At 37.2% G+C, this 71,848-nt stretch overlaps 5 protein-coding genes across 6 annotated transcripts; 1 reads left to right on the top strand and 4 right to left on the bottom strand.

Annotated features, from left to right (window-relative positions):
* Nucleotides 1-24,664: 24,664 nt before the first annotated feature.
* LOC130713633 (NAD(P)H-dependent 6'-deoxychalcone synthase-like) lies at nt 24,665-26,208 on the bottom strand. The gene is made up of 3 exons (XM_057563414.1): nt 25,759-26,208; nt 25,383-25,626; nt 24,665-25,253 (listed from the first exon to the last, which is right to left on the bottom strand). Exons 1-3 carry the CDS (start codon nt 26,076-26,078, stop codon nt 24,873-24,875), a joined length of 945 nt encoding a protein of 314 aa, XP_057419397.1. The 5' UTR covers nt 26,079-26,208; the 3' UTR covers nt 24,665-24,872.
* Nucleotides 26,209-31,483: 5,275 nt separating this feature from the next.
* LOC130715981 (NAD(P)H-dependent 6'-deoxychalcone synthase-like) lies at nt 31,484-33,082 on the bottom strand. Its single transcript, XM_057566158.1, has 3 exons — nt 32,643-33,082; nt 32,204-32,447; nt 31,484-32,072 (listed from the first exon to the last, which is right to left on the bottom strand). The coding sequence occupies exons 1-3, from the start codon at nt 32,960-32,962 to the stop codon at nt 31,692-31,694; spliced, it is 945 nt and encodes a 314-aa protein (XP_057422141.1). The 5' UTR covers nt 32,963-33,082; the 3' UTR covers nt 31,484-31,691.
* A 9,194-nt stretch (nt 33,083-42,276) lies between these two features.
* Nucleotides 42,277-44,701, top strand: LOC130710499 (60S ribosomal protein L13-1-like). The gene is made up of 5 exons (XM_057559792.1): nt 42,277-42,398; nt 43,131-43,246; nt 43,414-43,547; nt 43,981-44,139; nt 44,268-44,701. The coding sequence occupies exons 2-5, from the start codon at nt 43,138-43,140 to the stop codon at nt 44,487-44,489; spliced, it is 624 nt and encodes a 207-aa protein (XP_057415775.1). The 5' UTR covers nt 42,277-42,398; nt 43,131-43,137; the 3' UTR covers nt 44,490-44,701.
* A 204-nt stretch (nt 44,702-44,905) lies between these two features.
* LOC130710500 (RING-H2 finger protein ATL52-like) lies at nt 44,906-45,991 on the bottom strand. Its single transcript, XM_057559793.1, has one exon. It carries the CDS (start codon nt 45,888-45,890, stop codon nt 45,351-45,353), a length of 540 nt encoding a protein of 179 aa, XP_057415776.1. The 5' UTR covers nt 45,891-45,991; the 3' UTR covers nt 44,906-45,350.
* Nucleotides 45,992-51,680: 5,689 nt separating this feature from the next.
* Nucleotides 51,681-56,397, bottom strand: LOC130710498 (uncharacterized). 2 transcript variants are annotated; one of them, XM_057559790.1, is made up of 7 exons: nt 55,978-56,397; nt 55,170-55,414; nt 54,534-54,782; nt 53,055-53,189; nt 52,802-52,984; nt 52,509-52,670; nt 51,681-52,233 (listed from the first exon to the last, which is right to left on the bottom strand). In XM_057559790.1, the coding sequence occupies exons 1-7, from the start codon at nt 56,327-56,329 to the stop codon at nt 51,814-51,816; spliced, it is 1,746 nt and encodes a 581-aa protein (XP_057415773.1). In that variant the 5' UTR covers nt 56,330-56,397; the 3' UTR covers nt 51,681-51,813. The 2 variants fall into 2 exon arrangements, with proteins under 2 accessions (XP_057415773.1, XP_057415774.1); XM_057559791.1 differs by having other exon boundaries at nt 55,922-56,061.
* Between the last annotated feature and the right edge of the window lie 15,451 nt (nt 56,398-71,848).

The following is a 71,848-nucleotide window of genomic DNA, read 5'->3' as shown; positions in this document are numbered from 1 at the left end:
CCTGAAAAGACTGTCACCTCAAGGCAAAGGCCGGATACTATCACTGAAGCTGAGCATATGGATGAATCAGATCACTCAGGCGTAGAGAAGGATCATGAGATTGAGTCCATTCCTTCTGAGTACATGGAAGAATCAAATGCTTCGAGCTCCAATGCTGCCAGAACTCCTCAGCCTGTTCTGACCCTGGCCACCTCCTTCCTTCCTCAGAATCTTCCTCAACTCATTCAGGAGTTTTCTGCAGAGGCCATCAGAAGGCTGAACTGGCTGTATCAGGTAACTGATAATCAGTTTGATGCCTCTCTTGTTGATAGTCTATGGTCTGCATTTGAGAGTTGGTCAGAAGGCAAAAGTCATGAACTTCAGAAGCAGCTTAGCAGGGAGAAAAGACTAAGAGTTCATGATGCATCTGAGAGGGCCTATGAGCAGAGGCAGAGAGTGCTGCACAAGGTGTGTGAGCCCATGAGACAAGCTATGGCTGAAAGACCATGTGTTGTCTCTGAATGTACTTCAGAGGATGTTGTGATGCTCTCAGCAGAGGAAGAAGAAGAAAGCACAGATGGTATAGTTATTCTGGAAGATGCAGTTGGTGATGAAGTTCAGAAACAAGGGCAGATTCACGTTGATACTGTTATGACTTCAGAAGCTGAAGCTGCCACTCATCCACAAGCATCAGAAGTTCCCACTTCTGTTCCAGCTCCAGAAGTTGCCATTTTAGCTGCCCGGATTGACAGGATTCAAGATGATCAGCAGCGATTGTTTCAGATGGTTGAGCAACAAGGACAAGTTCAGACTGAGCAGAGCAAGCAGATTGCAGAGTCCTCAAGCAAAATGGAAGCCATCATGAAATATCTTATGGACAATCTTCCTTCCACCTCTAAGCCCTGAATTTCTCATCTCTATCATGCATGCATTTATTCATTATGACTGAATTTATTTCATGTTGACCGTGTTAAGTTTTTCATTCTCTGATTCAATGCACCGTCCATTAGTAACTCACATGCTTTTATGATTGATAAGTTTTATGCATGGTTTTCTGTTACTTTTCTTCTTTATATTCACTGCGTTCATCTTCCCCTTCACATTCAATTCCATTCTTCTCTATTCTTATCTCCTCCAAATCACCATGACTACTGTCAATTTGATATCTGAACTCAAGACTCTGGTATTCGATCAAGTCTTTCCATGGAGTGTCAATCTATCTTCTTCTCAGATCTCTCACGCTCTTGAGAAGATTGAGACTCTTCTGAACTGCTGGCTCACTTTTCATCAAACTCTCTGTCTTCAGAACCTTCAAGAAGTTCTGACTGACCTCCTGCGTCTGACCACTCGCCGGAAGGACGTTGAAGATCAGCTCCAGGGCATTTGCATGCTTCTGGAATATGAAGCAGTTAACGATGAAGCGGATCCAGAGGCGGTCCAGGAGACTGTTCACTCGAAGGAGGAACTGGCTACTCAGTTAGCCTCAATTGATACGGACATTCGTCCTCTCCACCTTCAACTTCTCTCCATGAAGAATTCTAGAGCTTTCCTATTTATCTAGGATTAGTCTTCTTCGTTCCTCTCGATCCTTTGTACTTCTTCTCCGTTCAGTAATAATAACATATTTTATTTGCCTCATTTCCTGTTATTGTTATTGTTGATTTTGTTTTTCACTCTTTTTGATTATGACAAAAAGGGGGAGTACATAAAATGGTTTTGATAAACTTTTATGGTTTAGATAAACTTTTATATTATATAAAACCAGTAGAGGAGAACAAGTATCAATACTTATAGCACATAGATATTGTCAAGCGTCTCAGATAAGGAATACATTTTGAACTAATCTTGCTTCTGACGTCTTATTCCAATTATATCTAGACAAGACTCTATGTTATTATGTGATATCCGCTAAGTTCTGAACCATCACTTCTGATGAGTATACATCTATTCAAGCGTAAAATCTGATCACATAACCAGACTCCGAATCTAAACTATTCACCAATTCATCAAGTCATAGATTCAAGGGGAGTCAGGGGGAGACCCTAGCTCAGAATCAGGCGCTGCCCTTGATTCAGAAAGAGCATAGCAAACTGTTACACAAGGATAAGTTTAATCTCTGATCTTTTCTCTCTTGTGTATTCAGTTTATTGTGTAAAAATTGTTCATCAAAATACTTGTTTTGTCATCATCAAAAAGGGGGAGATTGTAAGAACAAGGTTTGATCAGTGGTTGCATCTCTATGTTTTGATGATTACAATTAAGGTTTGTGATGATGAACAATTGTGGTACCCTAACGTTTGTCTTTTTAAGCTGTGACAAACAGGTTCTGAATCTGACCCAAGCCTATTCGTTCAGAAGAAGAAGAACCAAGGGTTACTAAAAAGAGAGCTCATTATCCTACCATGTTCGTTCTGAACAGTGGCAAATACTTCAGAAGTTCTGAAGATGGAAGCTCTCAAGAAGATCTGAAGAACTCAAGTCAGAAGTTCTGAAGACCAGATGTTCCAGTGGAACGGTCCAGAAGCAGAAGACTCAAGTTCTGAAGACTTGCAAGAAGTTGGTTCTGAAGACCCAAGCTATTCTAGCTCTGACGATCAGAAGTTCTGAGGAACTTGTTCAGAAGCAGAAGTTGCATGGTCAGAAGACTCCAAGCTTCAATCTGACCATGATCAGAAGCTTCACCTACATTCATCTGAAGCTCCTTGATCTCAAGTCAACCGGTGAGAGGACAGGTCGCTATCACAGTACAACATCGTACAAGTCTCAGTCTGTCCGCCACCTACCTTGTACAGCCTAGCCGTCTGATATTACAGAATTGCTACTCCAACGGATAAAACCCTAGAAACGGCTACATCACAAGTCTTGGAGTATATAAAGGCTGAAGAAAGAAGAAAGAAGCCAAGAAACTTTGCTGAAAATATTCAACACATACGAACCATTCTCTTAGCATTATTTCTTCACTGTTCTTAAACTTCTGAGTTTACTATTCGCTTGTTAGAAGCACTTATTGTAAACCCGAAACCTTTTACACATTTTGTAAAGTTCATCAAGAGACCAAGGTTGGTCGGATCTTGAGAGGACTAAATCAAGGCTGATTCAGTATTTAGCTAGTCTTAAGAGGATCGGTAGATCAGCTTCTTAAGAGGATACTAGTGAGAAAATCAGTGTATTGTTAGTCACTTAGCAGGTTGCAAAGTGCAGTTGTAACACTCATTGATTTTAGTGGATTGCCTTCATCAGAAGAAGGAAGAAATCACCTTCACAGGTGGACTGGATTAGCTTGAGCTTTTATCTCAAGTGAACCAGGATAAAATACTCGTGTGCTTTACTTCCTATTATTCAGCACTTAGTTTTTATCTTTGAGTTTTGAAAAAGCTTAAAAGTATACCCGAGATTCAAAAACTCTATTCAAACCCCCCCTTTCTAGTGTTTTTCGCACCTTCAGAGAACTATGAGCTGTGGTGTTCATGAGTGTTTGTAGTTCCTATATCTTGAGATAGTGGATTTCCTTTCTTTGGGTGAAAACCCTCCAGTCGTAGGTGAAGTTTCGCCGAACTGGGTTAACAACTTTTGTGTTGTGTTTTTGTTTCTTTTATGCTTTTGTTGTTTACTGTTGTGCAATTGTCGAAGCTATTGTTCCAGCATCGCGTAGAACATCTGCCATACGGGAACCAGAATTTCAATTGGCATCAGAGCAGGCACCTTATTCTGTTTGGGTGAGTTCTAGGGAATTTATTCTGGTTTCATGGACAACATTAAGGAAGGAGGATCACTCCTTAGACCACATTTATTCGATGGTACCAACTATGATTATTGGAAGGCTCATATGGTTGCTTTTCTTAAATCTATGGACAACATAACATGGAAAGCAATTGTCAAGGGTTGGAAACATCCTGTGCTAGTATCTAAAGAAGGAACATCAACAACTGAATTGAAGCTCGAAGAAGAGTGGACGAAAGAAGAAAATACAGAAGCTTTTAGAAACTCCAAAGCCTTGAATGCTATTTTCAATGGGTAGACATGAATATGTTTAGGCTAATCAACACATGTATTGTGGCTAAGGAGGCCTGGGAGATTCTCAAGACTGCTCATGAAGGAACATCAAGAGTTCGCATGTCAAGACTTCAGTTGCTCACAACCCAGTTTGAAAATCTTAGAATGAAGGAGTATGAATCCATCTCTGACTTTCATATACGCTTGCGTGATCTAACCAACACATCCTTTGCGTTAGGAGAACAAATGTCCGAAGAAAAGTGGGCAAGAAAAATCCTCAGGTCTCTACCTAAGAAGTTTGATATGAAAGTTACTGCCATTGAAAAAGCTCAAGACATCAGCAGCATCAAGGTTGATGAACTCATTGGGTCTTTACAAACATTTGAGATGTCTCTCAATGACAGATATGATAAGAAGAAGAAGTGTGTAGTGTGTAGTGTCCAACACGGAAGAGAAATCTAGCAAAGGCAGAGAGGTCCAGTGTCTTGAATGTGAAGGGTATGGTCATATCAAAACAGAATGTCCAACGTTTTTGAAGAAACAAAGAAAGGGGATGATGATCACTTGGTCCAATGAAGATTCTGAAAAAGAAGAAACTGGACACCATGTAATGAGATTAACTGGAAGATGTAAATCTGATAGTGAGTCTAGTAATGAAGATATCTCAGATGAAGAGCTAGCTGAAACATACAAGTTGTTATATTTCAAGTGGGAAGAAGCATGCAAGCATGAGGTAAAGCTGAAGAAAACTGTTAATGACTTGCTGGTTGAGAAGGAGAAACTTCAGATTACTAATGCCAACCTGCAGGAGGAGGTAACATTTCTGAACTCAAAGCTTGAAGGTATGACAAAATCTATTCGTATGTTAAATAATAACTCTAATGTGTTGGATGAGATTCTGGAAGTGGGAAAGACATCTAAGGATATGAAGGAAATAGGATTTGATTATGGAACTACAACAAAAGTAGCCAAAGCTGTCACACAAAAATTTGTTCCTCCAAAAAGGAAAACATAATTTCAGATGTCGAACCACAAGTCCCAACATGTTAATCAATATGTGTACCCCCAATTCAGAAACTCCAAGAACTCAACCTGGAGATGTCATTATTGTGGGAAATATGGTCATATAAGGCCCTACTGTTATAGATTGTACGAATTTCCTCAACAACATGATCAACCAAGGATCAATTCACAGGTTGTTCAAGCAAGGAAAGAGTGGAAACCAAAAGGGCTTAAAGAGAAAAACAAGAAAAATATTGTGAAGACTCCTTGTCATTTCTCCAAGACCAACAAGGAAGTTGCTGCTGTATTGGATAAGAAGAAATAAAAGAAGGAGAGTCCGTGTACCAAGACAAGATATCTCAAATGGAAGATGTAAGACCCAAGTTTTTAAGCTTAGAATAAGTGGAAGAGATTTCCATTTACGATTAGGCTTGATGTATCGTGAAGGAAAAACCTGAACAAGATTTTATCGGATGAAATAAATTTATGAAGGAGAAAGTTCAGGAAAAGTCTAAGGATTGCATCAAAGTCGATATCAGTTATAGCACGATTATTATACGCTTAAACCTAGGGCAGAAACCCTAGTAAATAGCTTGTTTACGCTTAAAGTCACGATGGAAACTAATTCCAAAAATCTTCAGAGAAATGTTAGAACTTCTCTTAATCCATATATAACAAGCGTTTCGAGGCGAAACTCTAGGATCTACGAACGTCCGATTCCAATCATCGGAAGTTTGCCGAAACTAAATCCCTGATAGTTCAGAAACCCTAGAATCAACCGACAATGAAGACTTTTTCTATTCGGAGCTTCAAATGAAGATTCCACACGCGTACACCCATTTCTCTTGATGATTTCAATCTTTCTTCAGAAGGAAGTTTTCTATTCCGACATTCAATGCAAAAAGTAACTTATCGGGTAAAATAGTTTTACACCGACTTTGCATTAGTCACCTAAAATACCAGGAAACCTCTGTTGAGTTTTGGATTTATGTCGCCAAAACCTATCTTAGAATTCACGGAGAATGAAGCCGGAAAAATCAGATTCGCGAAACTTTCATTTTCCCACGTTTTTTCAACCTCTATATATAGCATTAAAAACAAGCCTCGAAAACCAAAAATCATACTGATATTTCTTTGAAGAATTAGAAGATTCAGCGGGGATAATATCGTGTCTAAAATACGTTGGAATCAGTAGGAAGAAATCGGAATCACTCTTATATTCTTTTTTTAACTCTATGAGTTAAATCCTCCGATATCTAAACAAATCTGTACCGATTTACAAAATATCTTCTCAAAATATCTTTGATAAATATCTATTCATCCTTATCCGATCTTTGATAAATATCTACTCATTTCTTGGTTCATGGATCATTTTAATTTGTTCAAAGTGATCATAATTTATATTTTACTATTTCATAAAGTTCCTCATAATTTTTAGTATAGTTATATATCCATTATCTATTTTTCTCTTAACTTTGTGAGCTAAATTCTTCAGTGTCTAAATCAATTTATACCAGTTTACAAATATCTTTCCTAAATATCTAAACCTCCTTATCCTCCCTCACTCACTCTGTCGACATCTCTCTCTCTCATTACACTTTTTCTTCATTTCTTCCTTGACCCATTTCCTACTTCTTCTTCTATATATATTATGTCCCTTCTCCTTTTCTTTCTACTTCTTCTTCTATTATTCTCCAAAAGCTGCAGCACACACACCCTTTTCCCACCACCATCGTGCATCCCTCACTCTCAATGGAACCAGCACCATGCCTTCTCATTCCTCTCATCATCAACGTTTTTTTCTCCACCATGACTGACCCTTTCTTCCTCTTTGTGCAGAACCCACACACATCAATCTTCTCATCACCAAGCTTCTTTTCTTTTCTGCTGCCAACACCCACATCATTTTGTTCTTCACCAAAATCACCATGCCATATATCCTTTTCACCTTCAACCAAGTAGCACCATACTCCCTGTTCTTCTTCACGTTCAGCACCCACACATCACCATCCACTTCACTTCATCATCATCTCATACACCATCACCAATTTCCTCTCCTTTGCTGTCCACGCACACCATGTTTCTTCTTCCTCATCACCGTTCTTTCTTTTCTCTCATGGTGGCAACCAAGAACTCACACCACCATGGATCATTGTCTCCACCCAAAACAGAACAGCAGCCATCATCACAAGCTTCTTTCTCCATGGCCACAAACGAGAACGCCACGACCACCACCTCACCATCACGCGAGCCACACCGCCACGCACCACCTTCCACGCGAGCCACCACCTCTGGTTCAAGGTCGCAAGCAACAACCACCAACCGAGAGCACCATGGTGAGCTCCATGAACAAGAACAGAGGAAGCAAGACGTGAAAATAGAGCATAACGACGCGCCGACGTCGCCGACATCGCAAACTTCGACCTTCGATTCCGGTGTACTCGGACCTCCGTTCACAGCGAGGTTAGTACCGTTGGAACCCTTGCGGTGTCCACCACAAAACCCATATTCCGGATTGTCGTTCCGTCGCCGTCGACCGCCGCCGCTGCCGCCTTTGGGAGCTTTTTCCGATCAACTCCGGTGACCGGTGGAAAAACGGAGGATACTGCTACGATCCTTGCCGTGAGGAGAGCAAAACCCTATTTTCAATTTCGTATTTGGGTCATTTTATTCGACGACCCCGACAACCACCGTCGACCTTCGGCTGAACTTTCTGGGCAAACCGTCGACTCTTTGGGGAAACGAACAGCGCCGTTGAGTTTCTGGCCGCGAAAAGATGAAGGAACAACCTTCCTTTGTGTCTCCGGCGACAGTTCCTCCGTCAACCCCGTGAGCCGCAACTTTCTCTGGCGACTCTTTGCCGACAAGTTTCAGAAACTTGATTTTCGTACGATGAACGGAAGCACCCTGCATCGAAGCTACACAATGGAAGGAATCGAGCCGACGCAGGCAAACAAAGATGTAATCGGATCGGAGTTGCACCTTAGTATGGAAATTGGCTAAGGTGAGGGCTTCTCACTGAATCTCTAGTTAATGCTTTGGGTCGATGCTTTCGACATTGTTTACTGTTTATGCACTGGATTGTGTGTGATTGGAAAATGTTTTCTGAGGCTTCGGCTGACAATGTAGATGATTCATCTACTGAATGTTTTTGAGATTGACTTATATGCTATGTGCTATGTGGGTAATCTAGGATGTGTGGTGCATGCCTTATATGCTAAGTGCTAGGTGGTTATTGCTTAATATGTTGATATATGACATGTTGATTGACTGTGATGATCTAATTATGCTTTTGCAAAGAAATCTGAGATTCTGAATGGTGAGAATAGCGGGCAGGTCATGCCGATTTTATTTTGAGAGTTTTGAGAAAGTTTGATAGGACGAATGAGATTCGGACCTTGTTATGATGTGTATGGATCGAGACATTCTCTGGAGTCATTTGGGAATTTGGAGATCCCGAGAACTTATAGGATTTGCGATAAGTCTAAAAGGATAGTATTTTGTAAAGAAAACTCATAAGACATTAAACAACCTCTAAATCTTTAATTAATGATAATAAACTCGAAAGGAAGGCGTGGAAGTCAAATCTTAGTTTTGGAAAAACGAGAAGTGTCGTCGGATCCCAGTATTGAGAAAGTTGAGAGGTTTCGAGTATGTAGATGTTGTGGTGCTGTTGGAGCAGCGTTTGTTGTTGTGCTGTTGGAGCAGCTATGTTGTTGGGCTATCCTGGGGATAAGTCCGGGAAACCGTTAGTTTCCGAGAGTGTGATACTCTGTGCTCGTTGAGCAGTTTTGACCATCGGATTGAGATGAGTCGGATGATTGATTTGGAGATCATCATGAGTTACATGTGTTTTGTTGTGAAGAAGTGTCTTTTGTCGCAGAATCGACTTTACCTTAGGGTAAGCTTTTAGAGACATTAATTTAGCTAGAACACGTGGCGACGTGTCGAGTGAGATTCGGAGACGTTGTTTGACTAATCATCCTGCATTCATGCAACATTAATGAGGTATTAACACAGGACGTACTCTGGACCTCGTCGGTTTCCAAAATGGTCATAAGACCCGGAATGCCGTGTAAGAGCGTTTGTAGACGACTCTTGTAGCAGACCGAAATGGCAGACCTACGGGTTTACTGCTGATCTGGCTACCTTGGTTTGGTGTAAGAGACACGCGGGCAGAAATGGTCCCACCGTTGCAGGTGCTAGGATTGACCCGTTGATGTCCATCCCAGAGGCACGCGAGCGGAAATGGTCCCACCGTTGCTGGTGCTAGGATTGACTCGTTGTTGTCCATACCTTTGTTTGGTGTAAGAGGCACGCGGGCAGAAATGGTCCCACCGTTGCTGGTGCTAGGATTGATCCGTTTGATGTCCATCCGTTTCCGGAATGCATTTGGTTAACTAGGTTAACCGTCATTTGCAGGTCATGCAACATGCATACTAATTTAGTTGGCGAATGTGATTGTTATTTGTTAATCCTATTTGGAACATGCTAAATGTTATCGTTGTTGTTTATGTTATTGTGGAATGTGCAACCCTAGGAATGTTATCTTTAGCTATAAGCCTAAGCGGCTATTCTCTTATCTATATCTATTGGTGGTATTATTTACATAATTCTTTGGAGTTGACCCTCGCGTCTTCTGTGTGTGCTTTGGCGGACAAACGCCCTTTGTCAGATGTCTTTGGCGGGCTGGTTCACGACGGTTCACCCTTCGGGGAGAACTAGAGTTGGGATGCTGGAACAGGAGCGCATCGCGATAGCGAGCGGAGGACGGAGGATGTACCTAGACTTGGTCGTTCTGGATTCAGATTCGGACGACGATCACGCTAGCATGTAGGAATGAGTGTTAGTGTGAGCTCCTCGAGATGGGATTAGTGTAGGAGTAGAGTCTTAGCTCTGAACATCATTTGTTTCTTTGGGGACAGGGTAGTTTCCCACCTATAGCTTTTTGTGTGGTTTCCCTACGGGAATCACAGAGAGTTGGTTGGACTTAGGAGGTCTTATTTTCAGGCCATTGGGTCAGCTTATTCTCAGTTTTGAGGGATAGTGTTGCGGACACTTACCTTTACATTTGGTTTGTACATATTGCCTACGGGCGCTACACTTTTCTTTCCGTCACTGGAGGTTGCTCGTGACGAGGTTGCTACTTACAGCGGAGGCTGTTTATATATTGTATATTAGTTTTATTACTTTTCGCATTTGGGTTTTATTTAATTCAGTCTTGTCTTAGTTATTATCGGAAAAAAAAAATATACACGTTTTTCCGCATTAAGTTTATTGTTGGTTACTAAAGTGACGCCACCGAAATCGGGGTGTTACAGAAGAAAGTTTATGTTAGTGATTCAGAGACAAATGTTGAAGATGATGTCCAGGACATTGTGCCCTCTGCTAGAAAGAAGGTAGATGGCAAAAAAGTTCATGTGAATGTTCCCCCTGCTCATCTGGACAATGTGTCATTCCATCCTGAGGCAAGTGTTCAGAAGTGGAAATGTGTTTGTCAAGAAAAGATTGGTTGTGTGAGAGAGTGTAGTCAAGAAGCTCTGGAGTGCAAGGAGATCATGAACTTTCTTGCTGTTGTTGGGCTGTAATAACTCTATGACCATTTGTTTTGTGTAATGTTCTAAGTACTGATTTTGCTACTATTTTGTGATATCTTCTGGGTATGTCTTCTTCAGGTGTTCTTCGGTGCACCCTTTGCAAAATTTGTGTTAAAAAGGGGGAGTGGTGTTTTGGTGCTTATGATAGCTATGGTGATTGGTCTGTATTAAGTTGAAGAAAATTTCAATACAAGTTGTGTATTGTTATTTCTGTGGAAGACTTAATGTTGTGTAGTACTCCAAGTCTCTACTGGTTTACAAGTATTAGTTAACTTGTTTCTTGTTGTTGGTCACAATGTTGTGACATGTGCATCTGGAAGCTGTCACGTATGTGCTAACTGTTTGTTGTGGGTTGTGTGTGCTGTTGTAAGTGGGCTGCACCGTTTGAGGGGGAGTTCCGCTGCTGAGGGGTAGTTATGTTTATCTTCTCTAAATCTCAAGTTGTTTTAGACAAAATTTGATAAAGGGGGAGATTGTTGTTACTTTTGGTTGCCTTGCATTTTGTCAAAAACAACCTGATGTCGAAGCAGATGTTGTGACATCTGCCTACGTGTAGCACAAGACATTACTCCCTTACTTGGAGTGCTTATGTGTGCCCTAGTGAATCTCGTGAAGATTTGTTTTGTGGTTACTTACGGTTTAAGTAGATGTATCTTGGTTATTATTATGGGCTGGTTTATTTGTTGAAACAATCTCTGATTGAAGATTCGCTTCTATTGTTTTAATGGTGATTTGATTTGTAACGCAATCATAATATTGGAAGATTGCGTTTTGATTTGCTGTTGTTGGACTGCTTGTTTCAGCCTCTAGAAACCCTAGTGTGGCTGCTGAAGTATATAAATATGAAGACCTAAAACGTGAAGACTGATTGAAGGACAGAGAGAAAAGATCAAGTGTTTTAGGATTGTTATTTATCTTAGTCCATGTTTCGTTGTGAACAAACCTTGCTCACTGATTCTATAAAGCAAGGTTGTGTTTTGTGTTTGTTGAGTGTTAAACTCTGATTGTTGTTGTTCTTACCAATCACTGTCAGTGATTGAGAGAAAGTGAGAGAGGCTCTCATACTCAGGGGGAGATACTAAGTAGAAATACACTGGGTAGATTAGGAAGAGAACTATGAGTTGTGGTGTTCACGAGTGTCTGTAGTTCCTATATCTTGAGATAGTGGATTTCCTTTCTTTGGGTGAAAACCCTCCAGGCGTAGGTGAAGTTTCACCGAACTGGGTTAACAACTTTTGTGTTGTGTTTTTGTTTCCTTTATGATTTTGTTGTTTACTGTTGTGCAACTGTCGAAGCTATTGTTCCAGAATCGCGTAGAACATCTGCCATACGGGAACTAGAATTTCAATTTCTTTGGCAAGGGTTCAATGAAGGTTTGATCTTTTTCCAGAGAGTTGTGCTGAATCAGGGGTTTCAAAGGGTGGAGTTTCATTTGAAGGAGAAGGGATAGGTTTTGGCTCGGTCTCAAAAGTGTCAAGGGTTTGTGTGTAGGTGATTGAGGTGGTGAGATATTGACAACTTCATCAATAACATCATTAAAATGGGAATTCAAAAAATCTTGAAGAGATGGTTGTAGGGTTACCTCTTTTGATTGTTTGATGAAAGGATCAAAAGAATCAATGGAGTGAGGACGAATGACATCATTATCTTTCTCCTCAACCTCACCAGCAAGCGGCAGTTTGTGTTTGGGGGATTGAGACCCCGAATCTTCATCCAGACAATTCCTGAGAACTTCAAGCAAGTTTCTTTGTCTCTTCAGTTTGCTAGGTTCTGAAACGCTTGAGATCACAGATATTCCGTTGCTAGATCTAGCTCTGAAAGTGACAGGCTGAAAGAAGCAACGATCTGGTGACTTTTGTGCTTCACCCCTTGTGGTTTTCATGATTTTCTTCTTGATAGGAAGTTCAGGTTGAGGTAAAACCATTTTCACAACATCGTCCGCAGAGGACGAATTTATCAAGGTCTTGGAAGTTCTTTTAGTGACTTGTTCCAATTCTCCTTTCTTTGGCAGAACCCTCTTTTTCTTCTTGTCTTCGAGAGAATGAATGGACTTGGTGTTCTTCTTTCTAGAAGAATTGTTCTTTGAGGAGCCGGCCATAAAGGAGGGTTAATAGTGATAGGTTCTTCTGAAATGTGTGGAGAGAGTGAATATGAAACAATTGAGAGACAAGGAAAGTGGTTTGTGTATGGAGGCGGTGGAAATATCCTTAGGATTGATTGAAGTGATGAGGATTTTTGGTGGCTGTGTATATTCAATCTTGAAAGATGGGACAAATGTGGTTTCAAGCTAAGCATTCAATGTCATAGGTATATGAGAATTGTTGTTGCGCATTTACTGTGACTTGACCTTTCCTTTTGTAACTTGACAAGGCACGTACTGAGAGTATTATGTCGTTTGAACTTCACAATATCCTTTCCACCAACATCCAGATGATTGGAATCCATTGTAGACTTTACATTAAAAGGGGGTACTTTGCTAGATCATTTATGACGTTTATAAGACAATACTTCGATCAGACGTTGTAGGCTGAGCTTAGACAAACTCCCATAGACAATTCCTGCAAAACTTGATTACTGCAATGAAAAGCATAATTCAGAGAGCAGGAAACATACCGATACTTCTTCAGTGGATCATAAAGGATATCTTTTGATGTTGTCATAGAACATTTGCGAGATGTCAGCTGAGTGAGCATGCTTTGTTCTTAATTTACCTAACTATTGCCATTGTGCGCAGTATCGCTTCTTGAAATTTATAATCTCACATGATATAAGTGTCGTTAAACAACTCATTTATGTTTTTATCTAAAATTTTTAACAAAAAAATGTATATGTGAATTGCTTGTTAAAATGGCACGGGGGCAGGGTTCATGGTTGGTTGGGTAGTTTCCTTCAAGACTTAAGTTGCATTCACCACTGGCAATCTAAGTTTTGGGTGTCTATAAAATGTACCGGTTATTAAATTCAAATGGAATCGGTCGTTAGATGGCTGATTACTATAGGTCCATCTAACTCATATTTAGCTAATTTAAACTTTAAAGAGCATATCCATGTAATTAAGCTAATATGCTCTTTAAAAAGCATAGCCACATAATATGATCTAGTGTTGTTGATTGTGCTTATTTTATTTCTTTAACTGTGTTATTTCCTAACATAGTTTGCATCTCGTTTTATTCCACAACTTCTCTATATCAGAAAAATATTGTGCATCAAATCATTAATACTCATATAATATGGTATTATGTGTAAAAAGTGATCATTATCATCATAGGCTGATCCAAACCACATCTAATGTTATAGACTCGTTACTCATATGTGAGTTGCTTGTAACAACGCAGGTACGTCACTTAAACCCTAGAAGAGAAGGGGACAATACTTTCAGCAGTTGTCGCCTACTTTTGGGGTCCTATCACCCTTGGGGGGGGGGGGGTTCCGCCTCCACAAAGGAGGCTCTTTTCTTCTTCATGAAGTTTTTTCACCCCACAGTAGTTTTTTTTTACCACAATAGGTGGTTTTGTTATCCAAATAAGTGAATTTTCTCCTTCCACAGTGATGGTTTTGTCTCACTTTTGTGAGAGTTTGTCTTTCTTCTTTTCTATTTAGCACCTTTGCCACTCACCACCACTTTTGCTGCTTCTTCATCCACCCTCTCAGTGGCAGAGGCAGGGGGTGACTTCCCCCTGCTTAGTCACCCTTAGTTTTTCAAATTTCTATAAAATAAAATAAAAAGGCTTAATTGCACTTTTGGTCCCCCAACTTTAGCCGTCTTGCGAAAATCGTCCCAAAACTTCAAAATTTGCAAAAAACCATCCCTGAAGTTTACACCCGGTTGCAAAATTGGTTTTCCGTTACACTTCCGTGAGAAATTAACGTTTTCTGGGTAAAAAAAAAATTAGAAACCCAGAAAATTCATAGAGTTTTCATCATCTTCAACAATCTTCATCATCAATTCATCATCTTCATTCAAAACCCAGAAAATCCCACAAATAAAAATTATCTCAACTTTTTTTTGAAACCACATGCTCTAAATCAAAATAATTCTGTTTAACAAGATTCAATGCAATTTACATGAAGATGTATGAAATGAACAAGCATAATCATGTTGAAGAGGCTTTTTATCCCTTTGTAATTTATGCTCCTTACTCTTACAAAGCTTGGTTAAACTTTCATCATGTCCTTCTTCCTCAACAAGAACCAAATAACACAAACCAAGCTTCTCTTCATCTTCCATCACCAACACCATTTGATCCTTCTTTCCATAGCCATGACTAACCACTATTTTTCACCTCATGAATCCATCTCCAAATAACCATTTCCTCAACCACATCAAACCAGAACCTCCCATTTCAACACCTCTTCTCCCTGTCAATCGCCACAACCATTCCCCAATCACCATAACCAGAAGGAAAAGATGAAAGGAAGAACAAAAACCCCAACATCACGCACCACACAGAACCCAAACCACCATGCTATTAAGCCACATCTTAAAAACCCCCAATTTTCCCTATCACACCAATCAGAGAAGAAGATGAAAGAAAACACCCCAACTGTCATAACTATCTCTCGGTCACCTTGGTTCTGATGTCTTCATCGTTTCCCTCTCCCCATCGCCGTAGCTAGCTCCATTGTCGCCGCAAGGGTCGCCCCAGCGCTCCATGGCATCGTCCTCACCGAGTCTCCATCGCCCCACCTCCTCGAACGCCGCCGCGTGTTCCAGCCGACTTCGTCGTCCCTCTCTCTCTATCTCTGTCGCCGTCCCTCTCTCTCTATCTCCGTCGTCGTCCCTCTCTCTCTATCTCCGCCGTCGGCTTCTCTCTCTCGCGTTTCTGAAGATCAGGTTTCTGAAGAACCCCGACCCCACCATCACCTGCAACCGATCGTAAGAAAGGCATCGCCATTGGCAAAGGATCTGGGTTCTTTTCGCGATTTGGGGTTGCTGGGTTTCGGAAGATAAAGAAGAAGATGTGGGAGGAAGATGAACGCGAGAAGAGAAGAGGAATGGGTGAGGAGAAGAGGAACAAAGAAGAGAAGAGAAGAAGAAGAAGAAGAAGAAGATGAACGCGATTGAGGGACAGAGAGGAGAGGCAGAAGAAGATCAGCAGAGGAGATGGGGAGAGGAGAAGCTGTGATGAACCCTAATCTTCAACTCCCTCTTGCTTACTAGGAAGATGAAGATCTGAAGAGCTTCCACTATTTTTTAATTTTTTTTCTCAATTTTTTTTCTTTATTTTTTAATTCATTTTTAACGGAATATTCTGTTAGTTTCTCACGGAAGTGTAACGGAAAACCAATTTTACAACCAGGTGTAAACTTCAGGGATGGTTTTTGCTAATTTTGAAGTTTGGGGATGATTTTCGCAGGAAGGCCAAAGTTGGGGGACCAAAAGTGCAATTAAGTCAAATAAAAATTGAAGCAGTAGCAGAGGTGAGAGGCCAGAGAGTACAACTCTTGCACCTTGAGAAGAGGAGAGTGGCAACTTGCGTTTGGAGCTAGTGGGGCTGGTGCGAAGTTTCTACTGTGGCTATGTGAGACACCATCCTTGGAGAACCTAGGGAAGTGATGCTCTTGTATCTGTCCCTCTCTCAATTCTATTTTTACTCACCTCTCCACACTATTGTTCCGAGGCTATTCAAAATCTTCTTCACGTGACAAATAGCAGACAAGGATTAACAAGGGTATAAACCCTTCAATTGAGAAAGTGGGCAACGACTCACAACTTGTTCAATTCTTATTTCTTTTTCTTTTTAATATATATAGAAGGTGTTCTGATTGGCAGAAGGGTGATACAACAAAAGTGTTATGATTTGGGTGAAATTGAGTTATGATAAATACATATCTTTACTCATTTTCTATCTTCATTTTCTATCTATTTCTCTATTTTTTATCAATCAAATTACCTATCACATCTTTATTTTCTCTCTCCTTTTTTTCCTATCACTCTCTTCTTCCACCTCTCCACACCTAAAAAATGAGGTGTGAAGATATAATTATTCGGGTGAAATTGCAGTGTGTGGATCTTGTCTCTGAACTGATAATAGTAGTATTTTTTCTAGTGTTTTACTTTCTCCGTTGCTTGTTCAGTGTACCCTTTAGGTGAGGTTTATTATATTTTTATCCTCCTTGCACTCAAACTGATCTTATATTTCTTATACTTATATAAAATATTTCTTGCACTCAAACTAATTTTTTTTTATCACCAAAATACTGATAAAGATTTTTCCTCGTTGTTTGTACTGCTTGGGAACTAAACCCTCATGATTCAATCGTAGTAAAGCAGATACGGGTTTATCGTCCTCAAGGATTGTGTGAACATCGGTTCCACCAGTTAAATATTGATTCAAGCAAATTGAAAGGTGATTGATAAAATTGTTTTTGTGATTTTCAATATAAGAAAAGCGGTAAAAGAAGGTTTACAGAGATAACAAAGAAGAACACGTAGTCAGAAATGCATTCACCTAATCCTCTGACTGCTTTGAACATAAACACTTATGTAAATGTTCATTTCACTTACGATGTCAAGAGCTATCCACCTAACTATCCCTAGCCTAGGTGAATCTATCAGTTGGAATTTCTAGACGTAATCCCTTACCATCTAGAAAACCAAAAGGAACAGTAAAACTCAAATTTTCTCTCAAAGTCATTCCCAATAAAAAATTTATCATAAGACAAGGTACCCTAGGCTTGCGAATCTTCGTTGTCACCCCAGAAACTCCTGTTAGAACTCAAAACCCCACCTGTCTCGTGGAAGCCCACTATTGTTCCTACCTAAGATAATCTCACCATAAGACAACTAGTTCATTGAGTGGTTTCTCTCTTGAACCGGATCCTCAATTATCTCCCGATCTCATGCTAGTCCATAGAAATCTAACACAAATCAATGATACCTGAAGTGTAGAAAGCAAAACTTTAACACACGGCGTGACCTAAGACATAGACATTCTACTTTCATTGATCTAAGCATACACCAACTCATATCAAACTCTCGATCTATTTATAAATTAGTGAAGCTCTTTTGATTATCAATTGATTGGTTAGAAGCATGAAGTACAAAGAGAAACACCATACATGAAAGATTTCCATTTACATCAATAATTGAGTTTACACCAATCAAAGAACTAAGCTATAACATTCTAGATACAAAAATAGACAAGAACATATACAAGAGATAAGAAAGGAACATATGAAACCTGAAGAACGGAGACGAATCCACGACGATGGAAACTTTCTCAAGCTTTCCATAGCCACCAAGAGATTGTCACCATGCTCCAAAGCTCCACTCCATCAATTCCTAGCCCAGGGATCCTTCCTCCATGAAGCCAAGCCTCCTCTGAATGTTTTAGGGAGGAAAAATTGTGAAGAATGGAAGAGATCCCGAGAAAAATCGTGTTCTGGCCTTTTATAAGGGTCCAAGACGGTTTGGCTCGCTTAAGCGAGCCTTAGATTCGCTTAAGCGAGAGCCTTTTCTTAACTCTGAAGTACTCTGCTTGCTTAAGCGAGCATAAGTCTCGCTTAAGCGAGAGTTCACTTTCCTTCTATGCCACTGAATGGTTTGCTAAGCGAGAAAGAATTCGGCTTAAGCGAGAATGTCTTCCATAATTGATACCCTCTGCCATATAATTTTGCTTAAGCGAGTAAACATTTGGCTTAAGCGAAATTCTTCACTTCTTGGCCTTTTGACATCTTGTGGCACATATCTTCATCGATTTTCACCTATCATTGAAAACAAAAGATTAAATGTGAAAAATATAATATTTACTCTATTTCTATACTAAAATTGAAAACAAAAGATTTTCTTACTAAATCAACTACTTATGGGGATAAAATAATCAACAATGCAAGCATATAGGTCAAATAAGTGCTTAAAATGATATTTAAAAACACGTAAAATCAACACTTATCAAATACATAGATTTTTTTTGGCACATTCTTTATTTGATAAAAATTGAAATTTTCTTATAAATTATATTCATTTAAATCTTAGTCCCCCCTTCTAAAATTTCTTCTTCTGCCCCTGCACCCTCTCTATTGTCGCCGTCGCTGCCACACCTCTGTCCACTCTCTGTCACCTCTGCAAGCTTCATTGTTGTGTCCTCTGACCACCCTTTACTATGTGTATGGTGGGCTGTTGGTTGTTTTTTCTAAATTTGTTTCGGCTTCTCTTGTAGTTGTCTCTTGCATAGCTCCGACAGAGTCGGTTAGGTCTCAAAGATGAAGAAGCGACATGTAAAAGGTTTCATCGAAGAGCTTTGGTTTCGTTGTTAAATTTGGTGTTCTAGGGGTTTGTTGGGTAATCCGCAAGTGCACAGATTTTTCCCGATTTAAATTATCGAACCATAGGAATTGTGAGTGAAGGAATTCAGTTTTAACTTTGAAAAACAAAAACTATAAAAACCAGATTTTGAGATTTGTCGTTTGTTGCGATAAAACGTCGAAGTAACAATGATGAAATAAAGAAATCAGATATGGAAATGCCTTGGATTTTTGCTTGACTAATCAATTTAAGAAAACATATTCTAATCATGTGAAAAACTGAGTCTCTCCTTGATGCTCTAATCTAAACAACTACCTATTGATGCCTCGCATAGATAATACTCTCAAATCAAAAGATAAGCACAATTTCTTGCCAACTTAAATGTTTGTTCGAGGCTTTAATCATGCAATTTCATATCAACAAACTTCAACCCTTTCTCTATTCCTAACAGGAGCATAGAAGAGGTAATCCCAAAACAAGTCCCTAGTCTACAACTTAACTTCCGTTCTAATTGTAGAAAAGCATAAGGCAACTAAGCATTCAAGTTTTGAATTGAAATAATAGGAATGGGATTCAAGGATAAACTCAGGAACACATGAACAAAAATATGAATTATAACTTAAACTTCATAAGTATTACAAAAACCCAAAGCATAAAGAAACTAGCCAAACATGGCTATGGAATCCATACAAGTAATGAAAAAGAACCTGAGCTACAAAACCTGGAAACCTCCCACAAGCATCAAAGAGTATCAGTTTCTAAGTTATTGAAAAATGACAAAGTCCTCCAAAACAAAACAACTAAAAGCTATTTATAGCAAAACTAGGCGAGACTGGGCGCTTGAGCGCCCCGCTAGATATGGGCGCTCAAGCGCCAGCTCACAATCCAAAACTGCCAGAGTATCTATTCTAAGGGCGCTCGAGCGCCAGCCTCCAAAATCCAACTCCTGAAGCCACTGTAGGTCAGGGCGCTCGAGCGCTATTTAAGCCCGCTTGAGCGCAAAATGGACGCAGCTAATCTTTATTCTTGCCTTCTTCAATGCTTCCTTTAAGCCTCCAAGCTCCTTGATCTTCCCTCTTCCATCAGTTTTTCTGAGCTTCACATTAAAAGCACTCGGTAAAAATATTAGAATATCAAGCAACTATTCACACAAAAGCCCCAAAACCCATGATAATTAACTAAAGACCCAAAACTATGCCAAAATATGAAAAAGGTCCCCAAAGAACCACTAAATTACCTAAAACATGCAAATGCACAAATAAAGGGAAAAAATGCATGAAAAAGTATGAAACACTACATGAGACAAAGAAAAATGCTAGAAAGTGTAAGACCCAAGTTTTTAAGCTTAGAATAAGTGGAAGAGATTTCCATTTACGATTAGGCTTGATGTATTGTGAAAGGAAACCTGAACAAGAGTTTACCAAATGAAATAAATTTATGAAGGAGAAAGTTCAGGAAAAGTCAAAGGATCGTATCGAAGTCGATAAAAGTTATAGCACGATCGTTATACGCTTAGACCTAGGTCAGAAACCCTAGTATATAGCTAATTTTCACTTTTAGGCACGATGGCAGTTAATTCCAAAAATCTTCAGAGAAATGTTAGAACTTCTCTTTTTCCATATATCACAATCGTTTCGAGGCGAAACTCTAGGATCTACGAACGTCCGATTCCAATCATCGAAAGTTTGCCGAAACCGAATCCCTGGTATTTCAAAACCCTAGAATCACCCGACTATGGGGACTTTATCTATTCAGAGCTTCAAATTAATATTCTACACGCGTACACCTATTTCTCTTGATGATTTCAATCTTTCTTCCGAAGGAAGTTTTCTATTCCGACATTCGATGCAAAAAGCAACTTATCGGGTAAAATAGTTTTACACCGACTTTGCACCGACTTTGCACCGACTTTGCATTAGTTGCCAAAAATACAAGGAGACATCTTCTTAGCTTAGGAATTCCTTTGCCAAACCTATCTTAGAATTCATGGAGAATGATGCCGGAAAAATCAGATTCGCGAAACTTTCATTTTCCCGCGAATTACCATTTTCTATATATAGCAAGCAAGTGAGAAGAAATCACAAAACTCCACCATTTTCTACCCAAGGAGGCCGCGAGTTTGCTAAGGAGAGGAGGAGAAGAGATTTTGTTCAATCCTTACTTGATCGTTGATTAATCAGTTGCTGCTTCAAGGTTTCGAGGTATAGTCGCTAATCCTTACCTCTGATCGCTTTTTCCATAGCTTTTCTGTAGAGTTTTCTGAGCGGATAGTTTATGGGTTTTTGTAAAACTATCCTGAATCTTTCATTTCTGATTCTAAACCTCTTCTATATGTGCCCAAGATCACTTCTGCCGGGTTAGATTTTCCGTTATGTCGCCGGATTTCCGCCGGAATCAATTCTAGCCTAAAATACCCATTTATGTAGTTTTTGAGTAAAGTTCCAACCTTTAGGCTGTAAACCATCGCCTTAGCTTAGTGCTAGTAGGATTAGTTGTCATAAACGTCGTTGGTGACGTCCCTGCAAAATTTTATTTTTGGGATTTCAGTTTTGAAAATCCTAAGTTAAAAATCATGACCAAAATACCCCTGCGACAGTTTTTGATCCGATAATTTTTCCGAGTTCAGAATACCCTTAGTTACGGCTTATGAAAGCATAGGAACCAAGTTTGATCGAAGAAAAATCGAGCCCCATAATTGCACAAAGTGGCCGTGAGCTATTAGAGGGAGAGGAGGAAATTTCCTTTTCCGAAAACTTGTCTTTTCGCGCTAGATTATCGTACCTTAGAGTATAGATTACTTCGAGTAACCTTAGTAAGTATCGATAGCTTAGTTTTCGATAGATTCTGATAGTATTTCTGTGACTTTGCTTTAAAGGAACTTTTGAGGAATTTCCTGAGGAGCAACGCTTTGCTTGTGAGGAAGAGTTAGAAGATAATCCTGGAGAATCTGCAGGTGAGGGCTTCTCACTGAATCTCTAGTTAATGCTTAGGGTCGATGTTTCGACATTGTTTACTGTTTATGCACTGAGATTGTGTGTGAGTGAAAATGTTTTCTGAGGCTTCGGCTGACAATGTAGATGATTCATCTACTGAATATTTTTGAAGATTGACTTACATGCTATGTGCTATGTGGGTAATCTAGGATGTGTGGTGCATGCTTTATATGCTAAGTGCTAAGTGTTTATGATGCGATTTATTGATATATGACATGTTGTTGATTGTGATGATTTAATTATGCTCTGTACTGGAATCTGAGATTCTGAATGGTGAGAATAGCGGGCAGGTCATGCCGATTTTATTTTGAGAGTTTGGAGAAAGTTTGATAGGACGAACGAGGTTCGGGCCTTAATTTTGTTTAGTGGATCGAGACCTCCTCTGGAAGCGACTTGGGATTGGGAGATCCTGCAAATGTATAAGACTTGCGATAAGACAAAAGGGAATCTATTTTATAAAGAAAATTCATAAGACCTTAAATAACCTCAAAATCTTTAATTAATGATAACAACCTCGAAGGAAGGCATTGGAAGTCAAATCATAGTTTTGGAAAAGCGAGGAGTGTCGTCGGATCCAAGTGTTGAGGAGTTTGGTAAGTTCTGAGTATGTTGGTACTCCTTCGCTCGTTGAGCAGTTTGATAGCCATCCAAGGGATGAGCCGAGAAGCTTCACTGAGGCGTGAGACCTTGTGAATGCGGGATACTCCACTGAGGCGTGAGACCTTGTGGAAAGCATGGAACTCCACTGAGGCGTGAGACTTCGTGAGAGCATTGGTGACCCGAAGAGTCATCGTGAGTGGTTGCACCCATGCATATACGCGATGAAGTGCCAAGCAGAGTACTTCGGTATAGCAGGAATTAACGATCAGCCATGCAGAGTTGGATCGGTCCTGACTATACCTGGCACAACAGGAGGTAACGATCATCCATGTAGAGTTGTATCGTGCCTGTTGATGTTCGGCATAGCAAGCAGAAATGGTCAAACCATGTAGAGTTTGTACCGTCTTGACTATAGCCAAAGGTGATAAGTGACGCCCGAGCAGAAATGGTTAAACACGAGGCTAGTGTTACGACCGTCTCGAGGTGCCCAGCCTATAAGTGGCAATACCTTTGGTTTGTCCCGTCGCCAAGCAGAGTGACGTTGTTGTTTTGTTCCGTCGCCAAGCAGAGTGACGTTGTTGTTTTGTCCCGTCGCCAAGCAGAGTGACGTTGTCGTTTTGTTCCGTCGTCAAGCAGAGTGACGTTATTCGGGTTTTATGCTGATCTGACTACATGATGAGTGTGTTTGATACTTGTTAGTTCTACTTGATGCATGTTAACTGTGATTTACAGTCGTTATATTCTTTGTGGAAATATGCAACCCTAGGATGTTATCCCTAGTTATAAGCCTAAGTGGCTATTATCTTATTTATATTTATTGGTGCTATTATTTACATAATTCTTTGGAGTTGACCCTCGCGTCTTCTGTGTGTGCTTTGGCGAACAAACGCCCTTTGTCAGATGTCTTTGGCGGGCTGATTCATGATGGTTCATCCTTCGGGAGGAACTAGGGTTGAGATGCAGAAACTGGAGCGTATCGCGGTAGCGAGAGGAGGACGGATGGTGTACATAGACTAGGTCGTTCTGGTTTCAGATTCGGGCGACGATCATGCTAGCATGTAGGTGTTAGTGCTGGTGTGAGCTCCTCGAGATGGGATTAGTGTAGGAGTAGAGTCTTAGCTCTGAACATCATTTGTTTTCTTTGGGGACAGGGTAGTTTCCCACCTATAGCTTTTTGTGTGGTTCTTTACGAGAATCACAGAGAGTTGGTTGGACTTAGGAGGTCTTGCTTCAGGCCGATGGGCCAGCTTATTCTCAGTTTTGAGGGATGGTGTTGCGGACACTTGACCTTTCTTGCGGATTGTACCTCTTGCCTTCGGGCGTTACACTTTTCTTTCCGTCACTAGAGGTTTACTCGTGACGAGGTTACTACTACAGCGGGGGCTGTTTATATATTGTATATTAGTTCTGATTATTGTTATTGTTGGGTTTTATTTAATTCCGTCTTGTCTTAGTTATTATAATCGAAGGGAAAATATTCACGTTTTTCCGCATTAAGTTTATTTTGGTTACTAAAGTGACGCCACCGAAATCGGGGTGTTACAGAAAGAAGAAAAGAAAAGGCCCGAAAAAAGTAGGACTAAAACAGGGTTATCAGGGTTTTGTATGACTTTTAAGGTTTTTTACTTCATGTATTTAGCTGGTGTGTCAACTAAGTGAGCATGTTTTGTTCTTAATTTACCTAACTATTAACATTGCAATATCGCTCCTTGAAATTTTTAATCTCACATGATGTAAGTGTCGTTAGACAACTCATTTAGGTGTTTATCTAAACATTTTTAACAAAACAAATGTACATGTGAATTGCTTGTTAAAATGGCAAAGGAGGGGCAGGGTTAATGGTTGGTTGGGTAGTTTCCTTCAACACTTAAGTGGCATTCACCACTGGCCATCTAAGTTTTGGGTGTGTTATAAAATGTACCGGTTAAATTCAAATGCAATCGGTTGTTAGTTAGCTGATTACTATAGTTGCATCTAACTCATATTAAGCTACTTTAAACTTTAACGAGCTCGTAGGGTTGAATCCAAGAAATTCAATATTCTATCACTATTCATAAGTAGAGCTTCATAGGATTCAATCTAAAAGATTTTTTTTTTTTTGTATTAATCATGTCAAAGATGAAAAGAGGGGCTTAATAATTTTATTTTCTTGGATAATGATTATGCAATAAGATGTTAACCTCCAAAGTGTTATTCTCAATTCCTAATAAAAAAATCTGCTTCTGAAAATATATTTCTTTCATTTGTTGGGCACATATCTCATAATTAAATGATAACAAGCTATGTCAAATATCTAGGAAAAAGAAACTTGTGTAAAATGTAATGCGACATCAATTGTTTTTTATCAAAAAAAAAAGACATCAATTGTTTAAACACAAAGCAGAAAAACAGGGCTCATTAGAAGCTCAACATTTCGGTATAAGAAATATGAATAATAAATAGAAGATGTGATTCAATAGCTCATGCTTGGTCATTCCAGAGATCATTAAGTTGAGGTTTGGTTGGTCCAGGAATCAAACGGTTCTGCTTGATTTGATCTATTTTTTCATGATCTTCCTTCGTCAGTGCCCAATCAAAGATTTGCAGATTCTGGTTCATCCTATCTTTATCATAACTCTTTGCCACAAAAGTGACTCCTTGTTCACACAACCATCTTAGACTGACTTGGGCTATAGACTTGCCATGAGCATCTGCAATCTCTTTCAGCATATCATTCTCCATAACTTCATTTGACCCCCTGCTTGCCCCTTTCCTCAGAGGTGAGAAGGCAGTCATGACAATTCCATTCGTGTTGCAAAACTCTCTTAGTTCCTTCTGTTGCCAAGCAAGGTTAATCTCCACCTATATAAGTTCATTTGAGTTAAAATTAATCCCATGATCATTTACATGAAGAACACACCATCAAATTCATTCAAGGAAAAAAACACACACACACACATGTGTGAGATACTTAATTGGTCAATTAATTACCTGATTCACAGCAGGAGGAACGGTGGTAACAGTCAACAGATTTTGAAGCTTTTCAACAGAGAAGTTGCTGACTCCAATAGCTCTGGTGAGGCCAAGTTTGAGGCCTTCTTCCATGGATTCCCAAACACCCTTCACATCAAATGGCAAGAGTTCCTCTACAGCAATTGGAAATGAAAACTTTCCTGGTTGAGAAGTGAGGGGCCAATGGATCAGGTACAGGTCTAAGTACTCCAGCTGAAGAGTTCTGCACAAAATAAGCAAGGACCACACACATATATAAGCTTCATTAATCAATGTGAGACTCTTAGTCAGGTACATGTCGATCTAGACTCGCACTTGCATTAACAATAATATTTACATATTTGATATTACTTACTTGAGTGATTTGCGCAAAGCAGAAAGAACAAGATGAGGATGGTTTTCAGTGACCCAAAGCTTGGAAGTGACGAAGAGGTCTTCTCTTTTGGCTAGACCAAGGTCAAGTGCTTCCTTCAAAGCTTCTCCAAGAGCCTGCTCTGAGCCATATGCCGCGGCCGTGTCGAAGTGTCTATAGCCCTGCTTGATGGCTTCTATGATGGCGTTTCTTGTGCCTTTCTTGCAGGTGAAGTCAGGGGCTGAGCCCATGCCAATCACCGGCATCCTCTGTTTACCAGAAGTGTTGGGAAGCACCATTGTTGGGATTTCAACAGCACCCATTTTGGCTTTGGTGTAATCTGGATTCTGGAAGGATTCTAAAAAGGTTCAAGTCTATTAAGTGTAGAGACTTGAGAATGAGAGTGTGAGACTATGAGAGTGTTAATATTTCAGCTGTGTTTGATGGATTGAAATAAGAATGTTGCAACTTTTATAACGAAAATCGGTACATGCATCCCTTTGGTCTAATTTGGAAGTTCGTACTACTTGCAAGGAAAGTGTTGGTGAGTTTGTATACATGTGTGCAATTTGTCCAATTTTCGTGGTAATCACCACCCCACCGTTTTGTCTATATCTGACCACTTTTCAATTTCTTTTCTTGCTGTAACAAAATTACAATCACTAGTTAAATTTCTCTTCTGTAGTATATTGAATCTTTTATAGGACATTCAAAACTTTTTCAATTTTCAATTTTTAAGTTTTAATTCTTATTTTTAGATTCAAGTTTCATCAATAATTTTCTTTAACTGTAATTAATATTTTTGATACAAATTTAAATTATTATTTTAATTATTTAATAATTATTATTTTTGAATATTAATTAATATAAAAATTCATTATTTAAATTAAACTTAATTATTTCCAATTTCTTTAAAATTCAACTTATATTCTTTTTCCAAATTTTGATTAAATGTATCATCGTTAATTTTTTTAAAAGCAAAATTATATTAATATAATGAAGAGGAAATTGACAAGATACACAACCCTCCTCAAAGGGATTAAAAGCTAGCAAAGCCAGAAAGCAATTAGAGAAAACGAATACCTAGACAAAAGCCCCAACACCGACAAAGCGCCCCAAAAAGAGAAAACTTCAACAAGAGAGAAAATAGCCCAAGACAACCAAGGAAGAAAAACCAAAAAGGGAAAAGAAGGAAATATGCAACAATGCAACCCCATAAAAGCCTAACAAAACCCCAAAAGAGACCTGCCAACACTACAAAACCTGCTAGGAATCATTGTATAGCCTCGGATGGTTAACAACAAGATGGGCGGCCATGCACTGAATGGCTTCCTCCTTAGAACCGACGAGACATTTACCTGTATGGAAATTAAAAAGTCTCTACGAGCTCTCGTCAAAGCACGATCAGAACTGCGCGCTTCAGGGAGTATTAGAGAAGAGCCTCTTTCAGGCAAAACCTCGACCACGGAAACTCGGCTACCTCTTCAGTGGAAGCTCCTATGACCTGCATCTTACCTATTGCAAAGACCTTCCTAGACCGGCTTCTTCTTCGCTGCTCAGTTACCAAAGCCACCTTGAACACCTCCAAATCCTCGCCACCACTGCCGCTAATCTGATTAAAGGAAAAGCAAGAAGCCCCCAAACAAGAGCCAGCGATTACCAACCTCAATTCAAGAAAAGAGCCTCGGTGGGGTATCGCCCCTCTCTATCAAGCCCATAAACCGCACCGCCCAGGCATCCAGATGCGAGGATCTATGGAAAAAGGACCTCCGTCAGACAACAAAAGAAAGAAACGCCCTATGTTAAGTTCAAACGATAGTTATATCATTTATCATATTTTGAATGATAACAATTTTCAAGAGTATAAGTGATGTGATTAAATATAACATGTTAATTATGTTTCAGGAAATCACACTTATGCCCCTCATATCTTGTCGTCTCTTATTCAAAGGAGAAGGCTACCTAAGAAGACGATCAACCAAAGAGGAGAAAGGACAAAAACATCAAAGGAAGACGAGACAAGTGAAAGAAGTCAAACATGCCACATCGTCTAAGCAAGAAGAGAAAAGAAGAGACAAAGCTACAAGGAAGACTATACAAGCAAAGGAATGTCAACCCTGCTAGATCGTCTGACCAAAGAAAAGAAAAGGATGATCAAAGCTACAAGGCAACCACATTAGCAAGGAAATGTCAAATCCGCTAGTCCACCTAAACAGAAGAAAATCAAGATAAACAGTCTGAGCAAAAAGAGTTAAATCATCAGAATCATATGAAGAAGAAGACAAAGCTTCAAGTCAACTTGGCAAGATCAAGCGAAGCTGTCATATCGTTTGAGAAGACCACACTCAACATCTACATACATCGTCTATCTCAAGGAAGATCATGGAAAGCAATGTATAGATAAAAGAACGCCATAGTCAAATGGAAATCTCTCTGAAATTCTTGAGGAGAAAAGTCAAGTGCAAAGGAATCACGTGATACTCTACAAAGCACGTTGATTAAGGAAATAAGTACAACGATGTCACCATCAAAGTTTCCTCATTCTCCCTCAAGCAAGAATTGAAGAAATGGAGTAAAGCTTTTTGTCTACGCCAACAAGCATCTATCTTATTCAGGTGACACAAGACAATCCATTTCTGAAGAAGAAGATTTGGTCAAAAGCTATCAATCACATTCTGCATGACCAATACAAGAAGAAGAAGAAGAAAGATGAGCCCATCAAAATCATCGTCTAAAGCTTAGAAGTACGATGGAAGAAGAACTTCTGAAAGAAACAACGTCTATCATGAAATGAAGTCTACAACTTAAGAAAGAAAGAAAGAAGAATGAGCTTCACAGTTAGATCATCTGAAAGAAAGTAGAATAACTGAAGCATGAAACATCGTTTGAAGAATAGAAGAATGATTAAGAAAGACTGTCTGAAGTAAAAGGAAGGCGACAGAAGTAGAAGGATAATATGGAGAAGTATTCAATCTTACACTCAACGAAATCTACAAAGTCAAACCAAGTACACTTCTCGTTGAAGAAAAAGCCAAGAAAGCTTTGGACTGAAGTTTCAAAGACTAAGTCTCATGATCTGACACAATGCTATGTTGAAGATAAAGGAACCGTGGTTTCATTTTCAAATTGTCATATTTGTACACCAACGGATAGAAGTTCAGACCTATGCTACCTGCTAGATGACAAAATACATCTTTTCGGCCAAATGTCTCAATCAAACAATACTACGCATCTGACGCAAGTACATTTTGTATTGTTTGATCTAATGGCTAGAATCTTCATGAAGAACAAGCTCCAAAGGCTATAATCTATCTCATTGAAGATTAAGAAGTATAAAGGAAATAAGTGAAGACTTGAAGACTAAGGTGTTTAGCTCATCAAAAAAAGCTTATGGGTACACAACAAGCTTGTGCTTAAGAAAATAAAGTCCACAACTTCAGAAGTCGATGATACACTCAAATGAATAGCTCTTAATCATCGTCTGCTTCAACATGGAGAGTAGATTTTCTTAAGAGTCAAATCATCTTTAACTCTCTCATGTAATAGAACATAAAGTATACACTTAGAGTCAAATCTGACAAAAACATACTTTATAGTTCATAAGGTTAAATATATCTACCATCACTCTATCTAGAAAGACTTTTGTAGATGAAATGATCTTGAGAAAGATTGTTCAAAGATAAGTCATTTAAACTTGTTGTAAAGGAGGAGTCTTGATAATACTTAGTGAGGAAGAGTCCTACTAATACTTGTATTGCCTCGAGAGGCAACATCCAAAGAATACTCAGCAATGCCTGAAGAAGCAGTGGAAAAATAATACTTGGTCTGCCTGAAGAGGCAGGGACAAAGAATACTTGTTTTGCCTGAAGAGGTAGGGGTCAAATAATACTTGTAAGGAGAAGTCATTGATACTTGAGCTTAGTGAAATCTTGGTATAGCCAAGGACTGGATGTAGCCCTATCGTTCAGGGGGTGAACCAGGATAAAAATGATGGCGTTCATTGACTCCTTCCCTACTCACACTATTCCGATGCACCAAACGATCCCAACAAAGATGATGAATCTCTTAATTGTTTGGAAATCCAAGTTTTTGGATGACACAATTCAAACCCCCATTTTCCTGTGCTACTTTGATCAACTTCACCCTAGTGAGCCCCGAAATCATCATATCTTCATCAGCTGAAACGCCCCGCTGAACCTTCACCACCCTAGCTGATGGCCTGCTATCCTCGACCATAGACGCATGATAAGCGCATAATTGATGTACTTTATGTGTGTCTTTCTAAGCTTAATTATATTCATTTTTTGCTTAATTTTTATGACATAAGCTTCATTATATTCATTTTTTGCTTAATTTTTATGACTTAGCCATGTTTTGACCATTGGTGCTTATATGGATTATTCATAGAAAAGTGTTTAATTATTTCTTTTCAGCTTTTATGTCTCTTTGCCATAGAACAGGTTGAATAGGAAGCTACATATATTCAAATAGGGCTTATAATATGTCGTTGGAAAGATAACTCGGAGACTTTTAACTTTCTTGTTCAGAAAAATTGTAGAATCATTCTCTAACTTGGTCTGAATTGCCTTGCAAAGTTGTTGTCGCTAATCCTGCGAGTCTGGAACAGCCTGCACTAAAACGATCATATCTTCGGTTACAAAAATCCGAAATAGGATTTGATTGAAGGCCCGCGAAGCTGGCTTAAAGAGCTACAACTTTCATGAATATATATTTTGAAGATTTGGCCTTCTTGAGGGACCCACGAATGCCTCAGTGTTCAACAGCTTACTCCTTTATGTGAGCCCGATTTTGTGAAGATTCAGAAAAAAATTTAAATAACAAGGGATTGTAACTTGATGGACAAGTTGATCTATTAGTATAAATAGGCTAGTTGAGGCTCTTGTTGGACACTTCATCTCACTTTTCTTTTCTAATCCTTAGTTTAGTTATTTTTCTTATGGCTTGCTACACTTTTCTTTTAGTCTTAGGGTTCTTAATTATCATGTGTTTAATTCCTCTTTTTATTCAAAGTTGATTTATGATCTTTACTCATGCTTGAATATGCATGTTTCTTCCTCCTAAGAAAGCGAATTGTATTTCATCAATCACCTTAGACAGCACCTTTCAGTCTTGAAGCCAAGATTTTGGAAATGACTTTGTACATGCACCCAACTAAGGAGATGGGCCTAAAGTCATTTAGGTTCTTAGGGGTCTCAATTTTTAGGATCAAAGCAATAAAAGAAGCCTTGCTACCCTTCGGCATACCCCCCGAACAAAGAAATCGTTTTTTTTAGTAACCTAACAAATAAATCGTTAAGACCTTCTTAAAATCATTGTTGAGCAGCTGCTAGAACTCCTTTATATCCTTCAGGACTAAAGTTGCATTCAGCACTGGTAGTCTAGTTTTGGGTGTGTTATAAAATGCACCGTTATTAAATTCAAATGCAATCGGTTATTAGTGAGCTGATTACTATAGTTGAATCAAACACATATTAAGCTACTTTAAACTTTAAAGAGCTCGTAGGGCTGAATCTAAGAAATTCAATATTCTATCAATATTCATAATTAGAACTTCATAGGATTCTGTCTAAAAGATGATTCTTTTTTTGTTAATCTTGTCAAAGATGAAAAGAAGGGCTTAATAATTTTATTTTCTTGGATAATGATTATGCAAGAAGATGTTAACCACCAAAGGGTTATTCTCAATTCTTAATAAAAAAAAAACTGCTTCTCAAAATATATTTCTTTCATTTGTTGCGCACATCTCATAAGTAAATGATAACAACCTATATCAAATATCTAGGAAAAAGAAACTTGTGTAAAATGTAATGCGACATCAATTGTTTAAACACAAAGCAGAAAAACAGAGCTGATTATATGCTCTACATTTCAGTATAAGAAATATGAATAATAAATAGAAGAACTGATTCAATAGCTTATGCTTGGTCATTCCAGAGATCATTGAGTTGAGGTTTGGTTGGTCCAGGAATCAAACGGTTCTGCTTGATTTGATCTATTTTTTCATGATCTTCCTTCGTCAATGCCCAATCAAATATTTGCAGATTCTGGTTCATCCTCTCTTTATCATAGCTCTTTGCCACAAAAGTAACTCCTTGTTCACACAACCATCGTAGACTGACTTGGGCTATAGACTTGCCATGAGCCTTTGCAATCTCTTTCAGCATATTATTCTCCATAACTTCATTTGGTCCCCTACTTGACCCTTTCCTCAGAGGTGAGAAGGCAGTCATGACTATTCCATTGGCGTTGCAGAACTCTCTTAATTTCTTTTGTTGCCAAGCAAGGTTAATCTCCACCTATATAAATTTATTTGAGTTAGCATTAATCTCATGACCATTCACATGAAGAACACCATCACATGAAGAACACCATCACATTCATTCAGGAAATAAAATAACACACATGGGTGAGATACTTGGTCGATTACCTGATTCACAGCAGGAGGAATGGTGGCAACAGTCAACAGATTTTGAAGCTTTTCAATTGAGAAGTTGCTGACTCCAATAGCTCGGGTGAGCCCAAGTTTGAGGCCTTCTTCCATGGATTCCCAAACACCCTTCACATCAAATGGCAAGAGTTCCTCAACAGCAATTGGAAATGAAAACTTTCCTGGTTGAGAAGTGAGGGGCCAGTGGATCAGGTATAGGTCCAAGTACTCCAGCTGAAGAGTTCTGCACAAAATAAGCAAGGACCGCACACATATATTATATATATAAGCTTCATTAATCAATGTGGGACTCTTAATCAGGTACATGTCTAAGTATTTTATTACATTGCCTTTATCTTACACATTTTTAATTAATGTGAGACTTCAGACTTGCACTTTCATTGACAATAGTAATATTTACATATTTGATATTACTTACTTGAGTGATTTGCGCAAAGCAGAAAGAACAAGATGAGGATGGTTTTCAGTGACCCAAAGCTTGGAAGTGACGAAGAGATCTTCTCTCTTGACAAGACCAAGGTCAAGTGCTTCCTTCAAAGCTTCTCCAAGAGCCTGCTCTGAGCCATATGCGGCGGCCGTGTCGAAGTGTCTGTAGCCCTGCTTGATGGCTTCTATGATGGCGTCTCTTGTGTCTTTCTTACAGGTGAAGTCAGGGGCTGAGCCCATGCCAATCACCGGCATCCTCTGTTTACCAGAAGTGTTGGGAAGCACCATCGTTGGGATTTCAACAGAACCCATATTGGCTTGGTGTAATCTGGGAGGATACTAAAAAAGGTTCAAGTTTGTTTAGTGTAGAGACTTGAGAATGAGACTATGAGAGTGTTCGAAATTCTGCTGTGGTTGATGGATTTTGCTAAGGATGTTGCAACCTTTTTATAACAAAAATCGGTACATGCATTACTTTGGTCTATTTTGGAAGCTCGTACTACTTGCAAGTTGCAAGGAATGTGTTGGTGAGTTCGTAGTATGTGGTAGCTGGCTAGGCTTGCTTTCTCTCTGACCATTTTGTCAAATTTTCGTGGGAATACTTTGACCATTTTTCGTTATTTTATATGTTGCACGCTTACTCACCCGGCCGGGAGTAATGATATATACCCACCTCATTTTTTAAACACTTCATTTCCACCTTTTTTTTATTTCTATTTCTCTCATCTTATCATCTATCACATCTCATATTTTCTCTCTCTTACTTTTTCTTTTCTTCTTATCTCTCTCACCATTCCACCTCTCCACCTCAAAAGAGAGGTGTGGATGAAACATTACTCAGCCGCCAGCATTCACCATTTTGTCTATACCTTTGATTGAAAGGTTCGTATACCTGACTCCTCTCCAATTTCTGTTTTTGCCGCAACAGATTACAATTAATTGCTAAATTTCTCTTTTGTATCTTTTGTTAAATCATTTTAAAGCAACTTATCCACATTATAATAACTATATCTTCCCACCTCATTTTTTTTTTAGAGTGGAGAGCAGAAGAGAGATAAGAAGAAATGAGAGAAAAAAATAAAAATGTAATAGATGATTTGATTGACAAATGAGAGAAAAATAAAATTTTACTACGTATAGGTCGAAATCATTGTATTACTTAATTACTAGATATAAAACCCGTGCGTTGCACGGGTATTGGTTTTAGAATATTTATCAACATTATATAAAAATTATGATAGTTTAAATAAAAATAAGAAATAGATATTAAATATTTTTTACTTATAAATTATAATAAAATAAAATAATTGTGTTAAAACATTTTATAATGAGTATTAGAGTTTTCTTTGTGTAAATAAGTAATACTATTCAAATTTAATAATTAACATTGAAATGATTTTAACAATTTAGAAATGTATATATTTAATCATACAATAAATTATGAAGTGAATTTAAAATATTTTAAATTCATTAATAAGTTTTAATATCACCAAATAAATTATAAGAACATTTTCTTATACGTTTTATCAACAATTAATTAACTTTAACTTTGATAATTACAATAAATTATAGTTTTAATAGTCGAAAATATTATTTAGTAAATTTTTTTTATCTGTAATTTTTGTTTCTCTGTTATGCTTCTTTAAGTTGATTTTTTTACTAATATATAATAGATCAAAAATTATATTTAAATAAATTTCTTTAAAAAACACACACACGTCATACTTAATAATGTTAATTTAAAAAAAAAATTAAAATTATTTATTAATAAATTATAGCGGCATTTTTGAATTTTAAAACTATTTTTATAAATTTTTCATTAATAAAATTAATTAATTTTAAGTATAAATAAAGTTTTCCATATAAAAATATTATTTAATAAAAGTTTATTCTAAAAATATCATCTTGTGTATACTCTATACACTTTTAATGTATATAAAAGACTATTCTAAATTACTTAAATAATTATACTATATAAATTTTTTATGTATGTAAAATAAAACAAAACAACATTATAGTCAATATTAAACAACACATGTAACTATTAAAAAAATTCTAAGTATATCTTTACGAAAAGAATTTAATCATTTACTAATTATGATATTTCATATATTTATTTTATATAAAATATATTACTCTATATAAATTTAATTATTTTCTCAACTTGAGGTCAATAATTAATATTTTAACTACATATATAAATTTATTTTAGCTTTTAATTAAATGTATAGGAAATGAAGATAAATAAGTTTATAAATATATTATTTAATGTTGTCAAAAAAAAATGTTGGTAGTTCAATAGTTTTTGACATTACAATTTATTCAGTTTTAATTTTATTATTTAATATATTTATTGGAAATGAAATTCTTTATTTTTAATGTATTTTAATATAGAGGTAGGAATTACTTGATGTATTTAATGCAAAAAAACTCAAGTCTCCTTTACATATATACTAGAAATTAAACTCGTGCGTTGCACGGGTTTATTTTCAAGTTATGTGTCCATTATTTGTAAAAATAATTTATGTAATATGAAAAATAATTGAATAGTAGATAATTAAGAATATGATAAACATATGTAATGTAATTACATTAATGAAGCTCAATAAAAAAAAATATTGTACACTAATTTTTTAGTTATTTTTTTGTATAAACATTTGGTATCGGTCACCCTTTGGATATACCGACAGATTCGAGATTTAGTCACAATTAAGACTCATCATCCCTCCCGCAGAGTATATTGTGTGGGGATCGAATCCGAGAACTCTTCACACACACTCAGTCTGAGTTGCCAACTGAGCTACCCCTCTTGGGTTAATTTTTTAGTATATTAAAGCACATATTTTATATTTTATGTTTCTTTAATAAAAATTATTTTCAATTTATTTGGTGATTATATGTTTAAATAGTAATGCACTCTCAATATTAAGTAAATGGATGAAAATATATAATTAGAGCTGAATACAGTGTTTGTATAAAATCACCTATAAAAATAAAAGATTTTTCTAAAGTGGTATTTATCTCTTACTTTCATGTTTTGGCCATGAAGTTAGTGTTTTCAGTTGAAACTTTATGGAAAGTGTGCTAATGAAAGTTTAATGTCGAAACATATTCTTAGTGACACATATAAAATTTATACTATTTATTGCATAATGAGTATTTAATTAATTAATATGCAGTTTGTAAGAGCATATATTTTTTAACTTAATTATGAATTAAGATAATAATTGTTCGATAAATTTTTATAGTTTTATAGAAAGTAAAATATTATAAAACCTCATAAGACGTACAATTTGAAAACACAAATCGTTCAACCTAATGAATGTTTATTACAATGGTTAAAATTAACTCTTTGGATCCCTGAGATTTCGTCCTTAAGAAATGCACTTTATGATAGACCTTTAACTTTCACTACACTTGAGTTGAACATGATTCTCTCAGTAGAGGATACATGTGGTTAACACAAATAAATTATAAGGACTTAGTTAAAAAAGATTTTTAAACTCGTGTAGCATAATAATCTGCAAAAGTGAAAGTTGGTTAAGAATGATTGTTAAATATTGTAGATATATCAAATATGATTTCATTTAGGAACTTTATTAAATACTTCATTGCATACTACATTTTGTCTATTGTACATGAGTGCAACAATGATAAACCTCATAGGAGGTTATAAACTCGTATTAAATATTATTAGAAAACATATTTTAAATCAAAATTATAATACCAAAAATTTTAAAATAAAAAAAATTTGACAAATAAATTTAATTAAGTTATTCTATTATTTTTTATAACTAACATGACATGCATAGAATATTAATTTAATATATATCTCCTAATTTAATTAACTTAGTTTTTAATATATTTAATTTATTTATCATCATATATGTAGTTAAATAGAAAAATTATTTTATGATAATTTTAACAGTCAATAATTATTTAATAAAATGTTTTTCTTAATTTTAAATCTATTTTATCTAAATTAATTAATTATAAATATTATTTATAATTAATTAATTTTAATTCTTAATATTTATCAACTCAAGTTATTTTTTAAAACTAAACTATTATTATTTAATATAGATATTTTTGTGAATTTTTAATGTAGGTAGTTGAATAGCTTTTGACAATACAATTATTTTTTCAGTTTTTAATCTTATTATTTAATATATTTATTACAAAGATAATTTGTTATTACTTAATGCATTATAATACATGCAATCTTTACTAATGTATTTAATGTAATGGTTCAAGTGTGCTTTACTTATATATATAGATATAGATTACTGTACTAGATTAAATTAATTCGAACGAAATTTTTCAGAATTTGATTTTGAATTACAAACTTCGATTCTTTTGTTCATTTCTTCTTCGTCGCTTAAAATTGGAAAATAGAAGAATTAAGTGAATCAAAAACCCAAAGGAGGTTCATGGCCAAGGGTAAAGATATCCGAATAATTGTTATTTTGAAATGTACCGGTTGTGATCAAAATAGTGATAATAAGGAATTCAACGATATTTCCAGATATATTACTCAAAGTATCGACACAATACGCCAGAAAATGAAAGTAGAAAATTGAATAAAGGTGTGTATGTATCATAACTCAATATTAAATTAGAGAACTCATCTTTAATATTTTATATTTTCTTTACTATGATATTGAACTTCACACGTATGAGTGTGAGAGTCTCTTGAATTAATTTTTTTTATTTAAATTGAAATTCATAACCATTAATTATTTTTTGTTCTAATTATGAATTGAATAAATTAATCGGTCAAATATTTAGTTTTAACTCAATTTATATTCTTTGTCTAAATTTGATTAAATTTATAATCATAGTTACAAAATAATATAATAGACTCTCAGGTAGGGATGTCAAAATTACCCATATTCGCGTAAAAATTCGCAGATAAAACCTGGTATGGGTAAAATTATCCGCACCCACGAGTATTTACATATTTATTTAATGGATATTTTCACTATCCATTTTTAATGGGGCGGGTATGGGTATTGATGTATTCATACCTATGGATACCCACCCGATATATAAAATATATATATATATATATATATAGAGAGAGAGAGAGAGAGAGAGAGAGAGAGAGAGAGAGAGAGAGAGAGAGAGAGAGAGAGAGAGAGAGAGAGAGAGAGAGAGAGAGAGAGAGAGAGAGAGAGAGAGAGAGAGAGAGAGAGAGAGAGAGAGAGAGAGATGGATGTATATTGAGTCTAATCTCTAATGACTTTATGATTGGATTGTAGTTATCCTTTAAGTAAACTTGTACAATGATATTTGTAAAAAAAAGCTCATAGAGCCAAAAAAAGGGAGAATAAAAGAAGCATTCGCCTTCACGTACGGACTATGAAGCCTAATCTTAAATTTAACTTCTAATATTATTTTCATGTGAATAAATATATGTAAAATCATATATGGTCGTGGGTGTCCATGGGTATCCACGGATATTTTAAAATCCGTTTAAAACGAGAGTAATGATATATACACATATCTCCACTCCTTTTTCACCTTCATTTTCTATATATTTCTATTTTCTCTATCAATCAAATCACCTATCACATCTTTACTTTCTCTCTCATTTATTCTTATCTCTCTCTTCCTTCACCTCTCCACACCTAAAAAATGAGGTGTGAAGATAAATTATTCGTTTAAAACTCACTTTATGGATATATAAGTGGGTATGAACCAGATACGGGTATAAATTTTTACCTGCAGAACGGGTGGTGGATATATATTATCCATGCCCACATGTACCATTGACATCCCTACTCTCAAGGGATTAACGATGAGGCAATTGATTAAAGCATCAGATGTAGCTGGTTCACTCTTATGCAATTGTTGCTAGTTATTAATTCGTATGTAACATTGTAACTTAAAGAGTGCTATGTAGAAGAAGGTGTATGAATAAGTTTTTTTTCTTTCTGGTTTGTTGTTTGGGTTTGTGTCCTTAGAAATGAGTACTTTTTTTTCTTTCATAAGGTCTATAAAAGTTTTAACGGCGTTCATTCCAAAGTAATTGGCATCAAATAGACATGTCATGTATATTTGTCTGGATTTAGTTTGGAGATACCCATTTTATGAGAGGGTTTGTTCTCATGTAATAATTCCTTTCGATAATATTTATGTTTTAGAAAAAAAATGATAGACTCATGTATATTTTGCACGGTTGCTCCACGGTTACTTCAATATTAACAGTGTTCTACAAATATGAGAATAAGAATTAATATATCTACTATGTTGTCCCCGTAGTATAGCTCAAGTGGTAGGAGATGAGGGACATGTGAGTTGAGTCCAGAGATTGATTCTTGGCGGGTGTAATTTATCTTTTCGATGTACCAAAAATAAATATCTACTACGTTATATATGTGTGCTATTAATGGATATTATTTGTTTTTTTTAAGTTAAATAAATAAATATTGTATAAGAAATATTGAGAAACAACTTCTCTCAACATGGTACAATAACATAGCCAGCAAAAAACCTCCCAATTATTACCTCTATTATAAATTTAAAATTCTTATTCTTATAATTTATTAGAATATCACTTAATATTAAAATTTATTATTTAATTTGAATAATTATAATCAATTATTTCAATATTTTTTTATTTCAATTATTAATTAAATTTGTAGTCATTATTTTATTTTACTTTTGTCTTCCAATCCTTATTTTTTCTTTAACTTTTTACTTTTTTATATTCACTTTCAAATCCTTAACTTATTTTCTACTCTAAATCTGAGTTTTAATTATTATTAAAATTTCTATGCTTTTTTTTCTTAAATGGTTTAGTTGAAAAGATAATTAATTGTGACTATCATACGAGCCAAATGATCGAAGGAAAATGTTAGCAACATTATCTTCAACACTCTCATATATTGATTAAAGTTCACGTGAAGACCACTAAAATATGGGATTGCATAAATTTCAACCAATTAATGAAGAGGTCCTTTAAGATTAAAATATATGGTAATATTTAAATTATGATATAAATTAATTTTTTATTTAATTATATTCCCTTTTCTGATTAATTCACTCTAAGTTTACAAATGCCTAAATTATATATTACTTTCATTCTTATTTAACTGTACAAAAAGAGAAGAAACACACATATTATGGAGCGTAATTAATGTTGTTAATTTTCAGAATGGGTTGCGTGTCTAAATGACCAATGAAAAAGTTTGGGTTAAAAGTAACCTATCATCCAATCACATTGAATATAAATGTGTTACAATTTCTATATTTTATTTATTAAAAATTGTATTGATCCATTGAGTTGTGGGTTAGTAACTCACATGAGTCATTTAGACAATCCCTTTTCAGAAAAGTATTATTTGTTTTATTATTTTACCCTCTAGAATGTATTTCGTTTTTCCTCATTTATTACTCCCACAAGGATATCATTTGGAAAATATCATTTAATACTCTCTTGAAATGCTAAGTGGACAGATATATATATGAACAATTTTTTAAAGTAAACAGTTAATAAGAAACATAGATAATATATGTTAATGAAACACATATGTAATGTAACACACTACTTCTAACCTAATTTTTTTTATTTTAAAAAGTAGATAATATGAGATACAAGGGAACAAACTGTCCCAAGTGAGTAAGAAAGGTTTACAACATAATAAATCACAAAACTAAAAGAAAAAGAAACAAACTCCAGCAACTGGATATGATACTTTCCAAAGAAACAAACTTTTGTCCTAATCCTTAGTTCCCACCAATAGACATTGACCAGTAATATAGAAAGGTCGCGCGTTCGGAGGAGATCATCACATCAAAAGAGAAGAAGTCAATTTAATGTCAATCGTTCAGGATCGGAGATTCTATATTGAACAATGACGTCATCTGCGGGAAACGAGTAATCTTTTCCTTATTCATCTCTACAATGGTGATTACAAGAAGGCAATATGAGAACCATACATGTTTATGAGAGAGATACGAGGTGACGATTCATGAGGAGAAAAACTACTAGAACATCAAGAACTCTGAAATAGAGGTGAACAAGCAACCTCAACAACCTCTGCAATAGTCTCTAGTTAACGAGGCCACTGACCAATTGAACTTTGTAACATTCTCATTAGAAGATTGAAGGAGCACCACACAGAGAGTTGTAACAAAAATACACAAAATGTCATCCCTACAAGGGAGAGAAATAGAGAGATGGCAAGACTGTTGGAACGACGTACCCGCAACATAGAGGCTATAGCTCAGGTGCAAGAGGAACGATGTCCCGAGGAGCAGAATTGCGGTGGGTTGCAGCTCAAAGGAAACCCATTGGGGGTGAAAGCTCGGAAAACACATTGGTGGTGGTTTGACGTAGTGCTATGCAGTGGTCAAAGGATGAAGTTGCGAGTGAAGTGTGCAATTTTGGTAGTGGATGAAAATATGGGTCTGGTTCTAGTGGAAGTTTTGATAGAGGAGAAGCTGTGTTGCCAATTGTTCTAGGTTGAGTTCTTTGACGGCAGTGAAAGTTTGAAGATGGTTTATGTGATTTATCGTCTTGGGGATTTGAGTGGTGGTTGATGGTGATGATTGACAGAAATAAGAATATATTTCGCTAGGTGGAAGATATGAATTTTGACATGAAAAGGATATCAAAAAGTCAGGGATTTGGATGGTTATGAACTTGGAGAAAATGAATAAACTAAGGGATTTGGATTGAGTTTGGATGAATTTCTGGGTTGGGATGAAGAAGAAGAAGGGAGGGAGAGGGCAAAATTTGGTTAAAAATTACATTTAAAATGACACTTCAACTTACACATGACATATGGTCAGAGCTCAGCCTCCGACGAGGACTAAAAGTGGCCTATTTCCTAAACATCAGGGACTGTTTTGCAACTTTGCTCCGACGAGGAACTAAAATTAAAACTCACATATTTTAGAGGGACCAGAAACATAGTTAACATTTTTTAGCGTAGTACTAAAGTAAAAAACAACAAACAATGAAGTGAAAAATAAAAATAAAAACTCCTTCCATCCGAAGCTAGCAACTGCAACAAATTTTAGGGAGGAACCGCTAAAGAAAATCACATTGTCTATGCAAACCCAAAGCAACTAAGCAATGATCACAATGATTTGCCTCATGAAGGACATGTTTGAATGAGACATTCCAAAGGTGAATAACAATGGTGATAACCTCATCCAAGACATCATACAACAAAGAAGACAAGATATGAGCCTCAAGCAAACAAATGACATCCAATGAATGACTTTCACAAATCAATCGACGATATCCTAAGTCCCAAGCTAGCAATAAACCATGCTTCAATGTCAACAACTTAACATGCAGAGGACAACTTCCATGAAAGGAAGCTGAAAAACCTGCCACTCGACTCGAAAGGAGAGTGCAAACGATGCCACAAACACACATCAAATTGCTACTTGAGCGAAAGCTACCATCCACATTCAACTTAACAAAATAGCCCATAGGAGGGACCAAACTAGGTGAGCAAACTAATTTAATATATTATAAATAGGTGTTGTGTGTGGACTTTTTTTTTTAAACAACTTATCCATCACCCAAATTTTTAATTTATTTTCTTTGGTTGAAAAATATTTAAAAACTGCGTATCACTTGAGAAATTTTAATTTCCATCTGGGCCGTATAACCTAAAACGGCTGGGCCGTGGGCCGTTTAAAAGGTTCTGTTAAAACCTAGAAACCATTACCGCTTCCTTTTCTTGTAGCCGAGCGTCCCTGCCTTCGGCGTGTGTTTCAGCCTCAGGTATTCTCCTTTCTCACTTTTCTTCTCTTCTTTGATTTAGGGTTTCGTGTTTCATCTCTGTGTTTTTCTGTTTATGTGCATAAAATGTACTAGTTCAACCATTGTTGTTAGATTGAGGTAAGAATGGTGCTGTTAGGCCACTGTGCATATTGTATGTTTTTAGTCCCTATACATTGTAGTAACAGATGAAGATGAATATACTTGTTTCTTTCAGATGAGCCTCTGATTTGTGGGGATAATTTTTGTCCCAGAAATGATGTGATTAGGAAACTTGGTTTATGTATTTTTAGCAGAAATATTCACTCATTTGTATGTGGGAGATGGCTCTGGTTGTTGTTGTTGTTATATTCCCTCATTAATAGGATGTCAAATGTGAAATAATAACTTTTTTATGTTCAATAGATTCAATGTTTAAATTGACTTTTTTGTTTTGTTTTATGTAATATGAGAAAGATGATCGGCCATTTCTATCAAAAAAGAAAAAAATGATTATACCCTATGGTTGATAAACTCTTCTTGGTTTTAACAACAACCAAACATCTGGGTCTATTTTTTTTGGTATCTTTGTAGCGTTGTTTGTCACTTTGTCTTACAGAATATCAAATGTGGATCGTTTAAGTTAGATTGGCATAGTATAAAATTTGGGTTTTCTGAGTGATTTCTCTTTGTTTCTATTATCTTATGCTGATCCTTTTCTTCCTTATTCCTTTATTTCCATGTTTACATTTATAGGTAAGCCATGGTTAAGCATAACAATGTTATCCCTAATGGGCACTTTCGGAAGCATTGGCAAAACTACGTGAAGACTTGGTTCAATCAACCAGCACGGAAGACAAGAAGACGGTTAGGTAATTTTTACCAAATTTCGTGCTCTTTTCTCAACTTTGTTGTAATAATTAATTAGTGTGGGTTAATAGTTAATTAGTTAGTATTCAATTGAAGAATCTAATTTGAGTTAGTATTGGTTGTTGCATTCTTTATATTTATTTGTAACATGTGATGATGTATTTTTCAGCTCGGCAGAAGAAGGCTGTGAAGATTTTCCCCAAGCCTACTGCTGGACCTCTTAGACCTATTGTTCATGGTCAGACTTTGAAATACAACATGAAAGTCAGAGCTGGGAGAGGATTTTCTCTTGAAGAACTTAAGGTGAAAATTACTTATTCTATCCCTACCCCCGAATGCATCTTTTAAGATTCAATAGATCCTTGATTTGTGGGGTAGTATTGATGTTATCAAATACCAGTTGGCTTGACAACTATGGCTGGTTGTTTCTAGAGATGCTACATGAATCACTGAAAGTAACATAGAGGGAACCTTTTCATTATTTCTTTTAGACCCCGGCATGAACTCTATACATACACCACTGACTGAGGTCATTATTAGCAAGTTAAATCATGAAATTTAGTTTTCTGGGAAAAATTATAAATTCTCACCACTGTCTTCATTCTATTTTGTGATTCATGTAGAAAGGGCCCAAAAAGTATTATAGCAAGTGATTAGAGAACAGAACCATGTAAACCATAAGAAATTTTGCTTTTACATTTACTTCCTGACAGAACATTTCTTTTATGTATTCTAGGCTGCTGGTGTTCCCAGAAAGCTTGCTCCAACTATTGGCATTTCTGTTGATCATCGTCGTAGGAACCGTTCTTTGGAAAGTCTGCAAGCTAATGTGCAAAGGTTGAAAACATACAAGGCCAAGCTGGTTGTGTTCCCAAGACGGGCTCGCAAGGTCAAGGTAAGGCTACATTCTTCAATTATTAATTTGATGATTGTTGGGCTTTTTACTTTTTTTTATTACCATCACTCCTGTGAAAGGAGGAAACTATAAGGTTTGAGATTTGACTGTATCAATTTCTTTTGCAGGCTGGCGATTCTAGTCCTGAGGAACGTGCAAATGCCACACAGGTTCAGGGTCAATACTTGCCTATTGTGAAGGAGAGGCCACCTGTGGAGCTTGTAAAGATCACTGATGAAATGAAGGCATTTAAGGCATACTACAAGCTTCGCCTTGAACGCACAAACCAACGCCACTTTGGTGCCCGTCAGAAGAGAGCTGCTGAAGCAGAAAAGGAAGACAAGAAATGATGACCTCAGAAGCCTGTTTGTAATCTCTAAATACTAGGTGTTGCCCATTTTTCTTTGAGATTTTTTACCCTTACCTTTATGAAGAGCATGCTTAGTTTCAAAATATCACCTTCTTGCGTATTGTTTTGTGAACTCAAGTCTGTTGATTGAATCAACACTGGTTCTGTTTGACCCCTCATATGTTTATTACGCATTCAACTTGTTTTTTCTTAGCTACTTGTCTCTTGCATTGACCAAATTGATTCCTTGACTATTGTTAATGACAAAGTCAGGGTGTGGCTGAAGTAGGGTTTTCAAATCTTAATTTGAGCCAATCTTTGATCATCACTATGTTTCATACAGCAGCTTATAATTAGTCTTCAGCGATTGTGATTTACTGGGGATGTATTGACTTTATAATTAGTCATTGTGAACAAGATGTGTTTTGTGCTGAGATTTTATTTTTTGGTGAGTGAAGCTCCAAATTTTGAAAATTCAAATTTGGGGATGGGCATTGCCCTCTGGGAAAAATAAATTCCTTGTGTCTCATTCATATTGCCAGTACTTAACTTAGTAACTCAAATTGAAGCTCATTAATTTCAAGGCTAATATTGATATATTTTAGTAAGACTTTTTACATCCTCTGGGTTTACAAAGTGTCTCTGAAGGATGTCAACCATTATAGTGAGGGATGATAAAGAGAGAGAGAGAGAGAGAGAGAGAGAGAATGAGTAAGAAAATAATGTTGAAGATCCTTCCTTCATACTAAGTTTGGTCCACTTGAAAATGTCAAATTTAATCTGACATTTCTTACTATGGATATACATGAAGACTCATAATACAATAGTGTTACTGGTTTTTTTTGTATTTAACATCAATATTTCATCGCCCAAATCCAATCTGTGCAAGAGCTATGGGTGTCATATCTATGCTCTGATGTGTATTCACCTCACTTGGAGCAATCTCTGGCAGCTGGTGGGCCACTGCTGGCGATGGCGTTGCATTGGTCCGGCAAACCGGACAGGTGGAATGTGAATGGAGCCACATATCAATGCATGGTACGTGGAAAGAGTGCATGCACAAGGGCAATGTCCTCAACTCCTCACCCTCTTCAAAGTCTCCCAAGCACACAGCACAAGTTCCATCATCTTCATCACCATCCACCACACCATTCTTCCTCACATACTTGTGAGCCGGAATCAGGTCTGAAATCGGGGTGTTACCCTCTCTAGTGTCCGCTGTTAGTGTGGCGGCAGCGGCGGCGGCGGCTAGTTCTAGACGCCTTATACGGCGGGCATGGTGGCAGCAAAGGAATATGAGATGATAAACTGTGACCAAAAAACTAGCTAAACCCATGGCAATTAGTAAGACACCAGTTTTGCCACTGAAGAGACTTCTCTGATCACTACTATCATCGGCCATGAATGTGTGAGAGAAATGTAGCGATGATTTGTATTGAGACTAAAATAAAATGACTACAAAGCCGGCCAAGCCATAGCTCGTATCAATATATTCTGTTCTTACTTCGGTGACGGTGAATGCTAGAAAATATTTGTTATCTAATGTGTTTAATTTCTATCATTCAGGTTTTGTTCAAACGTGTTACAACGAGTTTAATAAATACACTGATAATGTAGATATATTTTACACCAATATTCTTTTATTCTCATCATTGTATCATATTGTAATTAAATGTAGATTAAAAAATTAAAAAAATAAATGGTGAAATATTATTGAATATGTGTAAATCTATTTATATTATCAATGTATACTATTTAATTTTGTTTAGTATGTTCAAGATAGATAACACAATACATAATCTGGGCAGGAAAAAAAAACAATACAAAGAAAAGTTTCGAGTGTTCAAGGTAAAAGTTCTATTCCATAAAAAAATGGTGAAAGTTCTATACAATATATTCATTTTTTTTAACAGCCAAATTTATGAATGAGGTTACATCAATAGCGAACATTCGAAGTCAAATAACAGCGCATTTGAGGTGGTGGCTTGTGTGCAACGGCTTTGGTTTGCCATTTGGGAGGCTAGGAACAAGCAAATCTTTGAGGACACGGCGTTTAGTGTAGCTGGGGTCAGGGCCGTGTAGAGAAGTTTTGGGGCCTAAGGCGAAAATGTTGAAGTGATGAAAAAAATTCTTTTTTTTAGAGAAGAAACACGAAGAGCAAACTTATATAATACTATATTATATATAAGTGATTAAAAATCTAAATGTTATGAGTGACACAATTTAATATTTTTAGTTTTCGAAATGTATAAACAACAACTATTTTATTTATTAATTTTTCGGAAAAATGTAAATTTGCCAATACAAAATAATACTACTAATAACTACCAAAGTTGCACATCCCACGTTGAACTTTTAAGTTCTCACATTATATTATCCATGTTACGATTAATGTTGCATAATTTTATATTGTTTCATTACTCTGTCAAGTCTATAATATATCTTATATAGTATATACATACAAAATATTTTTGGGGCCTTATATATTTTAGGGGGCCTTAGGCAATTACCTACTTTTCCTAGCCCCTACACGACCCTGGCTGGGGTGCTGGACCGTGCAGCTAGCATGGTGAGCCCATCATCTTCGTCTTTCACGCTGGCTGCAACGAATGGGAGGGAAGGCTCGAGGAGGTGTCGGAGACCGGTGGAGAACATGGTGAAAGTGAACGTGGACGCGGCTGTTGGGAAGGACCAGCTCGCGAGTTTTGGTCTCGTTGCAAGGGACAATGCAGGTGAGGTTCTTGCAGCTGCGGCGAAGTACCCAATGGTGGTGCTCTCTCCAACAGTAGCGGAGGCTCTTAGTTTGCGGTGGGCGATGGACTTGTCTATTCAGCTGGGTTTCAGGCGAGTGCAGTTTGAGACTGATTGTTTGCTCCTTCAACAGGCTTGGAAGAAAGCTTTTGGAAACTCTTATTTATTTTCCATTATTAATGATTGTCATAAGTTAGTGGTGTTTTTTGATCTTGTTAATCTTACTTTTGTGCGTAGGGAAAGAAACTCTTGTGCTGACTACCTTGCTAGGAACGCCTCTTCTTTTTCATACTCTATTTGAATAGAGGAGGGGCCTCCGGGGTTGTCTAGTTTTTTTAGGGTTGATGTATTGACATCTATTCCGAATTCGCTTTGATTTAATATCATTTGGTTGTTGAGTTAAAAAAAATAAACAGCGCATAACGACATCTCCCTGTTACACATTTACACCCATGTTTGCTAAGGCATCGATAAAAGCATTTTTCTCCCAGAAACATGACAAATACCACAATATATTACCTCCCTACAAATACTATCAATGAGGTTCCCTAAAAAAATGACATAGCACGATATTTTACCTCCCTACAAATACTACCAATTAGGTTCAATTGATTAAAGAGTGTTCATTGTCAATTGGAGGAACTACTGACCCATCCAACGGTTAGCCAAGAGTCGCTTTCTATCAAGATTTTTGTAAATGAATTCTTGGCAGATCAGTAACACATTTAAAATGGTTAATACTTCCGCTTCAGAAGCCCATTTTCTACCCACTGCTTTCAGAAAAACACCTCAAAATTATTCCTTCCCCATCTAAGAACTCTTCAATACACCTCAACTCCATTTTCCACCACATTGAATTTTAACAAATTTTAAGACCGTACGTCATAGAAGAGTTAGACAACCTTATACATTCTATATTTTCAATAACAAACTGAAAAGGTAATGGGTAATTTTGACATCCATGGGTAGGGCGGAAATAGGTTAGGCTTTGCTTAAATAGGTCTGACCTGTTTCAAAAATTTAAGGCATGAGCCTGGCCTATTATCTGTCATAGGTTTTTTTTTTTTTTCCGGCCTAAGCCTTGATCTGTTGAAAGCTTGGTCTGGCCTAATAGCCTATTTTAAAACTTGATTTATCGTATAACATTATAGTATACCAACAAATATCAACAATGATATATACACATCTTTTTTTTATACACTTTATTTTCACCTATTTTTATTTATATCTCTCTCATCTTATCATCTATCACATCTTATATTTTCTATCTCTTACTTTTTCTTTTCTTCCTATCTCTTTCCTCCTCCACATCTTTCCACCTTATTTTGAGGTGTGAACCAGTAATTATTCAACAAATAAAATATATTTGTAAACATGTCAACAAACTTATATTCCCTCCGTTCATTTTTAAGTGTCATTCTAGCAAAATGCTCTCCAACCAAGATAGTGGGTTATTGGAGTTTTTTTCCCATTCTACCCTCTCACATCTGAATTAAGAAGTTATAAAGTTTTCAAAACAAAATAGTGGATAATTAATTATTTGTTCCACTCTCTCTCATATCATTAAGCTATTTATCATTCATCCCTCCCTAGTAGCAATAAAAATTTATAACCTACATCCAATTTTTAATGTTAACACATTTTCCTATGTAACTTTGAAAGCTCTTTTGGGTACTTTCATTGGAATTTAATTTCCACTTACTAGACAAGACTTTAAATTGATGTAATGGGAATTTAATTTCCACTTACTAGTAAGGATATAATTGACAAAATAGACCTTAAAACATCAAAACGACAGTTATATAGGAACAAAAAAATTCTTCTAAAACGACACTTAAAAAGGAACGGAGAGAGTAGTTAACGAGAAAAAATATAATAATATCATTATATCGTCTAAGTCAAAGTCATCAATGTAGAGGTTTATATGTTAAATGATTATATAATCTAACACGCTTAAACATATAAATAAGTCAATAAGTATATAATTTTGAGATATTATAATAGAAATTCAATGTTAAAATAATAAAATAAAATTATTTTTTAAATAGGCCGGCCTGTTAGGTTTACAAGGCTTTATGAATGGCCTAAGTCTGACCTTTTTAACTAAAATGGCTTTTCAAAAAGCCTTAGCCTTGTATATTTATTAATTTGGCCTGGGCCTGATGTAGGCTAGGCCATAGACCCCTGTCGGCGGCCTGACATACTACCGTCCCTATCCATGGGTATCCACGAGGATGAGTAATTTTGATATCCCTGAAACATTTTGGGTGCTAATATTTAGTAAAATATACATACTCCTTAATATTAAAAAGGCTTAATAGCATTTTTGGTCTCTCACTTATCATGATTTGATAATTCTGGTCTCTTAAAGAATTTATTAACCTACAACGTCCCTCAGGTTTACTAACTGTTACAGTTTTAATTTTTTGCCAACTTTCATCTAATGTTTAACGATTTTAATTAAAAAATTAATTAAAAGTAGGCTTAATACATCAGAAGGCCCCTGTAATTGTAAAGGGAATCAGTTCCAGGGCCTGAAGAATTTTCGCATCAAATTGGATCCTTAAGAAATTTTTTTTAATTCAATTAATGCCAAATCTCAATTTTGTCCTAGTCATCAGTGACACCTGGCTTTTATAATTTTTTTAATTAAAAAATATTAAAAAAATAATTTTTAATACCAAGTCATCAAATTAATCAGAAAAAAAAAATTAAAAATCTTAATAAAAACCTAATCTAATAATCCTAAACTAAACAGCCTAATAATCTAACTAATAAACTAATCTAATAATCTAACCTAATCTAACAATCTAACTAAAAAACCTAATCATCTTCTGGAACCTTCCTCCCCCACTTTCTCCTCTTCTCGTTCAGATTGATCGACTGCCATCCTCTCCGCCACCGACGTCAAAATCCCCCACCAGTTCAAGGAAGGCCTCGACAACCCAGAGCTTCTCCTGTGGCCGGAACAAGGTGGTGACCCATATGGCACCCCGCTTTGGGATTACATCTCCTGCGACGGTGACCGGTGACCCATGGAGCGGTGATTGATCCAGAAAGAGAGGAGATGGAGGCGGCGGCGGATTTGTTGAGGGAAGGAGATAGTGGTGTGTGACGGATCTGACATGGGTATGGTTAGGGACCAGGGTTGAGGGAAGGAGATGGCGGCGGGGGATTAGGTCATGTTGGTGGTAGCAGCTGCTGGATTTTCTCATGTTCAATTTTGCTGGGTCTGGTGCAGGTTTTGGGTCTTGTGTTTCTGCATCTAGTGGAACAGAGCCACTTTGTTCGTAACTCTGGTTTCTGACCCAAAACCCCTTGTGTCCCTTTCCCCTACCCTGTAATGCTACTGAGGAAAAAAAACCCAGATTGAAGCTCTGAGAGAGGAAGAAGATTCTGGGATGGAGGCTTTGAAGCAGAGAAACGCAGCAGCGGCGTGGAGCTCGGAAACGAAGGAGGAGCGCGGTGGTGCATCGGTTGAAGATGATGATGTAATTTGCGTGAACCATCCTTGTGTGATGAAGATGATGATATTTGTTATTTTGGATTTTTGTTGTTGTAAGAGGATGAAGATGATGAGAGAATGATAAAGATAATGGTGAATAGATTTAGTTTTTGTGTTTTAGATTAGGTTTTTATTTAGGTTAGGGATTATTAGATTAGGTTTTTATTAATTTTTGTAAATTTTTTTTCTGACTTAATAATTGAGTTGGAATTAAAAATTATTTTTTTTGTTTTTTTAATTAAAAAATAATAATAAATGCCACGTGGAATTGATGACTGGGATAAAATTGAAGGCTGGCACACTTTGTACTTAATTGAATTAAAAAAAAATTTCGAGGGACCCAATTTGATGCAAAATTTTTCTAAGCCCTGGATTTGATTCCCTTTACAATTCCAGGGGCCTTCTGATGTATTAAGCCTTAAAAGTAAGGCTTGAATAACGGTTTTATGTTTTCTAATTAACAATTTTAGGGTTTCTAGTTTTTTTTAATTGATCTGTTAATCAAAAACCGTCAAAAATTGGAATGAAGTTGACAGAGAACCAAAACTGCAACAATTAGTATACGTGAGGATGTTGTAGGCTAATAAATTTTATAAAGGACCAGAACTGTCAAATCATGATAAGTGAGAGACCAAAAGTGCTATTAAACCTATTAAAAATACTACGACGTATTTTATCTATTGCAACAGTTCTACTAACTTCACATTTTTTTTAATTCAATATTTTGTTATTAATTACTTTATCAATATTTTTCTACCAATAAAGTTATGTTGTGTACTTGTGTTTGACCAATATGTTGATTTGCACACATAGCATAATTCCCCTCGAGAAGACAGCACAAGTAAAACAAATAACTTTTTCAGATGAACTTTGCAGAAAATTTTTAAGTTGTTCAACCATATGGAAAGAAGAATCAGTAGTGAACTCATGCGCATATTTGTGGTTTAACAACAGCCTCTCAATCTGTAACCTTGAAAGTGAACCTCCACAAGAGTTAATTACATTGTAGTTTTGAAGTTTCTGGTCAATCAAAAATCGTTGATACGTATTCATCAGTAACTAACTCAATTCAGGTAACCTTTGAATTAAACCCCCAAGAAAATTTAACCACTGATGCAATATATTGCTGCATTTTGTGTATCAATCCATGGCCAGGTTCCTGGATAGAGGCAATCAACCAGTGGTAATCTGACACTGTTGAATTAGACAATGGCTCTAGAAACTCACACCTTTCTACAATGTCTGGTGGGGGTGCTCCCTCAATGAGATTGGTATTTAGCCTCGGCCTACCTTTATTGAACTCGACGGACACATTGGCGGAATGACCTTGAAGAAGAGAGGGAGAGGCACCTGGGACCACCTCCTGCTTAAAGGGCAGTGCTCTTGCGGATTGCAGACAAAACTCTATCCACTGATGGATTAGTGGGGATGGCCCCCTGATGCGCCCACCAATCCGATCCGTCTGAATCCCAGAAGCAGCAGGAATTGCCTAGGGAAAACCCAAACAAAGGCCAAAAAGAGAGGAAATAAAGTGTCAATGTCTAGTGTCCAAGTTAATTCATCAAAAAATTATCTGTGTTTTGGAAACAGGCATCATTAAATAGGTATATCTGAATCCCATTCAGGATAATACTAGTAGTATTAATTGGTACTTCCAGCTTTCAGATACAATGTAAGATCATACCACAGAATATAACCTTAAAACTATAAAGGTAATTGATATCAAACCCTAAAAAGAAGCAAGATTAACTATGAGAAGCATACCCAAAGATCTGCCCATAAACTCGCTCCAGACTTTGGAACAATAACTGCAACATTAGACATGCGTTTAGCAACAGGAATAACATCGCTACTCCATCCGACAGCTACCCACACATCTCCAACTCCAAAAGCTTTTAGATAGTTCGCACTATCAAAGAGTCGAACCTACAAATGCATAAAATGTATAGTAACTTAAATTTGTAATTTGATAAAACAAAAAAATGAAAAGATTATTTCCTATCAACTATTGATTTGTATTGCTTTGCGCTTCAGAGATCATCCAGATCCAGTAATACCTGTTTTCCAAGCAAAGCCAAATTATGTTTAACAGCATCTCTCCCACCATTGACTTCCAAATTAATGTCATTTGTGTTGTATGAAGCCCCCATATACTTCAAAACCGCGCCAATAACTTCTCTTGGAGAATCAACCATCGAAATCCTTCCTGCAAGATCAGGCCGCCACAGATCTGCCCAGTCCTGCAATTTAGTTTGTATACCTTCATAAATGCTTTACAATAACTTTAGAGGGTATCAGAAAACAACATACCTCTATAGGAGCCAACTTATGTTTTTGAAATTTATTTGTCTTGTATGCTATAACCATGCAGCCCAATCGATATGGAGCAGCCCATATATCACCTTTAGGATCTATTTCTCCATCACAGTTCCTGCGTAGGTATACCTGGAACTTTGTTAGGGAACGTAAAATTATACTATCAAGAGACATTCCAGAAGGACAACGAACAAAATGTTGGATATGCTATAGTTAACCTGGGGGCTTATGCAACATGAATCAAGGAGAATAACTAACCATTGGATATGGTATAATCAATATCAGGCACATTCACCTTGAATCTAAGAGATATATAGACCAGGTTCTTACAGTGATGCTCTGATATATTCTTCAGCAGTAAACGTGGTTCAACTTTATTATGATGTTCGTTCAGTTAAATCATATTTCTGGAAATACAAAGTAGGTGCAGTGATTTCATTTTATAACGTAAGTCAGAGAAGACTGCAGAGTATGATATTCATTTTCGATATTTACCAGATCATAAAATTGACAAATAGCTATTGATGTGCATGGAAATACACATTATAGTGAATTAGTGATAATTATCTATCATATACTGTTTCATTTTTTAATTTGTAAATAGCTTATCCATTTTGTGCTCCGTGAGAATTTAAATATTTTCTTTTTAACCAAAGTTTACGTTCAGGTTTCCATTTTTATCCCAAAATATATAAAATAATAATACAAAAGAACAAAACCAACAGCAGCAACAAAGCCTTATTTGGAGTCTAGACTTGAGATCTTTCAGTGAAGATAACTCTCCCTCTCTCAATAAGGTACATACGAATTCTCACATCTATTCAACAAACTGAACAAAAAACTTGTGCGATATAAGTCCAACCAGTTTAACACAAGTTGTCCAAAAACTAGGATTATAAGCCATTTATGTAGACACAGTTGGAAGGCATCCTGCAGTGTCCCCATCTCCCTCTGTTCAAGGAATCTCTAAAAAATTCCTTAAATAAGGAAATCCATATTGAACATATAGTGAAGAGTCATCCTAACAGAATATCTGTCCCTTCACCCTTTTCTTTTGTGAACCCTACCCCCTCATATGTTAGTTGCACTTACTTTTTTATGCTCAATGAACGTTCTATGACCAGCAGAAGAAAATTCAATATCATAATTATCATTTCTTTGTTTGCCTTCATCTCATGCACTAGAAGACACAACAGTACACAAACATACAATCATGTGTGTCACATAGCCAGGTGCAAACAAGCACACAGGCAACGTTGATGTATTTGCCTACGTGCAAACAAGCAGACAGACAACTATGATGTATTTGCTTGCCCCTAATTGATTTTCAAATACATGCTTAATGATGAAAGCAGACCCATCAAATTCAAGCTTACTAAGTTCAAAAAATCAATTGTTTATCTTATAAAAGAAGAAAACCAATCCTGAGAAGACACAAGTTCAGAGTAGAAAAAATAGAAAATATATTGTTACCTTCCATTTTTCATCTAAGCTTTTAAACCATTCCTGATTTTCCACATCTCGTATTGGCTCAATAATTGATTTATTAATGGCATACTTGAGCCATGAATCCCCAACACCGACAATATCAGCTGCTAAAGCAGATTCTGGGCCAATATTTCCTTTAGCAAAGGGAATTGATAGACCAGAAAAGATATCCTCAAGACTTGCATAATACTTGACGTTAAACTTCATTCTCTTCCCTTGAGAACTGATGAAATCCTAAAAGTGGAGAAAAAATGAACATGATAACATTTAGAAAATGGTTACAACAAATCTAAATTATTTTGCTAGCAAGTACAAGTTACTTGAAATGACATGACAGAATCAAAGGAACCTCCAGTATGAACTTGCCCACTCTCAGCAAATGAGCTGCTAATTGATGATAGAAAAAACACTATAACAAGGTATGACGGTAACTACATATAATTATAACAAGGTATGACGGTAACTACATATAATTCCGTAGAGTTTTCGAGCAAGCATCACAATTGCTGATGGAGAAGAAAACAGAGAGGATGTGGCAAACGAGAGAAAAGAAAGTGCCATTAATAACATAAAAAGTTCAATTAATCTCATATAACAAGTAAAGGAATATGTATCACAGACCTTGATCCATGAAGGAGGCATAGAGCCACGTAGAGCAATAACTTTCAAAGGAACAGTCAATGAGTATGTCTTAGACTTCCAAGTATTAAAAGCTTCTTCTAATTCCTTATCTACTACATTTTCTTTGTCATTATGTTCACTTCCACCTTGATCATCTGCAACCATTTCGTTATCCTTATGCTCACTTCCACCTTGATCATCTGCGACCATTTCTTCGTCATTATGTTCACTTCCACCTTGATCGTCTGCAACCATATAATCCCACATCATGATATCAGCCAAGCCTTAGGGAACTTTGTTTTCTTTTGATAAAAACTCATAGAGATCATTTTCAAGCAGCAATGTATGTGCTTGCCATCATAACTTATCCAAACTATGCGAAAACGGTCAAAGCAACTAGATAGAAATGGCTAGCGCCATTTCAATTTCATTAATACAAAGTGTTAAGGAAACCCATGATAAAATTTGTAAAATTAACTCCCATACTATAAATGGGCTATAGCAATCACAAATTTCTAAATGCATTTGAATAATGGAAACTATAGAGCAGAATGACAAATATGAAAATATATAAGCAAGATAAAAATAAATTGAATAACACATCACACCCTAAAACTCTCCCCCACAGTTTGCTCAATTTTCATTTCTTCCCCAAGTTAATAGACATTTTTTATTTTCATTTCTTCCCCAGGTTCCAAGTTAATAGACATTTTTTTTTCCTGATAAAGAAATAACTGTAAAAGCTGAGCTACCCCATGATCTCAACATGGAGAAATTGAAGGTCTTTCAGTGATGGTGTGTTTGAAACCTTGAACAGTTTGCTGCTCCTGCTGAACCGTGGCGGTTAGTGGCAGCGACGAGGCCGAACACGCGCGAATGCCGAGGCAGAGAAACAGCGCGGCGGAGACGGCGAGTCGCACGAGAGCCTGAGGTAACTTGAGCGGCGTCGTTTCTGAAGGTTCCCGGCGTGCAGCTGCGGTGAGCGACGCCGGCGAGCGGTGTGTGAAATTCCGGTGCCCGGAGAATCGCAATGGGGATTTGGTGGGGATTATAAGGAAGGAATGGAGAGGGTTAGGGTTAGGGTTATGGTTTTGGAAGAGATAAGGGTAACGCGGTGAAGGTAGAGAAGGAGGGTGATGTGTTTGTAGCGGGATAGCCATAGTAGGGGGATGAAGATACGACCTCACCCTTTCAGCGTATGGTATTGTACCCCAAACCAAAAGGCCAATTCTTTTTTATGACAGCTGAAAATGGGTCCATAATATAAATTACACTCAATAAAGTGAGCATAGTCTTCTCCAAAAGTACATAGGAAAACCTAAACAGACCTCGGAAGCAAATTGCTTTAGTGCGCCACAAGTAAAACTTTTTAAATACAACACCTAAAAACACCTGCACAAAATGCAGGATAAACCCTAAGCAATCAACGAGGATCCTAACTTGGACCAATCTCCTAACAAACCAAGATGAGAAGATGCAACTGTCGGGGATCGAGATGAAGAACAAGCCACAAAACTTAACAAAAACAGAGGCATTTTGTAACACCCTCTAAACCTCGCATAATAATATATCATAAATCAGAGTAAAATGCATAACACAGAGAGTGTCACACTTATTCTCCAGAAACATAAATCAAAACACCTGTCATGCTCATAATAAATATATAAATTTTCCAACTTTAATGTCGCAACATCATATGCATAGCACAGCGGATTTATTTCAACTCCAAAATTTAACATAAAGAGAGTTCATAGGTAACTCTTAACATCAAGGTACAAAACTAAACGTTTCCCGGTGTTACATAACAGAGCATGACTCCCCTAACTAAACCGTAAATGAAAGACTAGCTCCTCCAACTAACCCTCGCGAGAAGCTCCACTATCTTCGGTACCTGAGCGATGTCGCATAGAACATCATTCCAACAGAAGGGTGAGAACTCATATCATATGGATAAGCATAATAATAAATAATGTAAAAGCTTATCTATGCTCCACATAAATTACTCACATTCACTAACAAATAATAAATTATGTAATTTTAACATAATTAATCAAGTTCACAGTTATGGCAAATACTCCATAAATTATAGCTCAATTAGAACATATATAATAGTCTCTAATTACCACCACATCAAATCTCTCCAAAAATATAACCATAACACATATGACTCAAGTGAGACCCGTGCAAATGCCTTTGGTACCAAAGTTGTTATCCTTAGCGGTATCACCGCGTCCACTCCAGACAGATAACCACCAATAAAGCCCTCGCTCTAGGCTTCAAAACCACTCCAGTTTTGGGACAAGTCACTAGCCTCCACGAGAACTAGCAAACATTGCCTCTTGACAACTATGCAGTGTATTGTGCAAAACTCAACTAACATATGCATATTCAGACCATCTCCAAGTCCTAATTATTTTAGCATATTCATCACCAGTTGCACAAAACACATATTACATGTTATCAATTATACAACTTGCAATCACAACAACTTAGCATCTCAAACATAACATCAATTCAGAAACAACATCATATAATGATTATTAAAAATAGATGTAAATTAAATATAATTCATATATAACAGGTTCTGCAACTATTTCCTAAAGACTGGATTTCTCTCTAAATTTTCCCAAAAACTCGCGACATGCTCATGCTCGCCATCTCGCGACATCTCACTGCACAACTCGCCATGTCGCGACATCTCACGACATCTCCCTACGCAACTCGCCATGTCGCGACATCTTGCGACATCTTCCTGCGCAACTCGCCATGTGCGCGCACCACACATCTAATGAACTATTAAACAGATGTAAATTATCAAATATACTCAGAAAAATCTAATATTTTTATCATGGTTCTGTATACACGTTTTGTAAACCTCTATAAATTTTCAAGTCACAATTCAAAGTACAAAAATCAGGAAAAATCGTACACTAACCGCAGTTCGTAAGAAACTGGACAGCTTAACCTATACTCACTAAAATACACATAACTCGAGCTACAGACGTCGGAATGACGTGAAACCAGTGGCAAACGTTTCGTAACAGAAAAACCTACAACTTTTATGAAGACTACTTCTTCAAATTCGGCCATAAACATAGCACGAAAAAGGGTACAAGAGAACGTAAATTTCTGCGCATCATGCAAGCCTATCATCTACCCCCAAAATCATCTAAAAGCCAAACCCTAACTATTTCAATTTGGGAATTTTTGCAACCTAGGGTTCCTAAATCATGCTTTCTATCATTATCCGCTATCATACCAATCCATAAAACATGAATTCAAACCCTTACCTCTTGTAGATCAGTTCTAAGTTTTCTCCTCTTTTCTCCTCTCCTTCTCTGCTTTCACGTGTTTCTTGTTCTGCTTCTCTTCTAATCCTTATTTCTTTTCTTTTCTTTCTTTCTATTTCACTCATAACCCTTAAATAGCCATACAATGGGCCTCACTCTCAACTACTCACTTAAAACCTAAAACCCTTATTTATCTATATCACATAATAACTTAATTATCTAATAAAATCACTTAATGACCTTATACCATAATACTAATTAAAATAAAATAATAAATAACCTAATAACAGAAAATGGGGTGTTACTGATATGTAAATAAGTAACACAAGAAAGGGGGTTTGAATTGTGTTCTTAAAAATTACTTGTTAAAACTTTAGTTTATGAAAAGAAGATAAGTTCTTAAGGAAACTGTTTTGGTGACTTTTCAAAAAACTGTTTAGTGCAGCGGAAGTAAGTAAATAAAGCAGAACGATCAGCACACAAGAATTTATACTGGTTCACCCTAAACGATTGGGCTACGTCCAGTACTTGGCCACCACCAAGATTTTCACTAGCAAGTATCAAGGACTTCTCCAGTACAAGTATTAGACAGGACTTCTCCAAGTATTGTCACGGACTTCTCCAAGTATTGTACAGGACTCCTCCTAGTATTATCACGGACTTCTCCAAGTATTTTACAGGACTCCTCCTACAATCAACAAGATTGTTTGGTTCTACAAGAAATCTCTTCTCAAAAGAGTTGGTGTAGACAATTTATGGCACTGGAACTCTCAAGTGTTTTGGGTTCTGAAGGGACGTTGGAACACACAAGAGTTCAGAATCTAAGAGAGAAGTAAAGGAAGAGGTTTGACTCTTTTAAGGTTTGGTATTCTCTCTTGATTTAGCAGAGGTATGAGATCGGATTTGACTCTTAGGAAATCTGCTGTGAGCTTTTAATTCTTTGAAGGATGTTTGGAGTAATTGTTCTGAGTTCTTTCTTTTCAAGCAATAAATTTTTCTCTTCTCTGCCACTTCAATCTTCAGATATGTCCTTTATATATGATCTTGCTAGTTGTGTAGCCGTTGAGACACAAAATCTGGCCGTTGTTTGTAGCCGTTGTGAGTGTCATCTAACCGTTGATTCAAATCTCCGGTTGGTAGCTTCATTAAATGCATGCTGCTGTTCAAAGCTATCCTTTAGCCAAAAAGGTGTACTTTGTCAGCTAGTAGGTGGTGATAGCTTTGGGCTACTTTGCAGAAGAGAGACATTTAGGAAAAGTGATGTTGACGTGTTGTCCTTTTTCCTTTTCATTGGTCATCGAGACTTCTCTCTTCAAAGGTAAATCAGTTTGCACGTGACCGGATTAGTTTCCTTCTGACTAAAGCATGGGGCAAATAGTTGAGATACTATTTTGACTTTCCCGCTCAAATGCTTTTTCAGAAATACTGAGGTATGACGTGGCATGAAACGATACAGAATGAGTGTCTTCCTCGTTTGCTGGACGGTGCGGTCATATCTTGCGTAAACTTCTTTTTCCTTATAAGGCTTAGACATATTCGTTGAAGCATGTGACCTTATAATATATATTTCCTGAAAAATGTCAGTAACATCTGGAATTAGATTTTAGTAGAAAAAAGTATTTATAAAAATTGTTAGGATCAAAATAAGATTGAAACACGTTGTAACACGTTTGAACTTAACAATCTCCCCCTTTTTGATAATGACAATTTTTATTGAAAAGGATAATGATCAAGGGTAAAAAGAATTTATGCTCTCCCTGAATTGGGTATGATAAAGGTTTTCTTTAAAACTTATTCAAATCATATTACTCCCCTTGAGTTGTATAAAACTTTGGTGTTAGGTTAAGGAAACAAACTTGAACTTGATCTTAAACTTTTCTATAATTCCTAATTCCTATTTTCTCCCCCTTTGGCATTATTAAAAAGAAAAGGGAAAACATGCATAGTAAACATGGCAAACGTTAGTTATAAAACGATAAGCTTGGTGGAACGATAAAATATGCATAAACAGCGAACAATTGTCTGAAAACATAAAAGTAAATGAGAATTGTTCAGGATAGAGAGTTGGCCATTAGCCAAAGCGTGTCAGCAGCTGATCGATCTTCTGGGCAAGGGTCATGAACTGCTGGTTGATGTGGTCACGGTGGTCTTCAAAGTCTTCTCTGGTGACAAACTGAGTTGCCAAGACTTGAGTACTTGAGCTTCCACCTTCAGTCTTGAAATCAGCTTGAAGTCCCTCAGATTCATCTTCTTCTTTTCCATCATCGGAACTGTTCATTTGTGACTCTGTATCATTTGCTTCTTCATGCATCTTCTCCTTTCCTTTTTCAGTGTGGGCTTTCTCAGAATGAGAAACAACTTCAGGAATGTGAGTGGGTAGAAGTACAAACACCCAAGTTCCAAATTTCAGTGAAAGCGCTGAGGTCCGATTCATGAGAGAATATGGCAGAGTACCAACATATCCCTCAGGAACACTCAATTTCCAGAACTCTGGATCAGGAACTTTGCAAGCGTGAAGTTGGAACAAGTAGTTGTCACCCTCTTGTCGTTTCCATGTAGCGGTGAGCTGATTGCTTGAAGACTTGTCAATCTTTCTTGCCAGAAGGTTCAGGTAGCTTTTGAACGATCCCTTGGTAGTCCTCAAGGTGCGTCTGCGTTGAATAGCAGAGTACACTAGCGTCTGAAGGCGCCTCTTTCTTGCTTGAGAAAAATAGAGAACAGTACCGGATCTGCTTGCCTTTAGAGTGCTTGCTTTCGTGAACGGTTTGAGAGGAGAAGTCATATGCTCATCGGCAATCAATGACTTAGGCAAAGATTGAACAAGTTGGAATGCAGAGGCATTCTCTTGTGCAACGGCAGTTTGGTCAGTGATGAAAGCAGTGTTCATGGTAGAGTTTGGTTGAGATGTGAGTGGTTCATTTGTTGTTTCAGTCAAGGGTTCATTGAGGTTTGTGTTTGGTGAGAGTTTTGGCAATGGTTCAGTGTGGTGTTGTGAATGTGTTGGAGAGGAGTGTGGTGTTTGAGTATTGTCAACAAACAGTGAATCCAGAAATTCTTTGTTGGACATTTCAGAAGGAATTTCTTGATAAGGTAAGAGAGAGTTTGCTAACCTTGTGTGAAGAACAATGTCCTCATCAAGGAAGGGCTCCTCAGGTTCAGCAGAGAAAATCTTCCTTTGCTGACGTGCAGGTTGTGGTTCAGCAGGAACTTGAGATTCTTCAAATTGCTTCCTCAATCTCTTTAGCTTTTTGGGTTCAGCATTCTTGACAGGCGGAGAACCTTTTCCCGATCTGGTTCTTGAAGCGATGGGATTGGATTGAGAATGCAATGGTTCACCACTCTTCACAATCTTGATTCGAACGGACTGTTCTTCCTCGTCCTCAGGGAACGGTGCGATGCGGAGAGCTGCAGGAACGATTCTCTTGGACGGTTCCTTCTTTGACACATCGGACAGTTCTGTCAGATTTTTCTTCCTTGTTTGGACAGGCAGTTCATCAGATACCTTTTCTTTTCCTTTGGTGTTTTTCCTTGTTCTGGGCAAGTATTCTTCAGGAACATCAGAGGCATCAAAGGGAATGTTCATCTTGCTCACATCTCCCAGTCTGATCGGTGAAGGAAAGATCACATCTTCATTCAAGCGATCCTCTGATTCCAGAAATTCTTTGATAACGCCTTTCTTCTCGAAGATAACGGTCAGCAGCGATCCAAAAGGAAGGTATCCTTGGCTTTTCTCCAGATAGTTGATCAAGTAGTTCCACATCAAGTGTGCAGGGTTAATTTTCACTCTTTTCAAGATCTTGTACAGTGCGTACCTTGCATGTGCATTTACATAATTTCTTGCACCATCCTTTGGTAAGACAACCTTGCTAATCACAGCATTGTTGAACTTTACATCATCAATGAGATTGCCCACTTCCACAGTCAGTGGTTCCTCTTGGTTCTTCCAAATGCAGTTCCAGTCATTAACTTTTGCAAACCAATTTGGCGAATATTTTTCACCAACTTCCAACTTCACATTCAGTGCTTCAGCCATGTCGTTGAGGGTCACTAAGATGATCTTGTCATTCACTTTGGACTTGATGACTTGTCTGTGATTTATCACAACAGCACAGTCATAAAATTCCTTCACCAAAGGCACATACACCTCGCGCTGAGCCATGGTGTACACCGTCTCCCATTCCTGATGAAGTAAGTCTGCAAGCCCAGCCATCTTCACGAAGGCAAACACCTTCAGATCAAAGTACCTTGGGGACACAAGAGAGTTGTCACCCAGTTTCTCAGTTTTCACGGCTCCAACCTCCTTGAGTTGAACAGAGCGTTGGCGGTTGATCCTCTCTGATCTCCTCTGGATGATCTCCATTTCTTCAGCAGAGTAAGGTGTTTTACCACCTTTCTTGGATGGGACCTTAGATTTGGAAGGGGCTTTGGAAGAGGTAGCAAGAACTCCGGCCATTTGGGAATGAGAGGAAGTTGCAGAGAAGGCTTAGGGTTTCTTTACTTGGAAGAGAGAGAGAGTAAATGTCGAATGAAGTGAGGTGAAAGAGAGAGAAGGAAATCTTTTGGATATATTTGATTTGGAATAAAGAATGGCAGTTTTGGGTGATGTGCAGATAGCGGTTTTCTTTTCATGAGAGGGAAACTATTAAACAATTGGGCAGTTGAGACCACGCGCGTTAAAAGCAAGAAGGATAACTGCTCCGCATTTAATGTGATGAGACCTTTCAAAGTTCACTGTTGTAGCACGTGCAAGAGTAATGATGCGTTGAACTAAACAATGTCTTTGCCAGCTGTTGACCAAACGATATAGATTTCCTGAGAGCAACTTCATTGAACGAAGAGTTGTTGAACGATTTGATCCACTGGTTGAACGCTGAGAGGGCAGAACAGTGCGGATGTTCTTCGAAGAACGAAACCTGCAAAATAGAACCATTTGTTTCCATACCTTTTATTGAGCAGAGTGCATATTTATCCTTGTTCTTAGATCTGAGAATCTGCCTTCTAAAAGAGGTTTCGTGAGTATGTCAGCAAGTTGATCTTCTGAGTGAGATATATCAATGTTTCCCTTTGCCACAAGATCTCTAATGAAATGATGTTTGATCTCAATGTGCTTTGTTCTCGAATGCTGAACTGGATTCTTGGCAATATTGATGGCACTTGTGTTATCACATAAAAGAGGTATCTTGTTTTCATGAATGTTGTAATCCTCAAGTTGATGCTTTATCCATAGGAGTTGTGTACAACAAGAACTTGCTGCCACATATTCAGCTTTAGCAGTGGATAAGGAGATAGTGCTTTGACGTTTACTTGTCCAGGATACTAAACAGTTTCCCAGAAAGTGACATCCTCCACTAGTGCTTTTCCGTTCAACTCGATCACCAGCATAATCCGCATCACAAAATCCCTTCAACCTGAAATCTTCACCTTTCTCATACAATAGACCAAGATTAGCAGTACCAATTAAATATCTAAAGATTCGCTTAACAGCACTAAGATGAGATTGCTGTGGGTTTACCTGAAACCTTGCACATAGACAAACACTAAACATTATGTCTGGTCTGCTGGACGTTAAATAGAGAAGTGAACCAATCATCCCTCTGTACGATGTTGGGTCAACTGGTGAGCTTTCATCACTTTTGTCCAGAACAGTGTTGGGATACATAGGAGTACTCATCTCATTTGACTTGTGCATGTTGTATTTCTTGAGCATATCTTTTATGTACTTGGACTGATGTATGAAGATCTTGTCTTTCTCTTGCTTGATTTGAAGTCCCAGAAAGAATTTCAGTTCTCCCATCATACTCATTTCAAATTCACTTTGCATGAGAGTAGAAAATTCTTTACACAGTTTATCGCTGGTTGCACCGAAGATGATATCATCAACATACAATTGTACAAGGATGTAGTCGTCCTTCAATTGCTTCCTGAAGAGGGTGTTGTCAATCTTTCCTCTTGAAAAACCATTCTTCATGAGAAAGTTGCTTAGACGATCATACCAAGCCCTTGGGGCTTGTTTTAAACCGTACAGAGCTTTCTTCAACCTGTACACGTAGTCTAGAGTGGATGGTTCTTCAAAGCCTGGAGGTTGCTTCACATAGACTTCCTCTTCAATTACTCCGTTCAGAAAGGCGCTTTTGACATCCATTTGATATAGCTTGATGGAGTGTTGACATGCAAAAGCTAGGAGTATCCTTATTGCTTCAATTCTTGCAACTGGTGCGAACGTTTCAGTGTAGTCAATTCCTTCTTGTTGGTTGTAACCTTGTGCTACTAGTCTTGCTTTGTTTCTAGTGACTTTCCTATTTTCATCCATCTTGTTTCTGAAGACCCATTTAGTACCAATGATAGATTTTCCAGTTGGTCTTGGAACCAGGGTCCATACTTGACTTCTTTCAAATTGATTTAGTTCTTCTTGCATAGCCAGAATCCATCCTTCATCTTGTAGAGCCTCTTCAACGTTCTTTGGTTCAATCTCTGAGATGAATGCGCTGTTTGATTCTTCTCTGAATGCTGATCTGGTCTTTACTCTTTCTGATACACTTCCAATGATTTGCTCTGGTGGATGATCACTTCTGTACTTCCACTCCTTTGGAAGTGAGATTCCGCTTGAAGTCATGACTTGGTCGGACTGTTCAGGAATAGTACCAGGAGGTGATGGAGATTGATCTTCATGAACTGATTCTGATGGTTGAGCTCTTGTTGTGTCGTCATCTGCTTCATCATGATCTGATAGGTCTAGATTGAGAAAATCTCTTTCTAAGCGATCAACGGCCTTGATTGAACTATCATCGAACTTGACATTGATAGATTCTTCAACAACTTTTGTTCTTGAGTTGTAAACTCTATAGGCTTTGGAGTGAGAAGAATATCCAAGGAGAATTCCTTGATCAGACTTATTGTCAAATTTTCCGATGTTGTCCTTGGTGTTGAGAATGTAACACTTGCATCCAAATGGATGAAAGTACGATATAGTAGGCTTTCTATCTTTCCATAGTTCATATGGAGTCTTTTTCAACATGGGTCGCATAGATATTCTATTCTGAATGTAGCATGCAGTTTCAATAGCTTCAGCCCAGAAATACTTTGGTAGGGAAGTTTCACTGAGCATTGTCCTTGCCATTTCTAGAAGTGATCTGTTCTTCCGTTCAGCTACACCGTTTTGCTGTGGTGTCCTTGGAGCTGAGAACTGATGGCTGATACCTTCTTGTGCACAGAGATTTTCAAAATCTTCAATCACAAACTCTCCTCCTCTGTCACTGCGAATGGCTGTGATGCAGTAGTCCTTTTCATTTTGAACTCTTTTGCTGAAGATCTTGAATGCTTGGAATGTTTCATCCTTGCTTCTTACGAAGTAGACCCAACAGAATCTTGTGTAGTCATCGATAATGACAAAACAAAATCTTTTTCCAGAAACACTAGCTACCCTAGTGGGACCAAACAAATCCATATGTAAGAGGTCCAGAGGTTTGCTAGTACTGACAAAGTTTTTAGCACGACAGGAGGTACGATGCTGTTTGCTTTGAGTACATGCAGAACATGTAGCATCAGATTTAATAGATAGTTTTGGCAAACCACGTACTAAGTCATTACTTATGATTTTAGTAATGGTCCTTAAGGATGCATGCCCTAGCTTCCTATGCCAAAGCCATGTATTATCCTCTGAAGATACTAGACAAGTTACATTTTGATTTGCTAGGTTTTCCAAGTTCGTCTTATATAGATTCCCTTGTCTCTGAGCTTCAAAGATGATTTTGTCATCGGAATCAGTAACACTACACTTCACTTTATTAAAGGAAACAGTGAACCCACTATCACATAATTGACTTATGCTAAGTAGATTATGTTTTAACCCTTCAACTAATAAGACATTATTAATTACTGGAAGAGGTTCCTTACCAACAGTACCTTCTCCAACAATGAATCCTTTTTGATTTCCACCAAAGGTTACAAATCCACCATCAGTTCTAACTTGAATCTTGGGGAACATAGACTTTTCTCCCGTCATATGACGCGAGCATCCACTGTCCAGGTACCATTGTTGGCGTTTCCTTCGTTCTGTTAAGTAAATCTCATCATCTTCATCATCATCTGATCCATCTACTGAAGCCATGAGAGCGAATAGAGATTCTTCATCTTCTTCTTCCTCGTCATCTTCAGAGTTGTTTTCAGAATCATCCCAGCCAGTTACTAGAGCTTTCTTCTTCTTGTAGAATGGTTTCCTGACAGGCTTTTTAGCTAGTCTAGGACAGTCTGGTTTGATGTGACCTGGCTTTTTGCATTCGAAACATGTAATGTTGCTTTTGTCTGCAGTTGAGGTGCTTTCACCTTTGTGTGGAAAGGATTTCTTTTTCTGACTTGATTCTCTTTTGTTGTCCTTCTTCAGGCCTTTTCCTCTTTGTTGTTTGATCCACATCTTTTTGAACTTTCTGTTGAACAGTGCTTGCTCATCATCGGACAGTTCTTCTGAGGAATCTTCTTCATCAGACATTTCTTTCGTCTGACTGTTCTTGGAGATGTTAGCTTTGAAGGTGATGCTTTTCTGCTTCTTTAGGCTTTCATCTTGAGAAAGTTCAATCTCATGAACCTTCAGAGATCCCAGGAGATCTTCAAGTTTTAGTGTGCTAAGATCTCTTGCTTCTTGGATAGCAGTAACTTTGGGTCTCCATTTTTTAGGAAGGCACCTCAGTATTTTTGTGATTTGATCAATGTGTGCGTATGTGCGATCGAGATTTCGAAGACCATTGATAATGGTTTGAAATCTTGCGAACATTTCATCAATAGTTTCATTTTCCTTCATTTTGAAGGTTTCATATTCAGCCACTAGTAAACTTACTTTGGCTTGACGTACATTTGCTGTACCTTCATAGGCAAGCCCTAGGGCTTCCCATACTTCTTTGGCAGTTGCGAGTCCATCAACTTTGTCCAACTGAGCTTTGCTTAAGGCACATAAGAGAAATAGTTTTGCCTTTGAATTGAGTTGATAGTCTTTGCGTTGAGCTTCTGTCAGCTGATCTTTCTTGATGGGTTCACCAGCGTCATCTTTATGGACGATGTTGCCATTTTCAATGATATCCCACAACTTGTAGCTTGAGGATTCTATGAAAAGTTGCATGTGCGTCTTCCAGTAGGGATATTCGGTTCCATCAAAGAAAGGAGGCTTGTTGGTGGATGAGCCCGTAGGGATAGCTTGATCTTCTGCCATGGATCTTTACTCTACACCTGTTAAGATGTTAGTTCTAGAGCCTATGCTCTGATACCAATTGATATGTAAATAAGTAACACAAGAAAGGGGGTTTGAATTGTGTTCTTAAAAATTACTTGTTAAAACTTTAGTTTATGAAAAGAAGATAAGTTCTTAAGGAAACTGTTTTGGTGACTTTTCAAAAAACTGTTTAGTGCAGCGGAAGTAAGTAAATAAAGCAGAACGATCAGCACACAGGAATTTATACTGGTTCACCCTAAAAGATTGGGCTACGTCCAGTACTTGGCCACCACCAAGATTTTCACTAGCAAGTATCAAGGACTTCTCCAGTACAAGTATTAGACAGGACTTCTCCAAGTATTGTCACAGACTTCTCCAAGTATTGTACAGGACTCCTTCTAGTATTATCACGGACTTCTCCAAGTATTGTACAGGACTCCTCCTACAATCAACAAGATTGTTTGGTTCTACAAGAAATCTCTTCTCAAAAGAGTTGGTGTAGACAATTTATGACACTGGAACTCTCAAGTGTTTTGGGTTCTGAAGGGACGTTGGAACACACAAGAGTTCAGAATCTAAGAGAGAAGTAAAGGAAGAGGTTTGACTCTTTTAAGGTTTGGTATTCTCTCTTGATTTAGCAGAGGTATGAGATCGGATTTGACTCTTAGGAAATCTGCTGTGAGCTTTTAATTCTTTGAAGGATGTTTGGAGTAATTGTTCTGAGTTCTTTCTTTTCAAGCAATAAATTTTTCTCTTCTCTGCCACTTCAATCTTCAGATATGTCCTTTATATATGATCTTGCTAATTGTGTAGCCGTTGAGACACAAAATCTGGCTGTTGTTTGTAGCCGTTGTGAGTGTCATCTAACCGTTGATTCAAATCTCCGGTTGGTAGCTTCATTAAATGCATGCTGCTGTTCAAAGCTATCCTTTAGCCAAAAAGGTGTACTTTGTCAGCTAGTAGGTGGTGATAGCTTTGGGCTACTTTGCAGAAGAGAGACATTTAGGAAAAGTGATGTTGACGTGTTGTCCTTTTTCCTTTTCATTGGTCATTGAGACTTCTCTCTACAAAGGTAAATCAGTTTGCACGTGACCGGATTAGTTTCCTTCTGACTAAAGCATGGGGCAAATAGTTGAGATACAATTTTGACTTTCCCGCTCAAATGCTTTTTCAGAAATACTGAGGTATGACGTGGCATGAAACGATACAGAATGAGTGTCTTCCTCGTTTGCTGGACGGTGCGGTCATATCTTGCGTAAACTTCTTTTTCCTTATAAGGCTTAGACATATTCGTTGAAGCATGTGACCTTATAATATATATTTCCTGAAAAATGTCATTAACATCTGGAATTAGATTTTAGTAGAAAAAAGTATTTATAAAAATTGTTAGGATCAAAATAAGATTGAAACACGTTGTAACACGTTTGAACTTAACAGTTACAACTCTCCCCCACTTAAGAATTTTCGCCCTCGAAAATTGCCTTAAACGAACAACTCGGGATAGGAATTCCAAAACAGTATCGATTGTGTCATAAACACATATCGAATACAAAAAGAATTAGACATGCTAATAACCCTAGACTACTGACCAATCATGCTCTGATACCACTAATGTAACACCCTCTAAACCCCGCATAATAATATATCATAAATCAGAGTAAAATGCATAACACAGAGGGTGTCACACTTATTCTCCAGAAACATAAATCAAAACACCTGTCATGCTCATAATAAATATATAAATTTTCCAACTTTAATGTCGCAACATCATATGCATAGCACAGCGGATTTATTTCAACTCCAAAATTTAACATAAAGAGAGTTCATAGGTAACTCTTAACATCAAGGTACAAAACTAAACGTTTCCCGGTGTTACATAACAGAGCATGACTCCCCTAACTAAACCGTAAATGAAAGACTAGCTCCTCCAACTAACCCTCGCGAGAAGCTCCACTATCTTCGGTACCTGAGCGATGTCGCATAGAACATCATTCCAACAGAAGGGTGAGAACTCATATCATATGGATAAGCATAATAATAAATAATGTAAAAGCTTATCTATGCTCCACATAAATTACTCACATTCACTAACAAATAATAAATTATGTAATTTTAACATAATTAATCAAGTTCACAGTTATGGCAAATACTCCATAAATTATAGCTCAATTAGAACATATATAATAGTCTCTAATTACCACCACATCAAATCTCTCCAAAAATATAACCATAACACATATGACTCAAGTGAGACCCGTGCAAATGCCTTTGGTACCAAAGTTGTTATCCTTAGCGGTATCACCGCGTCCACTCCAGACAGATAACCACCAATAAAGCCCTCGCTCTAGGCTTCAAAACCACTCCAGTTTTGGGACAAGTCACTAGCCTCCACGAGAACTAGCAAACATTGCCTCTTGACAACTATGCAGTGTATTGTGCAAAACTCAACTAACATATGCATATTCAGACCATCTCCAAGTCCTAATTATTTTAGCATATTCATCACCAGTTGCACAAAACACATATTACATGTTATCAATTATACAACTTGCAATCACAACAACTTAGCATCTCAAACATAACATCAATTCAGAAACAACATCATATAATGATTATTAAAAATAGATGTAAATTAAATATAATTCATATATAACAGGTTCTGCAACTATTTCCTAAAGACTGGATTTCTCTCTAAATTTTCCCAAAAACTCGCGACATGCTCATGCTCGCCATCTCGCGACATCTCACTGCACAACTCGCCATGTCGCGACATCTCACGACATCTCCCTACGCAACTCGCCATGTCGCGACATCTTGCGACATCTTCCTGCGCAACTCGCCATGTGCGCGCACCACACATCTAATGAACTATTAAACAGATGTAAATTATCAAATATACTCAGAAAAATCTAATATTTTTATCATGGTTCTGTATACACGTTTTGTAAACCTCTATAAATTTTCAAGTCACAATTCAAAGTACAAAAATCAGGAAAAATCGTACACTAACCGAAGTTCGTAAGAAACTGGACAGCTTAACCTATACTCACTAAAATACACATAACTCGAGCTACAGACGTCGGAATGACGTGAAACCAGTGGCAAACGTTTCGTAACAGAAAAACCTAAAACTTTTATGAAGACTACTTCTTCAAATTCGGCCATTAACATAGCACGAAAAAGGGTACAAGAGAACGTAAATTTCTGCGCATCATGCAAGCCTATCATCTACCCCCAAAATCATCTAAAAGCCAAACCCTAACTATTTCAATTTGGGAATTTTTGCAACCTAGGGTTCCTAAATCATGCTTTCTATCATTATCCACTATCATACCAATCCATAAAACACGAATTCAAACCCTTACCTCTTGTAGATCAGTTCTAAGTTTTCTCCTCTTTTCTCCTCTCCTTCTCTGCTTTCACGTGTTTCTTGTTCTGCTTCTCTTCTAATCCTTATTTTTTTTCTTTTCTTTCTTTCTATTTCACTCCTAACCCTTAAATAGCCATACAATGGGCCCCACTCTCAACTACTCACTTAAAACCTAAAACCCTTATTTATCTATATCACATAATAACTTAATTATCTAATAAAATCACTTAATGACCTTATACCATAATACTAATTAAAATAAAATAATAAATAACCTAATAACAGAAAATGGGGTGTTACACATTTCACCATTGGAGAGGACGCAAATCAGAAAAGGTACATCGACCAAAAAGAGAAAGCAAAAGAAACAAACCAAGACAAAGAGGAGCACCGATGAGCCATCCAAATTCAAAGCCACAGGGAATCGCCAAAGCCCAAGGTAAGAACCACAAATCACTGCTTCTAACGCCTCAAACCCCACAACACCTCGCATGCCAATAGGCTAGCCCAAAACCCGCTCTATGAAATACTATTGCCGCCACCTGCAAAGATAAAAATCCAAATTGAGGGGAGGAAACTCATCCTCCTGTAACACCCTAACCTCACCATCAAAGTCGCCACCACCAGCACAAACCACAGAATGCAAAGATACCTTAAAAACCAACCCCCTGCAGAGACATCAACCCACATCCAAACAACCCCAACACAGCCCCTGACAACCAGAACCCATAAAACCACACCGATGCTGAAACGAACAACAACGACAAGAAGCAAGAGCGAGCGACAGCTACGAAGGGAACTAGCGCAGCTGGCAGAAAAT

The sequence above is a fragment of the Lotus japonicus genome, chromosome 4 (assembly GCF_012489685.1).
Source record: "Lotus japonicus ecotype B-129 chromosome 4, LjGifu_v1.2".
NCBI classification, from domain to species: Eukaryota; Viridiplantae; Streptophyta; class Magnoliopsida; order Fabales; family Fabaceae; genus Lotus; species Lotus japonicus.
Note: the sequence above shows the minus strand (reverse complement) of the source record. Positions and strands in the feature narration are given on the sequence as shown.

Bases quoted from the DNA above. Each gene is read 5' to 3' on its own strand.
- LOC130713633 (XM_057563414.1), bottom strand. From the start codon at position 26,078: ATGGGTGCTGTTGAAATCCCAACAATGGTGCTTCCCAACACTTCTGGT. The intron at 25,627-25,758 runs GTAAGTAATATC...TATTTTGTGCAG, and splicing joins GCTTTGCGCAAATCACTCAA to AACTCTTCAGCTGGAGTACT. The intron at 25,254-25,382 runs GTAATTAATTGA...GAACTTATATAG, and splicing joins TTCCTCCTGCTGTGAATCAG to GTGGAGATTAACCTTGCTTG.
- LOC130715981 (XM_057566158.1), bottom strand. From the start codon at position 32,962: ATGGGTTCTGTTGAAATCCCAACGATGGTGCTTCCCAACACTTCTGGT. The intron at 32,448-32,642 runs GTAAGTAATATC...TATTTTGTGCAG, and splicing joins GCTTTGCGCAAATCACTCAA to AACTCTTCAGCTGGAGTACT. The intron at 32,073-32,203 runs GTAATCGACCAA...AAATTTATATAG, and splicing joins TTCCTCCTGCTGTGAATCAG to GTGGAGATTAACCTTGCTTG.
- LOC130710499 (XM_057559792.1), top strand. From the start codon at position 43,138: ATGGTTAAGCATAACAATGTTATCCCTAATGGGCACTTTCGGAAGCAT. The intron at 43,247-43,413 runs GTAATTTTTACC...TGTATTTTTCAG, and splicing joins GAAGACAAGAAGACGGTTAG to CTCGGCAGAAGAAGGCTGTG. The intron at 43,548-43,980 runs GTGAAAATTACT...TATGTATTCTAG, and splicing joins TTTCTCTTGAAGAACTTAAG to GCTGCTGGTGTTCCCAGAAA.
- LOC130710500 (XM_057559793.1), bottom strand. From the start codon at position 45,890: ATGGCCGATGATAGTAGTGATCAGAGAAGTCTCTTCAGTGGCAAAACT.
- LOC130710498 (XM_057559790.1), bottom strand. From the start codon at position 56,329: ATGGCTATCCCGCTACAAACACATCACCCTCCTTCTCTACCTTCACCG. The intron at 53,190-54,533 runs GTAACAATATAT...ACAAAGTTCCAG, and splicing joins GCTTAGATGAAAAATGGAAG to GTATACCTACGCAGGAACTG. The intron at 52,985-53,054 runs GTATGTTGTTTT...ACTAAATTGCAG, and splicing joins ATAAGTTGGCTCCTATAGAG to GACTGGGCAGATCTGTGGCG.